At 36.3% G+C, this 60,948-nt stretch overlaps 1 protein-coding gene across 3 annotated transcripts; it reads right to left on the bottom strand.

Moving 5' to 3' along the window:
- Nucleotides 1-2,229: 2,229 nt before the first annotated feature.
- Nucleotides 2,230-50,557, bottom strand: RNF180 (ring finger protein 180). 3 transcript variants are annotated; one of them, XM_034440973.3, is made up of 6 exons: nt 49,982-50,557; nt 38,551-38,646; nt 33,525-34,441; nt 17,238-17,451; nt 14,755-14,880; nt 2,230-4,801 (listed from the first exon to the last, which is right to left on the bottom strand). In XM_034440973.3, exons 2-6 carry the CDS (start codon nt 38,603-38,605, stop codon nt 4,602-4,604), a joined length of 1,512 nt encoding a protein of 503 aa, XP_034296864.2. In that variant the 5' UTR covers nt 38,606-38,646; nt 49,982-50,557; the 3' UTR covers nt 2,230-4,601. The 3 variants fall into 3 exon arrangements, with proteins under 3 accessions (XP_034296864.2, XP_034296866.2, XP_034296865.2); XM_034440975.3 differs by having other exon boundaries at nt 2,230-4,798; XM_034440974.3 differs by having other exon boundaries at nt 49,856-50,188.
- Between the last annotated feature and the right edge of the window lie 10,391 nt (nt 50,558-60,948).

Below are 60,948 nucleotides of genomic sequence, written 5' to 3'. Positions count from 1 at the left end.
GTATACCCAGAGTCAGCTCCAAATTCCTTTACATAGATTTGAGTTATAAGCCCATAACTAGCATTCTCAAAGATATTGATAAAAGTCTATCGTGCAAATTTTAGAGATGTAGCAAGATAACTATTGTTCAAGGGACTTGAAACAGTCATTTGAATGTTTCGTTTGACTCCCTGAATATTATTTTATTAAGATTTACTAGTTTTGCCCTACTTTATCGCCTTTAAAATTTACACACTAATGTAAATGGTGCAGGTTGTGATACAACTGCTCTTTCTTGTTGAAAGAGCTTTCTTGTTGTCAGCTAACATTGGGCTGAGTAAGTGTTTGATAGATGTTCTTTATGGTTGCTATTGCAGCTGTAATAAATTATGGACTACTAGTTCTCTGATTACTATGTTCTCTGATACTGTGGTTTATAAATGCATTTTTATATTCTGACTATTGCCGATGCTCTTTTTTATGTTTATTCTTTTTCATCAAAGGTTGAATCTCCTTTGAAAAAATTAACATGTTCAAAAACATCAATCAGATATCATATGTATGGCTACAAGTTCTAGTCTTCAAAAATCTAGATAAAGGAGCAGAGAGATATAAAAACTCTAGATTTTTTCTGTTATCTGGGACAGAAATCATGTGAGATAGCAACACCTATCTAATCTGGCTATACTAAACTAGGTTTATCTGGTTAAACTAAAGACAATATTACTAAAAATCAGTTCACGCCAATCTTGCTGGGCTCAGCTGAGTGTCAATTCAATTATACATCATACATTGTCAACAATATTGTTTTTTGTTTCTAATAAGTGGCAAAATGGTTAAGGCACCAGGCTAGAAACTTTGTGTTTTAATTCTATTTTAGGCATGAAGTCATCTGGGTGATGTCAGACCAGTTGCTATCTCTTAACCCCAGGAATAAGGCAATGGCAAATCTCTTCCAAAAAGTACTGTGGGTATCTTCAATCTTTTCTCATAATGATCAGACTGTTGTCCAGAAACTAGCTTGCTGGTTTTCTCAGGATAACAATTATCTTAATTATGCTGGCAGAGCTTGATATATTTGACTGTATAATGTGATTCCCCCCCAAAAAACTTTCTAAAATATAAGAGCATACTCTGATCATGCAACTCTTTTTGATTGCCTTGAACAGGCCAGATATGAATCATCTACATTTGTTCTTCTTTTCATCTAGTTACTCTATATTGTTTAATTTGATCAGTTCTGCCATTTTGCTACATTTTCACAAGCATTCTTGTGTTTCCTGGCCTACTTTTCAAAGCCGATTTTTTTGTAGTAACATTTTCTACATCATATTTGGATATTTAGGTAATTTCTCCTTTTTATAAATATTTGTATTTTTAGGTTAGCATATTGAAAAATACTGAGTTAGTTTTCACATGCTAGAGGGCACGTATCCCAACAAGCTATTTTCTCTTCATAAAGTGAATAATCACCTTTCTAAGTTTTTCTGTTTTGGCCTGAATTACTAATTTTCCAGTGTTTGCCACTGTGAGGCTTGCCAAGCTAATGATATTCCATTGGTTGTAAATTTGAATGTAAGATCTAAGATGATAAACCCCACTTGGGAATCAAAGGTTGTCATTTCCAAAATTGCAAAAAATCAACAGTGTATTATGTTATTTCATGCATGCCATTTTATTATTTTATTTTATTTTATTATATTTACTGTTCAACTATTTCACTATTAGTCATACATTTATGCACATGTGAGTTTGTATATATGTGATAATGAGAACTTATTTATGAATTATGTTTGTTCAATAATTATAATCTAATAATGGAAGATCAACATTGGGTGCAGTTCAAAATTCTATCCAACAATAACCAGAACACGCTACAAACTAACTCTCTAATACAGTCTCAATGAAAGCATATCCCTCTACACACACACACACACACACACACACACACACACACACACACACACACACACGTCTATACACACACATAGAGATGCACTGGCAGTCTCTGAGAATCAGATATGGTTGAACAGAAAAAAAAATGTTAATGAGTATTGCACTATAATAATTGCTATGTATTGATGTTATTGGATTAGTGCTGCAAAGCAGATATCCAATGGGAAATTTATAATTAAAGTTTGTTGAACTCCTTAATTTCAAAGCTTGCATATCATTAAATCTTTTCACTTTATATGAAAAGCACCTCCTTTAGTTCTCTGTGCATAAAAAAATGAAAGTTAACACTATATATTTACAAAAAAACCTTAGTTTAATTGCTACAAACATACAATAACACTCTTAATGGTGATTAAAATTTAAAAGTTATTATGAGCACCGTAACATTATAGATAAAAATATACAACCTAGGTAAAAAATATTCCAAAAATTAAACCAAGTCTCAGAAGCTTACTAGGATATCAACAGCATAATATTCATTATAGTTTACTTAACAAACAGACTTAAACCTAAATATTTCAGAATTGTATTTACAAAGAATTACAGAATTAAAAATAAATTAATACTGTTTCCATTTCTACTGCTAAAATTTCTGGCTTTTCTCAATTTTGAAGTAATATTCCCAGTTGTTCAGTAACATATACCTGAATCCAAAAGTCATTTCTTGCCATTATAATTTAATACCTTTTTATACTGATTATGATTATAGTATATATCCAATCTTCTGGATTCAGACATTTGAGAAAGTCACTGTATTTATTGGAGTCTAGAAATAAGTATTTTAGAGATGGGAATTCATAGATAAACTTCATAGATAAACTTACTTAATATCATGACTATTCAGATAGAAAGGTTACACTGTATCTTTGAAAATAAATTAGGCCAGGAATTTTAGAGAATTGTTACTTATATATGAAAAATAGCAATCAAGAATGTGATCCCAACATTTAATCAACTGCAGGTACAATTTTCAATCATTAATATTTTCAAGGCTGACTCTTATCTCCAACTCCTACAGCCAATTCAGAATATTCCGAACTGTTAAAAGTATTTCCACAATTTACTTCAATCTGTAAAATATTTTTTTAAAGAAAATATACTGCATAATTATACATTACTTAATTGAACTTCATCTTTTACTTTCTCTTCATGTAACTCAAGGCAGCTGGAAATGGTATCACTCTCTAGCATTTTGGGGCATGGAAACTGTTCCAGAAGTGAAAGGAGACGTTGATGACTACTGGAGAAAATCTGGTCATAGCCTAAACTTAGGCTTTCTCCAGAAGTGCACTCCTAGTATACCACGTAGCGCAGACTCCTGCTGATTTTCACTAACTTCTGGTTTCAACTTTTGAATTAGACTGTAATCTTGCACCTTGCTTTAGGCTTCAATCACACACACTTAAATGTGATTGCTATGGAGATTAGCAATTTTACTTCAAGGCTGAAGAGAAAAACAGCAAACTAAGAATGTAAACAAAACAGAAGCTAACTTGTAGAGTTAGTTTTCAATAGGAGCACACAGAAGAATAGTCCAAATCCAAAGTTCCAAGAGCCAGGTCAAGGTTGTTAGTTAGCCAAGAGGTCAGAGGTTCAACGTTTCTTACAAACAGAATTTATAGGAATTCTGTGTCAGGGATCAGACATTTTCAGCAACATGGGTCAAAGGTGCTTCTGAGTTTCTCTTTCTGGCCATCTCTTTTCTCTCTCTTTTCTCCTCATCTTCCCAAATTCGGGGAAATTGGGTTGATGATCACAAAACATTAGGAACAGCAAAATATATAGACCTAAAACTAGATAAAATTAGAATAAAGTGCTCCTTCTTTCCTTCCTTTCTGAATCAATTATTCTTGGTTCTATATACATAGGTAGAAAATTGAAATTCTGATTTTTGTTTTTTTAATGTCAGCTCTTAACATAAACATGCTGATCAATAAGGCAAACCAATGAGTCTTTTGAGTAATTTGACAGACATCCACAAATAAAAAGGAAGATAAATTGTCTCTGCTGAAAAACTGACCACCATAGGCACTATACACATTTCTCTAACAAATTTTCCCAAGTCATATCCCATATATCTTAAAGTACATAACACATTTTGTTATTTAAAAAATATCTCATGAAACTCCTGAAATGATTTCAAGAGGTGGAAAGCTGAGACTCAACATGCCCATTATATGCAATAAGCACTGATATAAAGAAAAACTTCACACTGAATTCCAAAGTTGATGAGAAAAAATATTTTAACTGAACGTAAGCATTTAATATGTGAACTATCTCTACAGAAACCATTAAGTGTGAGGTGATAGTTTGTATATGTATTTTATACATAACAGGTAGTAGTTGAAGTAAATCAGTGGTTTCACTGCTTTATGAATACTCTCATGAACCTGCCCAAGTTTATGTACAGATTGCAACTATAGACTCAAAGCACCAGGTCATCTTAATAAGTATTAGAAAAAGCAATCTAACATTTTTAATATGCAAATATTTTTTCACTTCAAAATATAATAAAAATTAGTAAACCAAAACATAGTAAATTATTGTTGTGCAGTTTTATCAGTGTTATACAGGAGACCCGAGATTGTATACATCTGCATTCTTTAATCCAGATTTGTCTATTTCTTTGTCTTGCCGCTCACATACAAAATAGGGAACAGAAATCCTTAAAAAGGAAAGAAAAAATAGCAAAGAAAACAAAACATGATAAATCCCAAGACCCAGTTGATGGCATAAATGTAGATTATCACCATGTCCATGTCAAATCCCCATCCACGGCTATCGTCCTCAAAATCCATATAATCCATTCTGTGAGCAGCATGTGGAAAATGCCTTCGTGTAAAGGATTCTGTACTCTGAAAACCTGCTGAATAAATATAATAACAATTTGATAAAACATCTTATGGAAAATAATTTAGTTTTATAACCTTTACAACTATGTATGCCCAATACATGGAAATGAAAATGCATAAAGGAAAAGAAGGAAACTTGTGTGGGTTAATTCAGCGGCCCCCCAACCTTTTGGGCATCAGGGACCAGTTCTGTGGAGAGAGGTTTTTCTATGGATCCGAGGGGGCGTAGTTTTGCATGCTGCCTGCATCCAGTTGCTGGCCTGCCATGGCCCAGTGCCAGTCCACGGACAGGGGTTGAGGACTCCTGGGTTAATTTAGGGTTTCTATAACCTTTACTAGAAACCAAGAGTGAAGTAGGAAAGTAGGAATTTTCAATCAGAAGTCCTGTAGCAATACAGCAATAGTACTTAGTTACCAGTATATACAACCCATAGTGCTTTACAGCAGCGATCCCCAACCTTTCTGGCTCCACGGACCGGCATTGGTGAGAGCAGTGAGCAGTGGCCGAGGGGGGGGGGGGGGAGATGATTTTGCATGTGCAACCTAGATCCCCTGCTTGCACAAATGAAGCTTCACACTCACCTGCCGCTTGTGCAGCCAGTTCCCTTTATTTAAACGAAAGACTTCATTGTGCAAGTGAAGTGTGATCTCAATATATCCACCCATTATATATTTTAATATGTATTAATGGCTAACCTTATCAATTGTACTGATAATATCCTATGCTGTTGCTACTAATTAACTATAATTATAATGAAACCAATTACATGATAATAATTTGCTTAAATCTATAAAGTGAGCTTGTAACCAACCCACTTTAGGCTTACATTTCCTTGCTTTTTGTACTGAATCTGTCAAACAATCAGTTTGGTATAATTGTGTCTCGATCGCTAAGTTAAATGTACCTTTTGAGAAAAAAACCCTCTCCTTCAGGGGTGATGCATATCAACATGATGATATCCATCTTTAAATTTTCTGGGCCAAATAAGAGATTCACTAGAAGTTCTGACCAGGTCTGGGTGGTGAAAAGTATCTATTCATTTGGCACATCCCGGACAATTGATAGACTCAATGTGGTTTCAAAAGGAACTTGGTGTTTTTTTTCCCTGAAGTATGGTGCATGGTTCAGTTAAGGCCTTGGTTGCAAGCATGGAATGAAGCCCATTATTCAGCGCCTTTTTACTCAGGATTCAGTTTTGTTATAGTACTGAGACAGTATCAATTACACTTGTGATTGACTACTGGAGTGTTCAGGATCAGGATGGACCAACCATCCTGGACTTTTCAGATCTCTTGGCAGTCTTTGATACCATTAACCATTTGGACTGGCTTCAAGGACTGGGAGTGCGGAGAACTGTTTTATAGTGATTCTGTTTCTTCTTCCAGTGATTCTGTTTCTTCCATAGTGGTGGACAGAAGGCCTGATTCTAGGCCCCACATTCTCTGTGGTAGCTTGCATTTATTGAATTGCTGTTTTGACTAAATTGCTGATGCTCCTAATCTAGCAAGTCTTTGAGACTGAGGTGACTTATAAATTTCTTATACAAATAAAAATATCACTATGCAGTGCCATTTCTTTGTCAGCTTCCTAATTCAACATGGAAAGTGGTCTTTCCACATCCACACAAAAAGAAGAAAAACAGGTCATTCCATTTGCTTGGCTGAGAAACTTCACTTGGTCCCCTAAAATGTTTTCATTCAGGATGGTTTGAATTTACTAACAAATGAACTCTTAATATAGAAACAAAGAAAACCGATGGCAGAAAAAGACCCAGTGGTCCATCGAGTCTACCCTTTGAATTTTTGTTTTCTTTTTAATTTATTATTTTTATTTATTATATCCCATTCAAATGATTAAGCTATTCAAGTCAATCAAGACATCATATGTAACAATAAATATTTTGTTCCAAATTTGTCAAATTTAATTTCACAATGTAGAAATGGAGCTTGATATTATCAGAGTGGCATTGTCTCAAACATATTTGATATACTATGTTAGTGTAGCTTTTAAGATTTAAATTACAAAGATAAATATGTTTGATTTTATATCTATCCTTTTGCAAGCTCTTAAGTGTTTCAGATCTGTGCTGGCTTACATCCTAAAGATTATGCCTCTATAACCTGTTTTTTAATTTGATTTCCAAGAAATGAATTTGTAACTACAGCTGAAAACACTTTACTATTTACTGACCACATAGAAATCCTCTATATAATATATCCTCTAGAGAACTCAAATCAAATTGGCCACAAGTGATTCTTTTTATTTATTTCCATTCTTACAGAAAACAAATATGCCAAGGGGCTATTTTTGCGTCATCATCTTAGAATTTTCTTGCAATCTTTAATCAAGGCATAGTTACGCAAACACTTAGTGATATTTTATGATATGTTGCTTCGGCTGAGAAGATTTGAATGAATAAATGTAACAGTTGATTTGTTGGTTTTACTTTAAGCAAATCTACATTAAATTTACCCTAGATTAGACTTTATAATGTAATCATTCTTCATTCAATAGTAATTTTATTACTGTAATTGTTTTTGCTGTAGGAACCCGAGATATATCTAATACTGCATTAGTAAAATGCCTGACCCAATATTTCTCACCTGAGAACATACGGAGTCCATCAAATGAAGAAAACAAACACAATCACAAATCTGAAGTGTAAGCTATAGGCTCACATTTTAAAAAGCTTCAAAATTCTAACACATGCTCTGACTTTAAGATCTGCGTCATGTAAGCACTGTGAAGATATTCTGCAATCTCCAGAGGACTTAAATTTAAATGAGTCTTGATAGACCTGAATACTGCTGAGTGTTTAGATCCACCCATGCCAATAATTTGTGGTTCAAACTATGTGGTCATAGTTTGAAAATTTTTCAGATGGCAAATTTTTCTTAATTTTATTTTTCATAAATATTTTAATATATTTTTACTTGTTTTTTTTTAACCTGAATCTTAAAGTTAGGTCATATAATGATCCAATTCAAATTAAGACACTTATGTTTTCAGATTTTAAAATCTACTTCTTATGTGTAATGTTGAAATAAAGAATTCCAAAGTGAGCTGCATTTACTGAACTGAAAAGAGTTGGGCTTTGCTCCAAGTATGGAACTGAGATTCAATTAACAGTCTGTTCCCATCTTCTTTCCTTCAGCTCCTTTCATTTCCTTGCATTGATTTTTGTAGCATTTAAGAAAGGAACAATTCTACTCTACCCACCCCCAGTAAAGAAAATGATAGTCAAAAATCCATTAGATGGCATTAAGGAAGATGATGCAAAATGATGACAACAACAACATAGCATTTTCATTTTATTAAGAACAAAAGAATGGCACACAGTGAAGTGATGAAAAATATAATGGATATTATTTGTTCTAAGTTGCTCTTCAAAGTGAGCCAACATTTTAGAACATTCCCAGCAACATCTGCATTTTTCAGTTAAAAAGTATTTTTATCAAGTGAGATTTACCCTTGTATGATAATTGGACAAAGCAATTTATATTTAGACACGAGTATGGTGTGATGTTGAGAAAATCATGTGGAAGACAGTCACTCAAATTCCTTTTAGGCTTTACATAGCCATAGCTGTTAATGAACATAACTAATATGGGTGAAGCTTTATATAAGAAGACAAAAGAAAAAAATAGATACCATCTCAAAGTGCTATTGAGATGAAAATATTAATCAAGCAATTGGTCAGTTTTTAAAGAATGACTACCATAAGTATGAAATGCAATATTAGCATTAAGAATAGAGGAAGCAGACATATAACTGCAACTGCTCCACTGCTCTCTATCAGCCATGGTGGTGCAGTGGTTAGAGTGCAGTACTACTTCCACTGCCTGCAATTTGGCGGTTCAAATCTCATCAGGCTCAAGGTTGACTCAGCCTTCCATCTTTCTGAGTGGGTAAAATGAAGACCCAAATTGTTGGGGGCAATATGCTGACTCTGTAAACCGCTTAGAGAGGACTGTAAAGCACTATGAAACAGTATATAAATCTAAGTGCTATTGCTGTTATTATTACTGGTAACTCTCCAGGTTTCCAATATAGGACTTTTCTAATCATTTTTACTTTAGATGCCAGAGATTAAAGTTAATAATATCTACATGTAAATCATCCTGAATTGTTTTCACTGACCAAGCATTGATAATATTACATCTTGGGAAGGAGAATCATTGGAATCAAGATAGTGGAGAGAGAGGAGCCACATTCAGGCCCCTTGACTGATTTTGTTCCTTCCTCTGTTTGTGATAGAATTTTTTTCCCCATTTTAATATTTTCTACCTGGATGGAAGCTGTTTATATTGGAAGGTCAGTGACTCAGATCAGACTATATCAAAGAGCAGCATACCAAAGGCAGAGAAGCATTTGTGGTTTTTCTCTATTTGTTTTCCTGGCCTTGTTTGACTTGTTGCATTTATCGTTTCTCAGCATTTCCCAGCATTTCACAACATCTTGTTAGCTGTGCCTGTGGAGCCAGTTTTGTCATGCTGTTGTGGACTTTTTTGGTTTAGGAGGCTGATTTTGAGGACTTGTTTTTGGGAAGATGGCTGTTGCTGAGGTCTGGAGTGTTGCTGGATGCTAAGGAAAGGCTGTTACGGATTGCTGTGGAATGTTTCTGCCAGACACTCTTGCTGTCAGGACTTCTGTTGGAATTTTTGCTGGGGATTCTGCTGTTGGATGTCTTTGGTGCTGCCTGGTTTCTCCTAAATTTCTGAGTTTCTTCCTTTGAGGGATGGTATGGATAGCTCCAACGAGGCAGGATGAAAGAATGGAGGAAGAAATAATGTGATTCCATTTATCTCCATCTGTTTTTAAACTCCTTGTCTTTAGGTGTTTTGTGAATAGACAGTTGGCTCTTCTAGGTAAGGTAAAGGTGGGAAGGGAGCCTTGCTGTAATGTCCGTATATGTTTTGTAGTGGATGGGAAGGTAGTGGCTGGATATTCTGATGCTGAGAGCTGGGCATCTGGCTTCTCTGGATGACTGAGAATGACACTGGGAAGTTCCTGATCCTAGGTCTTAAAGAGCCTGGTGTGGGGGAATGGGCTTCCATGGGTGGGGGAGGGAGATGGGCCACAACATCATGGTGGTATCAGGCATGGGAAGGTATGGCAGGAGACTGAAAATTATAATAGACTTAAGAACTTCAGTTTAACCAATTAAGGGCAAGTAGAGAAGGAACGTAAAGGATCTCATACAGGGAACTCCTTTGACAATCTATTGCCAATAGTAGCAACCCCATGTTTCCCTGAAAATAAGACTCAGTCTTATATTTTTGGGACCACCAAAGTAAGTACTAGGGCTTATTTTCGGGGGATGCCATATTTTTTCCCCCATGAACGGGAGGCCCGCTTCTTCTGCTTACTCACAGCTGCAACAGGGCAGGAGACTGCACGATGCGCCAATGCCACCGCCATAAAGCGAGGGGGTGGAGTTGCCCCAAGCTTATCTCAGGGCCCTGCAGCCAGGCCATCCATGCACCAACACCTGCCTTGCCTCAAGACGGTGGCTCCAGCAGCCCTCTAGCATGACCCCATGTGGCAACCGGCCCACTTTCTCTGCTTACTCACTGCTGCAATGCAGCAGGCAAGCTGAGAGATGGTGGGATGGAGTGGGAGGCTGGCCTCGGGAGGCCTGTCTTCACGTGTCTCAGCTTTCCTGCGGCCCACATGGCATGTCGGGATCACCTTTCTTCTTCACAACAACTCTGCCTCCATCTGCTGCCAATGCTGCTGCGTGAAGGCAAGCCTTCTGCGGCCGGCTGCCCTGTCTGGTCCGACTCTTGGCTTTCCCGTCTCCTGTGTGGCATATCCGGATTGCGTTCCTCTGCCTACTGTTTGTACAAGTAATCAACTCACTTGTGCTGTACAGGCTGCAGCTGCTGCCAGACACCATCGGCCCATGCGCCCTCCAGTGCTGGCCACATCCCCTGCTGATGACCTTAACTAGGACTTATTTTTGGGGTAGGGCATGTTAAAAAAAATCAGGCTAGGGTTTATTTTCAGAGTGGGTCTTATTCTCGGGAAAACAGGATGTTAGGATAAATACTACAAATACTAGATGAATAAGTATATCTTGCAATGCTTTGGGCAATATGTACAGTACTTATACATCCTTTTTCTAAGTATTCACATTTAGATTACAAATGACATTAAAACAGAAATTTGATGTGTAATCAACATAGAGATATAGTATGCTTCTTTGTTCCCTACATTTTACTAAAGATAGTCCTTGACTTATGATCGTAATGGAACTTTCTCATCATGGTTGTAAATTGGAACAGTCATAAATTGGATCAGAAAAGCTACTACACAGATTTTGCTGTCAATTTATACAATTTATATTGGAAAATAATGCTAATTTTGTACTACAGATTATTTCTTTCCAATACTGATTTTAATTAACCATTATCTAGAAACATAAAGAAGAAATTAAAAAAGAAACTTAATAATGAGAATATAGGCTGTTAAGAAAAAATTCACAAACGTGTGGAGCAATAAAACTGATGTACTCTGAATGTTTTGAAAGTCTAGAAAGGTGAGAAAAGAAATATAATCCATTATGTTTAAAATATAACCCACAGAGCCTTTGGGAGGAATGACCTAAAAGACTTTAGAGAAACTATAAATATTTAATCAGTTGTAAGAGATACAATTTAGAAAGAATAGATGGCAAATAATTTCCTAACAAGTATACAGCATTACAGAGATATTCTTTAAGGATTTTGCTAAAAGCAGCCAACTGAATATAACTTGATAGAAATGCACATAACAATTCCCATTTTAAAAAATACCGGGGATTATTTTAATTATGAATATTTAAATTGGAGAAAAAAAGGAAAAATCTGTTAAGAGTAAACTATAGTTTAAAACTTCATCTAACAGGAAACATGATGTATTTCTAAGACAAAAAGGACATATGGATTAATACTACAACTTTACCAATGTTTTCCTAATATTATTTGTTAACACTGGAAAACTGATATCTAGCAAAATATCAATTGACAAAACAAAAACTATATCAGAAACTATGAATCTTTTTGGTGAACCTTAATTTTCATTAATCTTGAAGATACATATTGGCACTTCCAAAATGTGATATATTTTATATTTCCAGTATTTGAAGAATGGATTTACATTCAAATATATATAATTTATATTTAGGAAATGTTTAATAAGGAGGAAAATAAATGTTGAACAGAGAAGGGTATCACAGGCAGTCAGTTGAATGTATTAAAGAAAACACAGTATGTATCACTTTCAATTGGCTACAAAAAAAGACAGCCTTCTAAATCGTATTTGGCACAAGTTCAGCTTTATTTAATTTTTCTTCCAACTTTCAAAAAGGTGTTTTGAAGCTGGAAAGATCCCACAAATTAACAATTTAAAAAGATATTGAATCTGAATGAGGAAAGTGTAAAAGTTAGGATTATTATTGTAATATTTGTTGTAGTAGACATTCTAGACGTAAGAAGACTGCTGTTCACAGCAATGCTCATCTTAATCTTATTAATAAACAAATAGCTGCCAGCACATTAGTTGGTATATAATATTTTTCTACTTTTGACTGAAGCTTCGAAATGATCACTCATAAGAATTTATCAAAGGATGAAATCCTTTTATTACAAAGATTTTCTAAAATATGAATACCTCAGACAAGTCTTTGGTTCTGATTAGTTTTGCCTGAAGATAAAGTAATAAATGTACCATAGACCAGTGGTCCCCAACCCCCGGTCCGCGGACCGGTGCCGGGCCGTGGAGTACCTGGCACCGGGCCGCGCAGCGGCCGGGGGACAGGAACGCTGCAGCGCAAAGGCTCCTGGGCCGTGCGCAATGGGCCTGCGCAAAAGCTCCTGGGCCGTGGCCCCACCCCTGCGCGCGCTCAGCGGGCCGCGGCGATAAAAAGGTTGGGGACCACTGCCATAGACCACAGAAAGTTCCTCCTACTTTCAGTCTCAAAACACCAATCTTGATCCTCCTAATTAATGTTCTGTTTTGGGGAACAGTTTTATATAAAAGTGATTGGACTTGAATCTTTCAGCAAAAAGTTTGGATATTTTAGAATGGAGTGTCAAATAATGCTAAACCAGTACCTGACTCAGATTCAAATATTTAGTCACTAATTCACATTCTGACAGTGCCAACAAAAAATCTGGAAGGTTCTAAACCACTGTTAGCAGAATACCTTTTGCTTTTATTTGTCATCTGTCATGAAGTAATAAAGACATTTTAAGCTAATAAACGCCAAGATAGCTGATAACCTAAAAAACATACAGATCAAATAGATTAGGAATAGGACTACAACAACTATACCTTTCATATTATACTTTTAGTACTATAAAGTTGGGTGGACGCCTTTGAACTGTGGTGCTGAAGGCAACTATTACACATCCCATGGACTGCAAAAATAACAAAGAAGCCCTAGGCCGAACCTCATTAAAAATATCACTTGAAGCCAAGATTGCTATACAAAAGCTATTATACTTTAGTCATGTCATGAGAGCTGATTCACTTAAAAACAATCATGTTGGGAGTGATCAGCAGATAACGGAGAAGGGAACTCCTTAGTACCAGTTGGCTGGTCATCATTATAAAGGATGACACTGGGATGACCATGGTGAATCTGAAGGAGACAATATGAGAAAGAGGGGCATGGAGAGTACTGATCCATGGAGTGGTCAAGGGTCAGACATGACTGATTGGTTGACAATGATGATTCTAAAGTTAGACAACTCCTTATAGAAGTCAGTAGCAGGAAAAAAATTTTTTAACGTGATTCCCAGAGATAGACTATAGAGGTAACTGACAGCTATACCCACAGATCTTAGGCAATGATCTTATAATATGTGAAGTGAGTTATAATAGGAGAAGTGAGCAGCCACTTGATGTTCTTCTGCACCAATTCCTAATGCTGCTTTAAGTTCCTCTCCAATAATCTAGAAGGCTATTCATTTTGTTTTTTGCATTATGAAGAATTACTCTTTACTTTATTAAGCTTATTATGTTTATTATTTAGCATTTCATGATCTGGTTTGAAGTTTTCTTCTATTTTTGTAGCCTGTAACCTGAATATTCTTGCTTAAAGTGATGACTTACTATTATGTCATTCAGAGCATTGTTTTACCTATATTGGTTTGTTTCTTCATAGTTAGAAGTTTCTTTTCATCTCCTCAATGTTTATGGAGCCTTTATTTTTACCTGTACTTATTCTTCTGTATTGTATCTCAGCTCTCGATCTGCCTCTTATCCCTTCGTCTACGACAGCCAATTTCATCACAATATCTTGCTGACTGGCAACAACTACTATATACCTGGTGTACTAGCTAGCAGAAAGCTTATCTGTCGTTTTAGTGAAGCTACCACGGTTTTTAATAGATTCTGCTGTCAGATATTTGTTGATCTATACTGTTTGCAATTAACTTTTACTCAATTTTATACACAAGATCTAATGCAAGTAAGCAATACTATTTTCTGATCTCCATAATTGCCTGTAAGCATACCTGTTACTCAATGTATTTATGATATAGTGTTGCATATTTGCAACTGTTAGTCTTTAAACAGTTACCTATGCATTCGACAGTTCACCATTCTTACCACATAGGCAATAACTGTTTTGAGGTTTTGCATCAACTCAAGGAAATAAGAAAATTCATGAGTTCCCTTTTAGATATCTGCACGTTGAAATAGGATATCTTTCTGCATAAACAACTCAGCGAGAATGTTCTGAGAGTGTCTACTCAGGCATGCAAATATATAGTGTAAATTCAAACAAAAACTCAACTTGTATTATTTCTACTGCAATCCTATAGTTTGTGGTATTACTTTCAGAATGGGCATAGATAAAAATTCATTTTAAAAAATTGTAAGAGAATAAAGTATGATTCAGACATGCATATCCTTGAACATTTAACTTTTTAAGTTAATGAATTTCTAAGATAAAATAATCATTAATAATTTACTTACCACCAATAACTCTGAATACTTTTTTGCAACTAGGGAGAGGCCAATTTGCTAAATTTGATTTTTGAAAATTTTCCTTTAATTTTGAATATTCCATTGGAAATAAACTTTCTGTGGAATTATTCAGTTCTACAATAAACAGGAAGAAAAAACATAAACATGTTAGCAACCTTTATTTAGTAATGAAAATATTGGTATCAATTTTCCATTGTTTTTCATATTTATGAAAACTTAAAAGAGAATAAGTTCTTGAAGATAAGTCTGTTACTTTCCAGAAGTACTTATTCTATCAATCAAGATGAATGAGACAATCTAGAGAATCATGTGATGAACTCTTAGAAAGTCTCTTTTATCTTTTTGAACAGCTGCCAACTGTGCTACCTGGCAAATGAGATTTGAAACTTTGGGCTCTTTCAAAAGCATTTGCAAAGCAATTATAAGAGAAGTTGTGGGTTTCTCACCAAATTCAGAGAATATGAAGACTATAAGACTATACAGAGCAGAAATGATATTGGCTGGTTATAAAGCAATAGATATTTTTAAAATTACATATGTCAAAAAGAAGAGCCAGTTGGACAGATAAGGCCTTCTGAACTTGGATCAGTCTAAAGTCCAGTAGGTCCACATTTTTGTTCTATTTAAATATTTTTAATGCACTAAATTTATATACCACCCATTTCCCCGATAGGTGACTCTAATATTATTTCACTCATCAACATTCAATCGATGAATGCATTTGATGGAATACTAATGAGTCACCCATTTCTTCTACTGAATATAGTTCGAAGAATGATACAGAGTGTAATTTGTTCTAGGACCTTCTATTATGCAAAGCCATCTAAAGTGTAAAAATACATAAATAATACCACTTCTCATTTTCATTAACTTTGCAATAAATGAGAAAACTTTATCTCTACCACAATCATAGGTGTAATTACTGTTTCAGTCACAGTTTTATTAAATCTTGTTACTAATGTGTTTTTCCTCTTAACACAGAAAAAAAATTAATATGGAATAAGAAAAAAATCTTGTTGTCTTGATAAAAGTTCCCAAACTTATGGCTTTTGTGTATAATGGACAATGCAATAAATGCAATAAAGCTAGATGTTCAGTTACTATATATTGCCAAGAACCTTTTCTCCTGTTACTGCCTTAGAGACTTATAGTTCAATTTGAAATACTACATTTTTAGATTAAATTCTATTTCGGTACAATTTAATGTTACAAAAGGGGAATTCTTTGGTAACGTATTCATTAGCTCTTGGAAAAAGACAAATTATAATGTACTGAAGATACAATATGCATGTCTGGATCTGTTCGAACTGATTTCTAGGTCTAGATAATGATTATGTGACTACTGTACATAAGAATCTATGGTTCATTTTAACTTACTAGACAGTGTAATGTTCTGTATGCATTTCAAGGAGGCAATGAAGGAAAGCAGTAAATGTTAAAACTAAGCTAAACTGGTATGGAAACTTACTTCCAACCTAGTTATATAAGGGGTAAGGGCAGTGGTAGGATTCAAATAATTTAACAATTGGTTCTCTGCCCTAATGACTGGCTGGGTAGGCGAGCTGGGTGATCATGTGACTGGGTGGGCGTGGCCAACTCAATGTCACTCATCACACCCAGCCCCACTTCCCAGCCACTCACCTTAAAGACCTCAAGGTACAATTTCCCTTTACTTACTGTTTACTTACTATTTATTTACTATTATTGAACATTCAAAATGCCCCGAAAAACGCCCCGAAAAGGCCCAAAAAACAGCTGAAAATGGTCTGAAAAACAGGCCCAAAAATGGCTCAAAAATGGGTGGGGACAGGGCCAACCAGTGGTGAGATTAGCCAGTTCGCTGAACTGGGCAGAATTTTAACAAACATTTTGCGTGAACCAGTCTGAACCATCTGAATCCCACCTCTGGGTAAGGGTCTCTGACAAATGCTTGCCTCATCATAGTTTAACTCCACAAGCACTTTCTTTTCATTTCTCATTACTGAGAAATCCTCACATATAAGCCTAGTTAAAAATTAAGCTGATCACAGGCACTTGATATGAGATGGCAGCATATACATTTAATAAATAAAATAAAAATAAAAATATTTGGAAGAGCAGACTATGTGTATAAATGATAATTGAGGAGACTGTAATACCCGCTACATGCATCCTGGATTTTGCCATGAAGTTATGCCAGGTGTTGAACAATTTTGACTGAAACACATTCAAATATTTACATATTAACTCTATATGACATTTCCATTGATGACACTGATTACTGAGACAATTACACTTTTAGAAACCTATATTAGCTGGCATCACATCGAATTTTGTTATATTTTCATTGGCTATATGTTATTAATATATATTCCGGTACCTGGAATACATTTAATACTGAACATTTTCTTGAGAAGGATAGTTTTAATATTAGTACTAATTTGGAAATATAGGCAATAGTTACTGAAATGTATTTTAGGAAGGCTTTTCACCTGATTGAAAAAAAACGTGGGTAATTGGAGTACGGCAGAGAGGACATGGAGTGCTAGTTGGATTATCCTTGGCAAGCATACGTAGGCAAGGTTCGCAGAAAATATGATGGCATGGGTAGCACATGTAAGGATTGAAGTAGATATCCAAGCAAACTGCACAGAGGTAGCTTTCCTTATCTTTTCTGTGTTCATATTCTTCTTTTGTATTCATTGTCTATAATGGAATAAAAACATGAGGCAATGTCAAAAACTATTTTAATCATTCAAATTAAAGATGCAATACATGCCGTAATATCATTTATGACAACAGAATGCTTAATCTAAGTTTATTTTGCAATATATTATTTGGTTTAAAATAATATTACTAAAATAATATAAAAAATTATAGTGTGGCTCAAATAACCAATATTTAATTACTGAAAAAATAACAAAATCAACCTACTTGGTTAATCACTATTAACTCTCATGATGAACATACTTTATGATAGTATTAAGTTATAGATACAATTATATATTTTGATATGGGTCTATCAACAGGACTAGAAAAAGGTAGAGTTTTATCAATATGAATGGATCACTCATTAAATTAAGTAGTTGGTCACTGATGGAAACAAAAAGCTGCAATAAGACTGGACAGGTCCTGATTCATCATGGCTATTCTTATGTTCTTAAGTGTATGATTTTGTAAACCAATAATCTATTTCTAGTAGTTCCATGATGCTCTTCTGCCAGACTTTTTTTTTTAAAAAAAACAAAACATTGAATATAGGCTTATTTGCTTCATGATAATAATGAAGAGCAGGTTAGATTTTGAGATCTGTTAAAAGCACAGAAAGAACTTACAATGTTTAGTTCTGGTTTACGATTTATATGACACTGTGTTATTAGTGATATAGCAAAAGGGAAATTTTTGCCAGAGCAAGGCTCAAACGTGCCTTTCTCAACCGGATTGAGTCAGAAAGCTGGGAAGCAGGACAAAGGGGAGGAGCTTCTCAGCTATGCAGACTCAATCAATAACTGGATCATGGCATTACCCGATCCTGACCACTGTAGCCGGAACAACGAGAAGAAGCGTTCAGGTAAGTCAACGCCCATTTTGAAAATGCAAAGTTAAAAGATAAAACTGAAAAAAGATCTGAAAAAAAAAGCTCAGGAAAGAAAATGTGAACATGCAAGAAAGAAAAATAAAGAAAAAAAAAAAAAAGAAAATGATTGACTTCTGACTTTCCTTGGTACAAATATACTGGTAAGTAAAAAAAAAAAATTGAACATGTACTCTAAGTTTAACATTTGTATTACTTCCATTATTCCATATATTTCTAATCATCAAATCCTACAATCAACATTTCATTTCTTTCAGTTTCTCATAAAAAGTCCAAAAATGGTTTCCAAGTAGAAATAAAATTTGTCAAAGCCTTTTCTTCCCATCAAGATTGTCAATTTCATCATCCTGACTTGAACGAGCTACCATAAGTCTTCTTCTCCTGACTCTGTTTCAGTGTGGGGAAAATAATACCTCATTGGGGAAAAGGAATGAAGAAATGTTGTTTTTACTTATAACATCAAGAAACAATGATTCATGAACCCTCGTAAAATGAAAGGATGGAAAATTACAGCAGCATTCATTGAACACTGATGGAGTTTGGACAACAAAAAAAGAGTAAACTGAAGCAGAAGTTCTCAGTTAAAATATATCTCTATTTGAAATGGCCTTTAGGAAGTTCTTTTAATTTCCTGTTTTGCCTATATTTCCTAGAAGATAATGGCTTAACTTAAATGGCTGTTATAAGGCATACTAAGGAATTGTATATAAATCATTATACAGAATAAATTCCCTAAAGCACTAAAGATAAGCATTAAACTTGCACATGACTGAGTATTCCCGTAGGTTCCTTGTTAATAGCTAATAGGACTGCTTGGGTCAATCCACACATGCTTAATGCATTGACTGGAAGCATGTCAAGTGGATATGTACTTCACCAAGTCATTGTGATGGTTGAAGGAGCAAGAGCTTCACAGGAAGAGAGCCAGAGAATATCTATTGATCTTGAATGAATCTACATCTCCACAGCCAGATGGAATGCACTCTATTCCATTCCAAGCCTGTATCCGTTATTACTGAGAAGTTCAGGAAAATGAATTTTACAAAGCATCTAATGATTGGAAAGAAGCAAAGATTTTCCCTAGCTTCACAAGGAATTAGAAATCAGTCCTCTAAAAACTGACAATTGACCAAATTATGTTATAAATTATTTATTTGTAAATGCTTTAGAAACATGCACCAGTTAATTAGTCTGTAGAGGTTTGATAAAAATTTGTGTCAGATGATTTTTTTCAACGGGTAACTTTCTTAGTGGACTGTAAAAATACTAAAACATTTGGCAAATTTTTCCATGACATTCTGACTGATTCATTGATTATATGTCATTAGATCAACATTGATTCTTAGTGACCAGATAGATAAACCTTCTTCAGAATGAGAGTCAGATAATATGAACTAATAAAAATGAGATTCCAATGGCATAGTTATTAGGATGATTTGCAGATGTCAAAAATGCTAGAGTGTTCATCAACATTCTTCAACAAACAGAAATAAGATTATCGTGTCAGATGTCACAGTATTCAGTCAAGGGCTGAGTACTCCTCAATAGTTGCATTAAATTTTGGATAAAACGGTAGACAGAATGTTTTCATACTTGCAGACAGCATAACATTCTGCAGGATAGCTAATATTCTAAAAACAGAAACAACATTCAGAATGATTGCTTACTGGAATGTCTGAAAATACCAGAATGAACTTTAAATCATGATAAATGAAACTTTTCACAAAACCAAAGGAATTCAAATGACACTGGTTTGATAACAGCATATGTGAAAAGGATCTTACAAATTGCGATTCATCACAACCTGACAAAGAGTCAGCAATATAACACAATTGCTAAAAAGCAATTTTTTGTTTGATCAATAAAGGTCTACTTTCTAAGTCAGAGAAATTAATTGTTTTCATTCTGCTTTGACAAAAACCCATTTTTAGTTCTAGATACTTTTTAAAAAATGAGAGAAACTGGAACAAAGACAGAAATGCTTAAAGATGACTAGAAGATTAGAAGTTAATGCTATGGGAAAAGACTGAAAGGGAATGTTTAGCCTTGCAAAAAGAAAAAAAAATTAAGTTGCTAGTGAGCTGTCATATAAAAGAATGCTTTTTATTATTCCAGAGTGCCTGATTCAGTGTAAATATCTTATGTTTCAGGAATATAATTTCTGGTTGAATGTGATGAAAAATCAGCTGGTAAAAGCAGTTCAATAGTAGTATCAATTACCAAAGATGATCCTCTGTTTTGATGTGCTAAAGCAGAGTATAGAAACTGAACTTTTGAGGATGCTTTAATTTGGTATCATGTCTTGGAGGGAAGGGATGTTGGACTCAATAACCTAAATGTGATTTATTTAACATTTTTAAAAAATAAAATAGTAAGGAACGACGTTTCATTGAGATTTCATAATCAAGTCATTCTAAGTTAGTAGTGTAACACAAGAATTTTTGATGGGATTATGACCTAGAAAGAAAAGGTTAACTTCTCTGTCATTGCGTGTATCAGTATTGAATTATTTCACTTCCAGGTTCCAATGGAATTGCAAACATCCTGATTCACTCTCAAGTAATACTTTACTGTCCTATGTAATTTGTTCAAAAGGATTCCACAAAATCATCTTTCAACCCTGAAGCAAACATGGCTGAGGCCGTCTTTGAGGCTTAAGGGTTGCCAAAGGCAGAAGACGGGACAGGGAGGGGGGATAATAGATAGAAGGGGTTTGTAGCCAAAACAAAAAGTTTTCCTGTGGGAACCAAGAACATTCCAACAGTTGCTGGGAAGAGGAGTTGAGTAACCAAGCAACCGACCAGCAACTCTATTGGACAATGTGACCGATGACTTGGGGGAAGGGGGCACTTTCACTTTTTAATTAGGTAAAAACCACGGGAACTTTCAGAGTTGGTTTTCACCAGTTGTGCCAATATGATGAATCCAATAAATTGTTCTTTGAGGAATCTACCTGCCTCGGAGTTCTGCTTTCTATATGTGCATTACTTGGAACGCTGACACCATCTTTATTCAAAGTTCTATATAGAACATATGCAAAATAAACAGTAGAAAGGTCAGCAGAAAGACTAAATTTATTTGGCAACCATTATGAATGTAAATAGCAAATATGTTATTTCTTTACTATGAATATATCAACAAATTTTATAAAGACAACTGAAATTTAACTTTTACAGTCAATTTTTAAACATAGATTTTAATGTAATTAACATGTCCTTATTTTTCATGTATAAGTAGTACCAGCAATAAGAATACTTTCAGGGTAACCAACCAAAGAAAAACATAGGAATGAAAATGTTCAAAGTTTATCTGAAGCAGAATTTTCTACATATTCAACCTGATGCCTAAATTATTATTGACTACACTTACAAACCACAGATTCCATGTCCTTCAATATTATTTCATTTGCAACTGCTATTATTTAATTATTCCTGAACATATTAATACAATTATCTCAGCTTAACATTTAGTAGACTTTAGCTTTGGCTCTCAGAAAACAAATTCTAAATCGTTAGTTGAGGAAGAAATGTACCCATCAACGTGGAACAGTGTATAAATGTCTACACGTAATAGGTTTAATTTTATTAATTAACTAATTAAACTTATCTTTCCACCAAGTGACTCATGTATAAGATGAGATAGAGAAACACTTGCTTAGCAAGTGTTACAAATATACGCAAATACAGACTGGGATCAGTCTTAACCAGCTTGATGTGTGATGTAATTCTTGTTCTAAATTGTTCAATGTATGTATGTATGTATGTATGTATGTATGTATATCAATCTCCTAAATATAACTATGGGCTGCTAACAATTAAAACAAAGTAAAAAAATAAAAACAACCAAAATTAAAAACAACAGAAAACGTATACAGTAGCAGCTGAGATACTCAAAACACTCAAACTGCTACCTGTCAAAGTGAGAAATCCAGAAATCAATAAGAAAGCTCAAGCCATCATTAATTCCTGAAACGAAGGCCCAAGCAGTCATTACTTAAATGATAAATTCTAACCTATCTCATCCTTTCCATTATTTTGGAAGTTCAAAGATGCAATAAGAAATCAATTTCATCTCTAAAAAAGAAAATGATGTTTGCAGTTTAATGACAAATTTTTACAATGTAGAAAGTTGACTGAAATACCTATAGAAGAACCCATTGAGTTTTTTTTAAAAACGGTTGTATGAGCTTCATAACCCACTCACTCCACCAAATAAACTTCAGGGTACATATATTTGTCCTTTTTCTACATTGAACGTAATTGTTCACATAATTGTTCACATCAAAGTACATTTAGAAGAGTTCTCATAAATTTATTTATGACTGTAAACTGCGTTAATTATTCTAAAGTCCATTTTTTCAAAGTGTTAGCATTACATTACAAAACTTTTCTGTAAAAGATTGAATATGTTACATTACTTCTCTTCTGTCACATCTAACTGCAAAAAATAAGTGGGAGCTATATGAGTTAGAAGATATCTCAGTTTAATATTTAACAAATGTTTACTTGAATGTATTAGATATTAAATGTAGCCTCACTTCAAAATTGGTTGTTCTCCATTGTAGTGGAGACAGCATCCAGGAATGGGTTGTCCTCGTCTGCTAGCCAATAGGACTGAGTCTGCCAAAGTTGCGAGGACACGCATTCACCAACGGTCCCCAGCTTTTGACTCAGTCCTAGCGGAAGACAGGCGTGTTTTTTGCTTAGGGCAACTAATTCCTGGATATTTCCCCACTTTTATACCCTTACTACCAACGTGGCAGCTATATCACCAACTTACCAGCTGTGCCACCAACTATTCCAGCAAGAAGAGCTTTTAACCTGAGCCCATGAGGGCCGCACAGCAGCAATTCAGGTCACTGGAGGGTGACTCTGACAGGTCAGCCAGATCAAGCATAGCTCGCAGCGCTGACCCAGAGCCTTTTTGAAGCTCGATCAAGGCTCCAACGTGTTCTGGCTCGGTGGGAAGCTTCGCGCTCTGCTCCTTGCCAATGGGTGACCAAGCTGTCAGGTAAGCCTGGGACTGTCACATTTGAGAGCCGCCACCAGTGTTTTCGGCCTGTATTTGATGAATCCCTGCCTGATTGCGGGCATACTCGAGAGATGCTGGCAACCTTCGCCGCGGAGCATGGGCCAGATCCTGAGCCTCTGCTCGGTTGCGGGCATACTTGGCAGCAGCCACAAGCTGCCGCTTTTAGAGGCAAAGCCTTTTGAAGTTTGGTGGAGTGGTGGTTGCCTTAAAATAGAAAACTTGGCGGCTGCCTTTAGCAGGGAAGCCGCTTTGCCACCGGACACTTCAGTTTCGGACAGGAGAAGAGGCAGCACTGCAGGAATCTCAGGATCGAGGTCTGCGAGTCGCAAGACTGTGGCTAAGCTCTACAGTAGTTCAAAGACCTTCACTAAGTCGTCTTAAGTGGCTGAGAGGGACGCAGCAAGGTGCCAGAAGGCGCTTGACTGTGAGGTGGCCAGGACACTAGAAGACACTAGCAGTGGACTACCTTTTTTTTTTTTAAATTTGATTTATATGCCGCCCTTCTCCGGAGACTCAGGGCGGCTTACAATGCGTTAAGCAATACCTCAGACGTTTGGGGTGGCTTGTTCCCACCATAATGTGGAACGGCAGTTGACTCTGCCTCAGGCTTCTGACAGCTGACCTTCCCAGTCCCTGTCCCTAGATGGCACTGCTGAGCAGCTTTTAACAGAGATTAATCGGCCCAGCAACAGGGAATCCCTTTAAGGCTCCCTCCCAGAACCTTTTTCTGCCTCAACTGCATGGCAACAGCCTGTCGGAGTCAATATCTCACCTGCAGCGGCGACCTTTACCCCGACTGCAGCGGGGATCCACTCAGGGGAAGGGCAAGACAGGCAGATACCTGCTAGCAGGTAGGTCTGATCTCAGAGGCCATTAAGCAGGGCATAGCAGCTGGCTTACAGCAAAGCCATAGAGCTGCTTCCATCAGATCTGACCATTCCTGGCCTGTAGATCTGCCACTTATGGCCCAGGCTCGGGGAAAATTTGCCTACACAGAACTCTTGTTCCCCGGTCTCTTCTAATCACTCTGCCTCAGAGGAGGGACTGCCCAGGGACTGCTTAGGTCTATCAGAGGATGAAGGCTTAGCCCCGGATCAGCCAGCTTTTGCTGGTCTGTTCCACCCAGCACTGTTCAAGACTTTATTATACGAGGCTAGGAATACAGCACACTTAGTGGGCCATCTACCAGCTCCTGAGCCACCGCTGGACTCATCGTGACCCATGAGCTCGCTATTCTTCTGAGCCGGTGGCTGAGGCAGAAGTCCCTTTGCCACAATTATTTTTGGATATTGTACAAAGGCAGTGGGCAGCACCTGGGGTGGGAGCAAATCCCAGCAACCTGGATAAGAGATTCTACAATGTGGGCCCAGACTTATCCAAGGCACTTCAAGTGCCCGTAGTGGACGACCCGGTGGTGGGCGGCACAAACTGCACCATCCATACTGGCAGACTCACTCGAGGATGCCCTCAGACCTGAGGACAGACTGGCGGAGCAAACCCTCAGGAAGGGCCACCAAGTGGCAGCGTGGGCTGTGAAAGCATCCACAGTGGCATCTTTTTATAACAGAGCCTCATTGATATGGCTAAGACAATTGGAGGACAGAATTCCTGTGACAGATGTACGGTCTCATCAAGACCTAACAAGATTTCAGCTGCCTTGGAATTCTCCGCGGACGCCACACTCAATGCAGCATGGTTCGCTTCAAAGACCATTACCTCTACAGTGACTTCCAGACGACTCCTATGGCTCTGCCAGTGGCAGGCAGATGCCAAACACAAGTGGAGACTGGCCTCCGCCCCATTCTCCAGGGAGCGGTTCTTTGGGGATTCCCTGGATCCAATCTTGGTGGAATCACGTGACAAACATAAGATCCTCCCATCTCTCTCCTGGCAGGTAGACTCTCACCCTCTGCCATACTTCCGCAGTCAGACTTTCAGGGGTCAGACAGCAGCTTTGGACTGCTTCGGCCACAGCGCCCCTTCCAGCAGCGACAGGATCAACAGCAGGATAGGACGGGGAGGTACAAGCAATTTCCCCCTAAACGGCCCTTTCGAGGGGGAGGAAGCCATTCTTTCAGACACCAGAAGTAATAGCAGCGCTGGCTCTCCCATTGGGGATGCCTGGCCCAGTTTGCCAGGCAATGGGAGAACATTACTACGGATGCATGGGTTCTGGGGATGGTCCGTTCAGGCCTCTCCTTATAGTTCCTCTCCACACTCCCGAGGTTTTTCATTCGCTGTCCTGTGTCAGGAAACAGGATCAAGCGGGACCTCTTGGAAACCGTTATTCAACAACTGTTGGATATTCAGGCAACCCAACCGGTTCCAGAGGACCAGCATGGGGTGGGATTTTATTCCATCCTCTTTGTAATTGCAAAGCCCTTGTGGGAGGTACAGGGCAATTCAGGACCATAAAAGACTGAACTGTTGCATAATCTACAAGCAGTTCAAGATGCATTCGTTTCAGTCCATTTTGGACGGCGTCAGGGAGGGCGGCTTCCTCACTTCTATTGATTTCACCGAGGCTTATCTTCATGTCCCCGTTTTTCCAGAACATAGGCAATATCTCCGCTTCTATTACGCAGGCCAGCATTATCAGTACACGGCCCTGCCCTTTGGCCTGTCGTCAGCGCCCAGGGTGTTCACAAAATTGTTGGCTGCCTTGGTGGCACACCTCCGGGCTCTTCCCGTGTGTGTCCAGTGCCACCTGGATGACATCCTGATCCAGTCTACCTCCAATCCCAGGCATGTGAGGATCTCAGTATCACCATCCAGGTGCTTCAGAACCATGGGTTCTCGATAAACATCCACAAGAGCCACTTTACACCAACCAACCGATTGCTGCATTTAGGAGCAGAGATAGACACCATTGGGTGCAGGGTACATGTCTCCCAGGAGTGACAGGCAAGTATAAGGGAATTAGTGGGTCAGATCAAGAGGGGCCGTACGGTGCCTCTCGCCACACTTTTGCAACTCCTAGGCAAGATGGTGTCCTGCATTTCCATTGTGCCTTGGGTGCGCTTGCACGCCAGGGCCCTCCAGTGGTTCCTTCTGCCTTACCAGAGGACAGGCAGGAGCACTTCCCCGTCCAAGGTTAGGATGCCTCCGGAGGTGATCCGTTCCCTGAGTTGGTGGGCTTCCCCTACTAAGCAGGTATATACAAAAGTATGAAGGCTATTGCTTAATGCATTGTAAGCTGCCTTGATCTCCGGGCAGCATATAAATCGAACCAATAAATAAATAAATGAATGAATGAATGAATGACTAAGGGCTGTTTATTCGAAGAGCCAGAGCACCTGACGGTAACGACAGATGCCAGTCTCTTTGGCTGGGGGGCACATCTAGAAAATAGGATGGCCCAAGGGAAGTGGTTTCAGCAGACCTCAGCCATAACATAAATTGGTTGGAACTCAGGGCAGTCCATCTGGCCCTTCGACAGTTCCAGGATATTGTGTCGGGCAGACATGTTCTAATTCTGACTGACAATGTAGCCACTAAGGCACATATTAACAGACAGGAGGGTACCCAATCCAGGTCCCTCATGAGAGAGGCTGAGAGGCTCTTCTCTGGGCAGAGAGGCTCCATTTGTTGCTAAGGGTGGAGCACATTGCAGAGGCCACCAATGTGCAAGCAGATTGGCTAAGTAGGCCACAGTTGATCATGCAGAATGGTGCCTGCATCTGGCTTTATTTCAGGAGCTGACAGAGCACTTCAGACAACCAGCCGTGGACCTCTTCGTACAATGGACAATGCCCAACTGACAAGGTTTTTTGCTTTTGGTTTTTGGAATATTTTTTTTAAAAAAATAAAAAAAATCAGACTTTTAAAATTTAAATTGGATTTTTAAAAATTTAAATTGGATTTTTCTGATTTTTATCATCTTCACCAACTATTCTTCTGCCACAGGTATAACCAATATATCTATTTTTGTGTTTAAAATAATCTTGGTGTAATTATCATACATAAAAACAATGTTTCATGATTTTTTTCAAACTCCCCATCCCAACCCCGCAAATTCAAAACAACATAGCAAGCAAAAAGACAGATTAGAATTTATCTCAATTTTTTTTTATCTGCAGAGTTTGGGTCAACACTTAAAAGCAGAATTACCTATCTGTAGGACTATTTTTGCTGTATTATAAATTGCAAGTATAATAGAGTTATGCTACACAGAACAAATGATGAAAAGAAAACATGCACTTGCACACAAGATATGCTGGAAACAGTAGCTGACAAAAGATAGTTCTGTTTTTCTTTCTTCATCTCCGTTTTATATTTTAGAATCTGGCCAATTTGTTCAGTCTTGGATATAGAGGAGTCTACTGTGTGCCATACAAAAAAGGACCGTTGAAGCAAAATTAGCACACTATGTATGAATCTTCAAAACCATAGGATATATCACATCAGATACATTCAGTGCATTCCTGCATGATAAGGTATCATATTGCTCATATTCCGAAAGTTCAGTGCATTACAGTCTGCATATAAACTCCAGCCATCTGCATGTGTTCCCAATGCCATCAAACTACTGATTGCAGAGAAACTCAGATTGAGGCAGGGTAATCCAGTGATAGCTTTAAAAAAAATCTACAACTTCCTTTAAATAATTTGTCTTCATTGAGAGCAAGTGTTCTTTATAATTCACACAATATATATCTATTTTTAAAAATCGTTTGCATCTGGGGTTCTCTTTCGCTCATCATTAGGATCTATACAATAAATAAGTACTCTTTGTTGTGGTTAATACAGAGAATAAAAATATGAGGAAGTTTTTAGAACTATTTCAATAATCTACATATACACCACAAGCTCGTTTGCTTGTGAAGAATGATGCTTGATCAGTAAATTTATGCAACAAGACTTCATATAACAAATTTTGTTTTATTTTTCTTCTAATTTTCTGTAAGAGAACTTCTGTTTATTATCATGAGGTTCACTTTCCAAATCTATAATGTAAAATCAAAATATACATTTATTATTGAATGTACCATTCATTTCAAAGCAGTTATATGAATTTCCCATTTTAAAATTCCATTTAGCATACTACTCAAGAATGTTGGCAGATGGCTCTTCCTTTTGCACTGATACTAATAGTTTCTTGTACATCTCTTGCCATCTCTTTAATTTACTATACCTTTATCCTCCTATAACAATGATTAGCAAATGATTCTTGAATAACCTTTAAATGAGATGTATTTCTGGTGTTTTCATAGTTTCAGATGTCTTCATGATAATTTTATGGTCATTAAACTATTCTTTGCTATAAAAATTTACTAATAAAATAATAAAATTTTATGCGCACAAGAAAAATTCATGCACACAAGAAAAGGCAGCTATACAGTGGTGGGTTGCTCCTGGTTTTGTCCGGTTCTATAGAACTGGTAGTAAAACCGGCAGGAGGCTCTGCCCATCCGCCACAATGTCATCATGGGTGATCTGCGCATATATGCGCACACGCTCCCGTTGCGAACCGGTAGTAAAGGTAAGTAGAACCCACCCCTGCAGCTACAGTATATTTTCAAATCTTACATCCATCAAAAACTAGGTTAGCATAGAATATCTGATCAATACAGACTAGTCTTAATAATAGATGACAGCTGTAGTTAAAAAATGCGAAGCCATCAACTGAATACATCAATGGGTAGCCATATGATAAATAAATAAAATCAAAGTGCAAACATAACAAAAATCTAATATTATTGGAAGGGCAATCATTTAAGCACTCGAAAGAGTCTAAAATAGTAGGAATAAGATTGATATCATTTTTTTTTAATTTCTCCATTCTTTTCCCTTACATTTTTGCTTTATAATTTCCTTTCAAACTAGGATAATCAGAACACCGTATTACAACCATGGCTGTATCTTGCATTTTATTACAATGACACTTTTACTTGCAATCCCTTTCCTATTTTTTTTTTTTTATCCAAGAAGTTAAATGTCATGGAAATGAATTTTGAAACAGCATGGCAGGAATGAGGACTGCTTTCCTATCATTTATCTTACTAACAATTGCATTAACTCTTGTAACTGCAATTATAGCACTGCTGTAATTATCTGTACCGCAGAACCCATTATCACCATTTGGTGGAGAAACGTACTTACTAATTGTGTATCCCTTGTCGTTTTAATAAGCGATACTGTCATGGGTCACATAGTTTTGTAAGTCACCATTTCAAAGAAACCAAATATTACACACACAGAATATAGACCTGTGAACTGAATATAGTTCATTCTATAGTGACAGTACCTTTGAAAAATCACCAACATTTTATTTCAAATGAAAGTAGGCCTCTGTCATACTGATTTAGTTATTTATGTTACTATATATGCCTTCCTTTTAGATAAAATTTACAGGTAACTCATGCAGAAATCAGTATGTTCTTATACGTGTGTTTCTGTAACTATGAATAAAATTTTGTGCAACATACAATAATGCCCAAATTAACTCTTTTTTGGCCTTGTTTATACACAGCCACAGATAACTTTATAGTCATTTTGAGACTACATTTAATAATCATTTAAATAGTGATTCGCTGTTGTAACATCGAGTAATTTTATTAATTTTATTAGTTTTTATTCTCTATTTTATTCTCTATTATCAAGTTATTAACAATTGAACTTATGTTTTGTATAAATTCATTATTACATTCTGTATAGAAAAAAAACAAAACTAGAGTAGAATTCAAGTAGTAGACCAAAACTTAAATAAAAGCCACAATTAACAGCGTTTAGTCCACCAGGTCTCACATAGTCAGTAAATACTTAGGCTATAGACAACCATTAAAGCATTTCTATACTGTTGCCCCAAAAAAACAAAATCCTTTACTCCAGGGGTATCAAACTCGTGGCAGGTGGGCCGGATGCATCACACGCTGGCCATGCCCACTCACGGTTTAGCAAAGGGAAAAAGTCATGATACATCACGTGACGACAATTGACGCCACGAGTTTGACTCCCTACTCTACTGATATGTCGCTATGGTCAGCATATATTGAGTTTGACTTAAAGGAGTACATTTTTCTAGCCTGTACAGATAAACATTTTTAATAAGGACCTTGTTTAAATCCTATCAGTATCACTTTCGAATGAGTGTTGACTCAAGTCCCTGAGTTTTTCTTGGCAAGATTTCAGAAGTGATTTGCCATTGCTTCCTTTCTAGAGCTGAGAGAAAGCCGCCTTTGTGTCCAAGGTGGGCCTAGAACTCAAGAGCCTCCCAATTTCTAGTCTAACTACTGCACCAAATGAGCATTCTCTCTCTCTGGTACCCAACTAATAAACTTCAGCTTTATACCCCTCATCTGAACTTACTGAGAAGTAAATAAGTTTATACCTGTGGAATTTTGAAAGATTCAGATATAAAATAGTTATTTTTTACACTCTAATATCTGACCTAACCTATTCCTGCTAGAAACACTTCACCGCATTCTAAAATAACACACTAAATCCCTCCTAGGTACAAACAACATCTGTAAGAATGTAATAAATATTTATTTTTCCTTTAATAGCTTGGAGCTGAATCCCTGAAAGCCAACATATTGCAGCTGCCACAGTACTCTTGGTGACTTGTGCTGGAGCCAGAACTGGCTGCTTCTCATAGTACTCTGCATTTGAGGTCACCCTGAGGCAAACTTTTAAAGTCAGTTGGTTTCCTTGGATATCACTTTACTTTCTTAATATCTCCATTCTGTTTCTCCATTCAGGAGAATGCCTTTCCAGAAAAGGTAGGGGCCAATATCTAACCTAATGATGTTAACTAAGAAATGCCACTTTCTCTGCTTCCTTCTCTCTTAACAATGACAGTGGTTTTTGAATTGAATCTTTATGTTGCTTCTTTAAATTACAGTTAGAAAATACTTTGAATAATAGATTATTTTTACAACACTGTAGAAATTCTGGAGCATTTAATCTGATAAAAATAAGTACTTTCTAACTTTCTAGAAGAAAACCAAATTTCCTATTTAGTCTTTTTAGGGTGCAGTCTGAAAAATCTACATTGCTTATCAAGTTTGATACAACTGAGAGTTTGGAACATGGAATATTTTCATAGCTCCAAAAATGATTATGAGTACAAGTTTTCATTAAAAAAATTAACTCTCATTGATAATGATGTAAAGCACTTATTAAGTTCTTAGCAACAAGAAAAAATCAAGTAGAGGTTCTATTTTATATCTTCTGTAAAGTTCAGCCAATGATTAAATGTTATTGAGATTTTTTGACATTGACTTTTAAGAAACAGAAATGCAATTCCTTGGCTAAGATGCTACACATATTTATCACCAGCATTTGGAAAATGCAATAAAATCAGTCACAAGATTGTACAAAAGTTAGCAGATACTGCATTTCAACACCAGGTATAAGCATTATCATTTTTAAACTCTGCAGCCAAAAAATGAAATAGTGTTAAATTTTACTTTATAAAACGTTTTGAGTATAATATAGCATGTGGCATCTTATTTATTAAAGTTTACAATATTTTGTTGCTTGGTAGCTGGAGGAAATTTGGTGCCCCCTGCTGTTAGAAAAAATCCCACATTTCTGTTACTATATACCTACTTGAGAATTCCTTTATACAAAAAAAAAAATAGTAAACAAAGACAAAAGAAAATGTAACTCAGACATATGATTAACTTATAGCATGCTGGCATGCTACATAATAAATGGCAGCATTAGTGGGATATTTTTTAAAAATATAATTCTTATATTCAGGAAATAATAAATAACTACAATTGTGTGTTAACATGTTAAAAGGGATTTTTAGAATGGGAATTTCAGTGTGGATTATTGACATGAAAATTGATAGGAATGCTGATGCAACTGTACACGTCTTTATGTTTAAAAAATGTATAACTTCTTAATGTACAGGGTGAATTATACCAATGGATTAAGAAAAAGGATAGAAAAAAGGGTGAATGGAAGAAGTTGAATGTTCCAGCATACTACACAGGAGCTAATTTCAACACAAGAGAAACTAGAGCCAATAGAAACAACATTCTGCAGATGTTGTGCTTCTTTAATTTTCACAGTATTTTATCATAAATAAATGAATAATCTTTTTCATTCATTCCATTTGTACCAGAAACAAATTTAAACCCTGCATTTGAAACAAACAGACCTTTTTCTAAGCAACAATCATGATTTTCATTCATTCTTCGGTCTCCAATTTTTTTCTGTAGTCTCATATACCTACCATACGTAAATTTTCTCTTAGATTGCAGAAATTTGTATAATTTTTCTCAAACCATATTTTATTTATTTAAACCACTTATATAGCTGCCCATCTTAAAACAAACTCTGGGCGGCTTGTAATCAAGAATCATGCAACACTTTCTTTCATACTTGCACACTGATGTTGGACATTAATACATAAACTACGGTGTTTGTATAATGTTTTTATGCTTTTATGTTTTTTATGCTTGTCACTTGCCAACCCTTGTGTTTGTTAAGAGTCCAATCCAAATAGCTGATCAGGTGAGTGTTCATCTAAAAATTAGAAAGTTAATAACTTTTCTGTTTTCACAAATATATCACTTTAGATTTCTGTATTGTTTTCTAATATTGTCTTTTCAACATCTATTTTATTCTCCCTGGCCTTTTAATTTTATTTGTAGTGAACATGTTAATATTTTCCTAGACTGGAATTTGTTTGATTTTATTTCTGCTTTTGTTGCCATTGTATTAAGTTCAATTCCTAATGACTGAAGGACAAATACTTGATGTGCTCCAAGGACAGTCTTGTAATTGATACTATTCATCCATTTTACTCATTGTTGCCATTGTCTTCTAATTTTACAGTTGCTGTTGTATATTTTAACCCACTTTTACATTTTAGTCACAATTTCAAAATGTTTAAAAATATACTAAAAAAACTTTATCTGAAAGAAAGTCTTTACATTTCAGAATAGATACCCAAATATAAATACGATATTGAATGTATATTTCATGACGATTGTAGAACAGTTCTATACAAAACAAAATGCTGGAAATATTGAAATAAAAATTGAGATAAATAGTTATTAAGTATGATAGATTATTTTTATGTTTAGAAGTTCCAAGGAAACTTTTAGAAAGAATTTCACAATACACCAAAGCTCCACTTAGTACTCATAAAAAAATTATTCATCTAATATAATCTATAAATTGTTGTAATACATACCTGATCTTGCCACCTATGTTTTCTCCCCAAATTGTTCAACTGGTTTCTTTTTTTCCTGTACAACTCTTGATCAATAGTTGTGAAGGGCTGAAGAAGATAAAAAGGTATGATATGCAGCTGGAGAGTATTTTCTTTTGCAATATTCTCTGATGAAGGTAAGAACAGCTGTTGATCAGTAACAGCACTCTCAAGATAACTTTTTGAAGCTTTCCAGACAGGATTAAACCCAGTTTCTTCTTGTGCTAATATCCTGTAAGAAGTAACTAAAAAATTCTTTGAAAGCTCAGAAGTATCTGATTCAAGTCGGAAGTGAAAATAATTATGTACTTTGTTGGGTTTCACTGGTAAGTAATCTTTTGAATTAAAATGCTGTGTATCATCATGTTGCCTAGAAAAAACAGGTCTCTCAATTGTGGATATTCCATATAAAGTAGGAAGCAAGACAAGCTTCTTTCTCAAACTCTGTGGTATTCTATGAAAAGCCTTTACAGTGTATCCGTCATTCTGAGCCAGTGAAGCTGAAATACTTGCTTTTAGATTAGACACTTTGAAGCATAGTTTTTTATTATTCATCTCAAAGTTAGCTGATCTCAACTCTAGGCAAAGTGCCTCCATTAATCTTCTAGTACTGTCATTACTTTTAGCCAGATATGGAACTCTTTGATTTTCAGCTCTCAGAATTCCACTTGTAGTACTCTTGTTTATTTCTTTACTAGAATCACAATTGCATTTACAAAGTGACAAGTGCTTTAGTTCTGATTTTGGTAACCTAGTAGCTATCTGGCAGCCAGTTTGTCTTTTATAAAGATGTATATCTGTAAACTGTCCACATAAACATTCTGTATTACTGATAAAGTTATATTCTCCAAGGCAAGCCTCACAGAATGGGAAGTTCAATTTTCCAGTTGTCCATTTGCCTATGGGAGAAAATAAGCCATTAATTCTTCATAATTCATGAGATAAGAAATGGTCATGAAGTCAATTTTTCCCCACAAAATAGGAGAGACTAATATACTTATCATTTTATAACTGAAAAAGAGCAAATAATCAAATAACAAAAGACAAAACCTAACACTTTTGAAAAAGTTCCTTGAGATAAATACATCTTGGAAATATTCACGTTAATGATCCACTGTAAACATTTTAAAATATTATCTGATACTACTAAACACACTCATTGTATTTATTTATATTACATTATATTTATACTAACTACTGGGTATTTTTGAATGTTAAACAGAGTTAAAACCATCTTAGACATTATAATACAATGTGTAGTTAATATTACCTGATAAATAAGCTATACCAAAACTGAACAGCTTATGAATTTTTATTGTTTTCACTGAAGTACTACAGAACTTAATAATATATCAAGATAGGGCCTACTGCAGATCATGGACAAGGTAATAGGTCTCCTCAGTAGTAGTCCACAATTTATGTAGAACAATGTCTCTCAGCTTTTGCAACTTTAAGATGTGTGGACTTCAACTCCCAGAATTCTGGAAGTTGAAGTCCATACATCTTAAAGTTGCTAAGGCTGAGAAATACTTCTGTAGAGGTACAGATGGCCACATTCCTGTTAGCATTTTATAACCAAGCTAAAGTAGAGTTCTTTCAGCATGTGTTAAACCCTTGAAATAAATTAGTTTAATGTTAAGAATCATGATTTTGATAATTATTCATGCGGCTGTTGATAAAAATAGGATTGCCAATATGATTGCCAATATACAATGACAGATATGGCACAACAACAAGAAGAACAATGTTAAGAATGCCTATTTTTTATTAATGGTTTTAAATTATATTAACTGATTAAATTGAGCTTTTATTTTTGTTCTGATTTTTGCATTTGATTTTTTGCATTCTACCCAGAGTCCATTAGGATTATGTGGTTTATAACTATTGCTAAATAAATACATAAGTAACAAGATAAAGTCTACAGTGTGAATCATCTGCATGGTAGGTTTTTCCATTTTGAAGTAGCTTTTTCCTATGCCTTCTGAAATATAACGTATAGTCTCTTCCTTGTGAATTATAACTTTGAATTCCACTCATTTTGGCATTCTTGTGACATTAACAGACATACATGGAAATTTGTACATGATGTAAATGAGAATATGTGGCAACGGATTATGATCAAATACAATTCCATGATCTGTAGAAAATATATTATCTTAGGCAGAGAACATAAATTTGGCTTTCAATCAATAAAGGTCTTTTATAAAATAAAATAGAGCTACTTCTTAACTAGACCTATCAGAAGAACTAATGTTCATACCAGTAATACTATATGGGACAATATAAGGAACATAAGATGTGCAAGTTTAGACTTAACTGAAGCATAAAAATCAGATTTTAAATGGCTGGCTGTAGGTCACATTTAATATTTGGAAGGGGTCCAGGGATCAGAGTGGCCAAAATCACAGTAAAATCTATAGGATCTGAATCTTAAATTTTGTTTTCTTGGATTTAGAGGCAAAGTTTTAAGGCATAGACCTCAAACCTTTGCCTCTAAATCCAGGATATTTGAGCTATTTAATTATGGATTAAGTTTCATGTTTTTCTGAATTTCTCTTCAAAATGACAGCAAACTACATCACCAAATTTTAATAGGGAGGGAGCACAAAAAAGGATGACCACATGCAGCCCTAACTTCTCCAATTTCTATAACTCTACTGTATACAGTAGCTAAACATACATTTGGTTACTGTTAAAAAGCATAGCACCTTAAGTCTCACCAAGTTGCCTTATTGTTGTGGTAGTGTTCTTTGGAGGGATGACCAAAGGACATTGTCAGTATATGCTAAAAGGATTTAACCGCACCAAGGTCACCCAAAGTATGATAATCATCCCAGCAGACATCATGGGACTATCCAAAGAGTCAATAAATGAATGGAGGGCCAATGAATATCTGAGAGTCAATTGATGGTTTATAACTGATAGGTTGATTAATGTAGCTCTGTTGGGATCTCTGGAAAGCTCCATGCCAGTCCCTAGCCTTGAAAGAGAGGTGGCTAGCAGCAAGTGTTACTCGGGGTTGGATGATCAGCCATTAGCAAAAGCAGCACTGAGTTGTCTGTTATCAACTATGTGTTGTTATTGGCTTCAATTATTACCAGTGGTGGGTTTCAATCGGTGTTACTACCGATTTGATTCATGCACGCACTTCGTGCCAATCTAGCGCAGTATATTTCAGAACAGTTGAGACGCGGCAATCCACTCTGCTGCGCTTTTCAGCTGGACTAAAAATGACCAAATATAAGGTATGTATAACGCAGGGGCAGGTGGGAGGGCCAAACTAGAGAACTAGTTCACTCTCAGCTCACCATCGCCACTACCAGTTCACCTGAACTGGGCTGAACCGGTTGAAACCCACCACTGATTATTGCTATTATTATGACTGGTCACACAATCATTTAAACTAGATTTGTCATAGACGATCGAGTCCTTCCCAAGGACCTTGGATAGGCAAATGTTGTTTGATAATGTTAAAGGTATTATTGCAGAATGTAAGTCGTTACAGCTAAAGCTTGGAAAAATTGAATGAAGGTGATTTTTGTCAATGCTGATGGTGTTCAGGTGGTGCTCCAGATGTTTTGGGATTGTACCCAAAGATATTACTATTGGTAACTATCTTTGCTTTCTTTTGCCACAATTGTTCTATTTCTATTTGCAGATTTTTATATTTTGTGATTTTTCTCCAGTTCTTTCTTTCTATTTTGCGATCTTCAGATACTGCAACAGCTACTATCCAGACTTCTTTGTCTTTCTTATTGACAATTACTATATTTGATGTGTTATGTGGCAGGAGCTTGTCTGATTGGATCCTTTAGCTTCTTCATTTTCTAATACTTTATTTTCTGGTCCCACCAGTTCTTGCTTTGCAAGCAAATGGTATTTCTAGCAGATCTTCCAATGCATCATTGTTGCTTTGTCGTGCCTTTGCTTGTAATCAGACTATCCTGTTTCAGGCCATGAGCACAAGCACACCAGAAGGGATTGTTTTGTCACAACTAAACCCCAGGATTCCCCAGGCCCTGAATGTACATGTAAATACCCTTACAGCAAGTCCTGTTTGAGTGCCACTTGGCAAAAGTTCTTTCAAGGGCCTTGGTTAATGGTAGCAGATATATGTGTTAACCTTCAATGGACTTTTGCTAATTAGGACCAAATGACAAGGCCTAAAAAGTATTGATAATAGATGAGATAGGGGAAGAAGAGTTCTTTTATTGTATTATCCGAGAAGGTAATAAGTTAATAAAATTATCTGTACTTTTTGTGATAAGGGGAAAGTAATTTCTTTATACATTTTTTGATTTTTTTTCCTGCACTTTTTGTTTTATTTTTGTATTTTTTTAGTTTATATTCTAAACTTTAATAAAATTATTATTTAATGAGACATGAAACAGTTTTACAACATCTGTAAACCTGAAACTAGAAACAGGCAAGGAAAAAAGGAAATTCCTTGCCTGTTTCTAGTTTCAGGTTTACAGATGTTGTAAAACTGTTTCATGTCTCATTAAATAATAATTTTATTAAAGTTTATAATATAAACTAAAAAAATACAAAAATAAAACAAAAAGTGCAGGAAAAAAAATCAAAAAATGTATAAAGAAATTACTTTCCCCTTATCACAAAAAGTACAGATAATTTTATTAACTTATTACCTTCTCGGATTCTCAGAAGGAGAATTCAGCCTTAAATTTGTATGCTAAAGGATGTCAATGGACAGATACTCAAAGATAAAAGAACATAAAAGAAGACCAGCAGCAAGTTGGATAGACTCAATTAAAATGGCAATAAATAAATCATTGGAAGACCTGAAGCATGAAGCTGGGGACAGATTATCCTAGAGAAAACCTATTAGTGTGGTCACCAAGAGCTGACACCAATTTGATGGTACATAATAATAATAATAATAATCAATCATCAAGGCAGAGTGGGAATTAGTCATTTCAATCAGTATGGAAATACTATGCAATAATGGACTAAATGTTTTAACTCATAATTAAATTGGGGCTCTTACCTTTTCTATTATGTGAGTCACCCAATCTGGAAAAGCTTGTATGTTCATGTGCCATAAATTAGAATTATCCAGGGAGGTAATAGACAATCAAGGTTGCTATAAAATAAAAATCAATATATTATTAGTATTGTATATGTTTTCAATTTGTAAAGTTTTAAAAAATATTTTTACTTCCAAAACCCTATTATGTGTGTTCATTGTATTTTTCTTTCCCCTTTTCACTCTTTGACCATCCTCAATATTTCTATGCACAAGCTAGTTTATCCTTAATAAAGCTCTACTTTTATCCTTCTTCCATATCCTTTCAACAAGCTTAAACAAATGGCTGAGATTAAGTATGTCTTGTCTTTGCAACATCATCCTAATACTCCAAACTGATTTATTTCTTGCCATTCAGGTCTGGAAGGAAATATAAGTTTCTCATATGTTCCCTGTCAAGTTTTTGACCAAGCCCAAGGCTGATTAGTTTCAGCAAGTACTGACCAAGCCCAAGGTTTCACATTCAATTCTTCATATCACAATACAAAACATACTGTTTTACCATTAGATCCCAAATTATAAGCATGTTTTTTATGTTTTGATATAAACTGTCCTGAAGGGATTACTTTAAAATTTAATTATGATTATTCCAAAGGTGCTTTTTCAGGAGGCAACTGGACTTTCTTGTTTTTTCTTTGAAGTGGTTTCGCTTCTCATCCAAAGAAAGAAAAAAACAAGAAAGTCCAGTTGCTTCCTGAAAAAGCACCTTTGGGGCAACCATGACCTGGATGACTGAGAATCTCTACAGACTTTTAGCTATACAATTTGGGATGAACACCCTTTGAATTGTGTGGGAGTAGGAATGAATTTCCAGAGAAAAATTGCAGACTAGAGGAATCAGGAGCACTACTCAGGTGGTCCTGAGAACACAGATGAAACTCCAAGTGCTTCAGTGACCCTCTAAAAGCATGCAAATGACCATCTGTCTGCAAGGAATATAAATCCTTCCATTCCCCACTATCCTGTCAAAGCTGAAGAAGCTTCTTGGATGAGAAGCTAAACGTCTTGAAAGAAAAAATAAGAAAGTCCAGTTGCCTCCTGAAAAAGTACCTTAGGGATAACCATGACTGAGAATCTCTGCAGACTTTTAAATACGATTACTTTTTAATTTATAATAAATTAATTTTCCAGATAGGAAACATGCCTAATAGATTTAACTAGGTATTTCTGAATCTGCAACATCTCCCTAATGAATTGAAACTATAATCTATATAATGTCCATTGAAGGTATACTATAACAATTATACTACAATATGTCTTATAGCATAATGATTTATTGTGAGCTTTGACATTCCAATTTAGTTGACATGCCAACTAATGGAATATTATTCTTTATTCAATAAATTAATTTTATGAAAGAATTTGAAAACAGTATAATATTATATGTTTTAAAGAGTATAATTACAAATTTTAAACCATAAAAAAAACATAAAATTCCCCTATACTAGTATAATAGCGTTAAAGTTCATCCTATTATTTTAATCTCATTTAATTGGTTTGTAGATCATGTCAGTTTCTACACTGCAAAAGTACTGTAATAATGAGAAATATGTATAATTAGCATATATTTATGGAACTATCATTTTATTTTTTTGAAATGAAATGATAGCTTTGTTGGCAATCTTAAAGATCCCTATTTTAACAGTTCCTTTATCATTTGGTATACCAATGGAAAAATGTATTCAGATTCTAGAGTAATAAAAATTATTCTAAATTACATATCATTATTTTTAATTAAGAGACAGTGAAATACGTTCTTTTAGAGAAAGTAAGTTTACTATATTTATCAAAATAAGCACATTTAAAATATCTAAAATCTATTTTTTGCCTCCAAAAATGTTACATAAAATGAAGAAATTAAATACTCATTTTACTCAAATTGTGAACTGATTGTGCAGGAAGAGGTATTTAGCATTTATGCAAGTCATTTCTCCATTAACAATTCTGATACTCAGGGTTTTATAGTCAGAATTGTAAGCGGAAATTGAGGAAAGAGGATTTATACAGATTTGGTATCTTACAGCATGGAGGCAGAACAATAATTAAGCTGTACTGTGTGACTACTTTAGTCTCAAAGTAAATTCATTTTTAAAAAAGGGTCACGTAAATTGACAACTTCCAGTATGAATAACCACTGGAATGTATGGAAAATTCAATCAGCAGCTACTGTTTCTAACATACAAATGTTACAATATAAAGAAACTAGTAGAAATAAATAGTGATAAGAAAGCTTCTAAAATAATTTCTTTGGTTGAGGCAAAAGTTTTTATAAGATTTTGAAATTTTTTGGGGTTTCCCAAAGCTTTATATTTTGGACTGAGATGGCATCCTTTAATCATAAATGATCAATGTCTGTTCTTCGTTACATCAAGGTTGATATTGATGTCAAGAATGCCCTTTTTATTCCTTTTTAGTTAATTCAGAACCTCTTCCATGGATATTTGGAGTGCATTTGAACAACCTATTAAAGATCAGGAAGCCCAACAGGATCTAACCAAGAACATTTTCTTGAGCAATCATGTGTCCCTTTATAAACCGGCGAGATACTTTTATAGCTGTTTCTACATTTCAGAGAGCGGCAAATCTAGCACCTTTTAACTCTCTCTCCATAGCAGTTCTGGAGGGCCAATGTAAAAAAGTCCCATAGAGCTGCTATTTGGTCTTTATGGACAGGGGGCCATTGAAGTCACAGCTCATGTCCTGTTATATTACATCCCCTATAAAGACTCATGGATTCATTTTATAACTCCTTACCTGACAAAATATTTAGGAAATATTGATCTCTTTTAATAGCTCTATATAAGAGCTATTACTATCAGATCAGTATGATACAGGTAGTCCTCAACTTACAACAGTTCATTTAGTGATCATTCAAAGTTACAGCGGCACTCATTTATGACTGTTTTTCATACTTACGACCATTGCAGCATTCTTAAGGGCACATGATCAAAATTCAGATGCTTGGCAACTGGTTCATAATTATGATGGTTGCAGTGTCCTGAAGTCATGTAATCTGCTTTTGTGATCTTCTGACAAGCAAAGTCAATAAGGAAGCAGATTCACTTAACCACTGTGCTACTAAGTTAACAATTACAATGATTCACTTACCAACAGTGGCAAGATAGGTTGTAAAATAAGGCAAAACTCACTTAACAATTTTTTTCCTGGTCTATGGCCATAATAAAAGATTGATTGATTGGAAATCATTAATACATAAATTAGGTATCCTGCCTAGTACTCCAAAAACTGGACGTGATAGAATAGAAAATGCAGAACATTGTCTCCCATCCTATCATACAGTGTCCCATTCCTCAGCAAACCATTTTTCTGCAGGTAGTCCTCTATTTACAACTTGTCATTTAAGGACCATTTAAAGTTACAACAGACTTTTAGAAAGCTATTTACGACTTGTCCTTGACCTTACGACTGCTGCACCACCTCTGCCGTCATGTGATCACATTTCAGGCATTTGGCAATCTGTTTGCATTTATGACTGGTTGCCAAGTGCCCCACAATCATGTAATTACCATTTGCAATTTTGTCTGCTGGCTTTCCCAGAAAGTCAAGGGAGAAACCAGCAGAAAAAAATTGCCTGCCAAAGGATTCCCCCTCCTCTTGTGCATTTGAAGTGGGGTGGGGTGGGACTCCTATGGGAAGAGGAGAAAGGAAACTTGGATCATGAAGATCTAGGCTGTTTTTCTCCAGCCCAGCATTAGATTTTTCTTCTGTGCGTGGACAGAGGAACTCTTGCAACAAGCTGGAGAAAGGAAGCTCGGAATACAAAGATCCAAGTTTCTTTTCTCCAGCTCAACTCTGGATTTCCCTTTTGTACATGGAGCAGAAGGCAAACACTTAACAGTGTACTGTAGAAAGGCCGATTTTTGTGATTCAAGCTTCTTTTTTCAAGACCTTCCTGGAGTTCCCTTCTACACACGGAACGAAACTGCCTACCCTCCTTTGGCAAGCAGCTCATTCACTCCATGCGCTTCATAATGTTAAGCAGTCCCTTAACAACAACTGCAACAGGTGAGCATATCATTTAATGATCAAAACAACTTACTGTATGATCAAAACTTTTGGATTCACTTGTGGTTGTAAGCCGAGGAATACCTATACCGTGTTAGATGCAGCCTGGGAAACTCCCCTGGGAAAAGTGTTGGACTAAGGAAACAAGGAGTTATATCTACCCCAAACCGTTTTTTGGGATCAGGGGGAAGGGAAGAGGACTGAAATACTGGTAGTGAGTGTTACTTTGGCTTAGTGTCATAATTATGGAGTTCAGAGAAAGAAGAAGATGGTAACTGGTGATTCAGGATGGATTTTAAATATAAAGTTTAAAATCATTTCACTTTTCTGAAAGTGTGTCTGTCCCAAAGTACTCCAAGGTAAGCCTAGTGAACATTTTTGAGTAGGCAGGAAAGAATTTTGAAGAATAGAGGTGAATTAGATTGCAACATGAGACGTATCTACTGGGAACAGAGGGCTATGTGTACAAGAGTTTAAGAAAAACAGTAAGTAATTACTTATGTTTTCAATTAGTTACCACATAGGAAACTACAAGCCTAGGTATCACCTGCAAATATAATCAGAAATAATTCTATTCTTGTTGAATATAAAAACATGCTCTGTATCTTATATAGTTATTAATCATAATTCAGTCGTGACAAGATGAGAATAAATTAGAAAACCATCAAAAGGAAAACTGAAAATATTAAACAGGATCAAACTACAATGAATTGTTGACATAAATTATTAAGGAAAAGCTCAGACTGAAAAAGATAAAGAAAGAAATGGATAGCAAGTTAAATTTTACAGTTTACGGAATAATGCTGTAAAATGAAAACTTAAAAAAGGAAAAATATAATAGAACGCACCAGAGGATTATGAAGAAAAATTGTTCTGTAAAATAAAAACACTAGATTGAATGTATACAAAATAAGTTCATCCTCTAAAGATTGGGGAAAGAACTTGTGAATACAATCAAGGAAATAAACCTGGAATATTTAAAATTCATAATATAAAATGGGAACTATTAACTACTTAAATGAATTCTCTAATGAAAATTTAAGATAAATGCAGTATTGGCAGATGCAAATCTTGGCTGAAAAATCTATATAAATAATTAGGCAAAAATATAATGTCCTTGTTTTGGATGGCAATATCGAAAGAACAAGTAACACTGGTACTGCCAACATGCAGTAGAAAATACCACTAAATAAAGTAGCATTTAAGTTGACAAAATTTAATATAGCAACAAATATTTAAACAATAATAGATGATACTTGAATGCTATTTAGGATAGATACTTTTAAAAATATTTCTACAAGCATCAACGTGATTTGCTAGGAAATTGAGGGTTGTTGCCATCAAACCCGCACCCCCTACATAGTTCTTTGCTATGTGCATACAAGTGAGTATCAGGAGAGATTTCTTTGATTCACCTTTCAATACTGAGATCGGAATGAAAATATAAAAATATTAAAATTATTTTTTTTCTGTACTGAGTTACTAAGTACTACAAGATAAAGTTCTTATGAATGAAATCAGACAGCACTTCCTAGAAATAACTAATTCCCTTCTGAATATCTTAATATCTTGCAACTGGCAAGATAATGTAACAGAAAGCAGCTAAACAACTAATCATTTCATTCTTATATTTCAATACTAATTACTGTGTTAACTTGAAAGAACTGGGATAACTAAATGCCAGTTTTTGAAATCAGAGCACAGAAACCAATGGCTAGTCAGTGTCTACTTTAAGAAAAATATAAAAGGTCTGGATTAGCTGAAAGACAGTTTGGAAAACCAAATAGTAATCTACCAAACTTGAATCATGGTAATTAGAAAAGATAAAGATTTGCACAAATTAGAATTATTCTATAGAGTACTTGGGACAATCAAAAGTCAACAACATTCAAATGATCTTCTGCATTCCTAGAGTGTTGTTCTCTGTAGTTGGTTGAAATTTTAATATAGCAGTCACAGAGTCTGGTGGCGCAGCAGACTAAAGCACTGTTATTAACATCAAGCTGTCTGCAATTACTGTAAATTCAAATCTCACCAGGCTCAAGGTTAACTCAGCCTTCCATCCTTTCTAAGGTAGGTAAAATGAGGACCCAGATTGTGGGGGCAATAAGCTGACTTTGTATAAATATACAAAAGTATGAAGGCTATTGCTTAACGCATTGTTAGCCGCCCTGAGTCTCCGGAGAAGGGCGGCATATAAATCAAATTTAAAAAAAAAAGAGTTGGATGAAGAGTATAATAACATAACTAATTTTAAAATTAGATAGTTTAAGATTAATAATTGTCTTAAACTGAATCTATATATTATTAAAATGCTCATGTCTGTAACCTGTAACCAGGTGAAATGGTGTATCATAGACCAAAACCTTTTAAACAAGATACCTGTATCTGAAATAGGCTAACATACAGAATGTGTACAAAATCCAGGATTCACAAATTTCATTGAATTGAAATTTGGCAAATTCTATGAAATAATTTAATAATTTAAATAATTTATTATTATTAAATAATTATTATTAAAAATTATCATAAAACATATTATTACATAATACAGAATACAACAATTTCCTGTGATCAACTGCTGATCTTTGACTGTGCTATACAGTTCAACATAGACTACTTTCAAGGCTGATTCATCTCTGAATATCTCCCTGAATTTTTAAAACTGTTCAAGGACATTAGATGCTCTGCCACTGTTGAAGGCTTTGAGGAATCTGGTAAGAAAATATCTCTGAAATGATGATTCAAGGGGTTATGGGTTGTCTAGTTTACCTTAAAGATGGATTCAGATGCCACGCATCAATAAACATTTAGATCATCTTGCCTCATTAGGTGCTAAGTTTGTCAAAGCTATGCAAATCTTCAGATCTAGTGACCAAAATGATATCTTTGACTCACTCTGAGCCACCTGCTAAAGACCAATGATTGAATACAGATTTATTCAGAATCTATTTACATGGAAGGCCATTATCATAAACAACGTCCAGGTCACCTGTTGGTATTTATTGACAAGCCTGACAGTAGGCTTCCTTCAGTTAAAAAAAATGATAGAATTGGTATATATCTCTAGTCTAATCAATGCCTTCTCTCCAGAACATTTTGCCCTTGCAAGACTTGCTTCTTCATTTTTCAAGGATGTATACAGGCGATCCTTGACTTATGACCACAATTGAGCTGAAAATTTGTGTTGCTAAGTGAGCTAGTAGTTAAGTGAGTTTTGCCCCATTTTTTACCTTTCTTGCCATAGTTGTAGTGATTCACTGCAGCTGTTAACTTAGTAACAGGTTAAGTGAATCTGGCTTCCTTATTGATTTTGCTTGTCAGAAGGTCACAAAAGGTGATCACATAACCCCAGGATACTGCAACCATCATACATATGAGTCAGTTGTCAAGTGTATGAATTTTGATCAAATCACAATGGGGATGCTGCAAAGGTTGTAAGTTTGAAAAACAGTCATAAATCACTTTTTTCAGTTGTAACTAAAGCTGTTGTAACTTCGAGTATCAATAAATGAATTGTTTGTAAGTTGAGGACTACCTATATTTCCAAATCACAAGAAGGAAACCACTATTCAATCAGAAAAACACTTGCTCATCAGAACATTGACTGAAGGACTTGGATTGACTCTCCACATTTTGACTCATTAGTTCAATTCTGTCAGATATATATTTCTGATTGAAATAAAATTAAAGTGACTTAAATAGCAACAGCAATAGACGTATATACTGTTTCATAGTGCTTTACAGCACTCTCTAAATGGTTTACAGAGTCAGTATATTTCCCCCAACATCTGGATCCTCATTTTACCGATCTCGGAAGGATGGAAGGCTGAGTCAACCTTGATTCGGTTAGGATCAAATTCCTGACAGTAGGCAGAGTTAGCCTGCAATACTGCATTCTAACCACTGTGGTACCACAGCTCCTTAAATCAATACTGAATTCCATAATAAGAACTTCATAGTAACTATAAAGCATGGTGGTGGTAATGTCATGGTATGGGAATTCTTTAGTGCCTCAGGACCTGGATGGCTTGTTATCACTGAAGAAAGAATGCTCTGCTTTTTATCAGAGAATTCTATGGGAGACTCTTAGGCAGGGGTGAAATGTAAAATTTGTTACTACTGGTTCTGTGGGCATGGCTTGGTGGAGGGGGGGGGGTAATGTGACTGGGATGGGCGTGGCCAACTTAAAAAAAAAAACTTTCCAAAGCATTTTTTCTAATGCTCGAAAAGCCTCTGCTGATCAGGCAACTCAGCTGAGATCGTCAGAGACTTTTCAAAGCATTTTTTTTACCATCTCTTCGGCCAAGAGGTTGCAGAAAAAAATGCTTTGAAAAGCCTCTGACAATCCCAGCTGAGCCGCGCAATCATCAGAGGCTTTTTTTTTTACTTTTAAAAGCATTTTTTTGATGGAAGAGGTTGTAGAAAAAATGCTTTTAAAAGTAAAAAAAAAAAAAGCCTCTGATGAGCATGTGGCTCAGCTGGGCATGGTGGGGGGTTCTCCGAACCACACGCTGCCATCGCTACTGGATCGGGCGATCCGGTCCGAACTGGGAGCATTTCACCCCTGCTCTTAGGCCATTTATCTATTAAGTGAAGCTTAAGTGCTAGTGGGTGATGTAGCAAAAGAATGATTCCAAACATACAACCAAGTCTACATGATGAAGAAGTTCAAATCCAGTGTTTTGAATGGCTAAGTCCAAGTTCATAGAAATGTTGTCTCATGACCTGAAACAGTTTGTGCTAAAAGACCTTTGAATGTTACTGAGGAAAAGCAGCTCTGAATTCCTGTACGGCGATACGAGAGACTGATCACCATTTATAGGAAATGTATGATTTCAGTTATTGGAAATAAATTTACTGAATCTAAGAGGATGATTCTTCTTTCACGCTATAATCATGTGTTGGATGATTTTGTTTAAAAAATATATTAAGCAAGCACCAATGTTTGATGCTATTTTTTATTTATATTCCCTTTCTGTATTAGTGGGACCTGCTTTGCTAATATTCAGTGCAAAAAAACGCCAAAAAATTCTGACTCAAAAAAAGGCTAAATGCTTTCTAAGAACTGCGGTGCGCAGTGGTTAGAACGCAATACTGCAGGCTATTTCTGCTGACTGCCGGCTGCCTACAATTCGGCAGTTTGATCCTCAACGGCTCAAGGTTGACTCAGCCTTCCATCTTTCCGAGGCTGGTAAAATGAAGACCCAGATTGTTGGGGGCAATATGCTGACTCTGTAAAACTGCTTAGAGAGGGCTGTAAAGCACTGTGAAGCAGTATATAAGTCTAAGTGCTATTGCTATTGCTAGAGAACTATAAATTAACATTTCACATAAGTCATTTCTTTGTAGAACTTTCAACAAATTTATAGACTGTCCCTTAGGAAGAAAAGAAATATTTGAATAATTAAGCAGCTTTTTCACACAAACAGCACTTTAATAGGCCAGGGCAAGACATGAAGAAAAAATATTGTAACTCCACCTTGAGTCTGTTTGGTATAAGAGGGGTCAAAATGAAACTATCAGGCTTCAAGATTCTTTTATTATAACGGAGAGAAACAAAGAAGCATTCCTGTAATCTTTGCAACCTCAGTTTCCTGACCTGGCCTATCTCAAAAAGCTGAACAGTGTAAAATTAATCTGCTGAAGATGAATTCAGCTCCATTTTCTCCCAGAAACTTTGATTCAGCAATGCAACCATAAGCAGAAATTCTTGGTTTGAGCTGCAATAACACGATTTTCAACTAATTTACTAAATTAAATGGTGGAGGGGGCATTATCAAAAGGTAATTATTTCAGGATTACTTTTTATTTTAGTTACATCTTTTTTTTTAACATGATGGAAATAGTTATATGTTTTAATTATTTTTATATGTAATTATTTTTATTTTTTTTATTGCAAAAGTTTTACAATTACATTTTCACCCCTTTTTCCCCCCCACCTCCCCCCCCAGACTTCCCAACCTCCCTAACCCTCCCTAACCCTCCCCTCCCCCCAGACTTCCCTATAATATACTCATACTCATAAAAAACCCTTAATATGACACTTATGTATAAACTTGAACCCCTCCCTCCCCTGTATAATTTTTCTTTTTACCTCATTACATTAAAATATTTCTAAAACATTATTTTCAAGTAAAAGCTATTTGATACTTTCTAGTTTGATATTTGTTCTGAACATATTCTATCCATCTTTTCCATTCCCATTCATAAGTCTCTTGTGAACAATCTTTTAAGTATGCTGAAATCTTCGCCATCTCTGCAAAACTGGCCATCTTCAAAGTCCATTCCTCAATAGTGGGCAAAGCTTCATTTTTCCAATATTTACCTATCAACAGTCTTGCTGCTGTTATCATATACAATATCAGTTTTGTTTCACCCGATGTATATGTAATTATTTTTTTTTTTAGATTACGTCGCTTGAAAATAACATAACAAATGGGTATTATGCCTGTTGACAGTGGTGGGAACACTAGCTGTTTCAAAGACAGTTGTCTTATGTCCTTGTTAACTGCTGTGTCTTTAATCATGTAGTGGAGGGCAACAGGCAGTGAGAAATCACTTGAACATGTTTTCTGGATCTAGCTCCATCTTTTGCCTACCTTTGGATTAGACCAGGAATGCTTCCCTGCACTCCCCCCAAACATAGCAACTCATCAAGCCAGTTCCTTAAACGCTGCCAAGGTTACCACATTAATACAGGTCATTTCCACAAAGGTGACCTACAGCATCTCCCAGATACCCTTGAAATAACATAAACCTGCCCAACTTACTGTTGTTTTGGGACAGTGCTTACACCAAACTATTAGTTACTTTATTAGTTAACAGCCTCGCTGGGATGGGGAAAATGCAGCAGCCATTAAATAACTTTTAATGGCTACCTCACAGATTGACTTAAATGTCATTATTACTTTAAAAAAAAAACAAATTTCTCGTACAGTGTAGAATAGAAATATCTCTCCCCACCCCCTCCAATAATACACCTAAGGAGAGCTGAGACATCTTGCAAAATTCAGAAGACGCCCATTCAAAATAAAGGGATTTATTTTTCAGGAGCCCAACCTGAAAGCGGTCCTCATCCCCATCCGCCTTTCCGTGCCCTGCTATATAACCCAAGCGGCGTGAAAATGACCGCTGCTCTTCCTCGCAACAGCGGGAGGGAAAGCGGGGCGCCTCAACTCCAAAGCGGCCTTTGGGCTCTCTCCGAAGAGAAACAGCACCTCGCCTGACAGCATCTTACTTTCACGCTCCCGTCCTAAGGCCGCCGCCGCCGCCGCCGCCGCCGCCACGAGTAGGCCTCCCCGTCGACAGAACGGCGAGCCGAGCCACCGGTGCTACCTGACGAAAGGCCCGCGCTCAATTTTACCTGCTTCGGCCTCCCGCCGTCGCCGCCGCCGCGCGCGGTCCATGCCGAAGACGCTCCGAGGGCGCGGTGGCAGGTGGGCGGGCCGCGGTCGGGGAGGAAAAACGAGAAAGGCCGCCTCAGCCGTGTCAGTCCGCCGGGTCCGGAGAGGGGTACAGTATTGGTAGCGTCGGCGTCGGCAGCAGCAGCAGCGGGAAACGGGAAGAGACTGGAGACAAACGGCACGAAAAGCGCTCAGTTCCAGGCAAAAGCGAAAGGCTGGTTTGCCTTGGCCCACCTTTCCTTCGTCACCGCCCCTTCCCCAGTCGGTGCGAAGCGGGAGGGAACAGCTTTTCATTTATTGGGCTGCCTGGGGGGAGGGGGGGTAAGTGAGGGGGGGGGGAATCATAGCAGAAGCGGGTCAGGTAGAGAATTGCCACATACCCCATTTTTAAGGGGTGGGGGTGGCAAAGTCAATTCGCGCATTTTGTGGCCAAGGACGGTGCTCGAACCCGGGAACTTGCCGTAGGGTGTCAAACCTGCAAGGGAGGGGAGTCAGAAAAGTCAAGATGGCGGCGAGAACCGTGCGATGGAAGCCCCGCCTTTTTTTGTTTGCTTGTAACTGAGGAACGTGAAAGATCGATCGTCATGGCAAAGATCTCTCTAAGGCAGTGTTTTTCAACCTTTGTAGCTTGAAGATGGGTGGACTTCAACTCCCAGAATCCCCCAGCCAGCAGCGCTCCTGAGGAGGAGGGGCTTATCCATCGCATGGTTTTCGCCGCCATTTTGACTTTTTGGACCCCCTCCCCTCCCCTCAGGCAGCCCGGTGACTTGACACTTAAAAATCTTGCTCATTGTTGCTTGTTATGTTACTGGTTTCTTATATTTAAATTTTACATTGATACAGAATATAATAGAAAACCTGTATGTTTCCTATTGTGGAATCATATAGGAATGATCCTATAGAATGTGAATCTTAAGGTTCTTTAGAAATTGAGCTGGAGATGGGGCAGAGAAGAGAAATTTATTTTGTTTGTTGTTTTAGTCTTATTTCTCAAAGAAAAATTATGTACATGTTGAACAGGTAATTAAAAGGTAATTAAACAGGTAATTAAAAGAGCCTTGGTACTACAGTGGTTTAAAGCACCCTGTTATTAACACAGCTGCCTGCAATTTACTGCTGGTTCGAATCTCTCCAAGGCTCAAGGTTGACTCAGCCTTCCATCCTTTCTAAGGTAGGTTAAATAAGGACCCAGTTTGTGGGGGCAATAAGCTGACTTTGTATAAAATATACAAAAGTATGAAGGCTATTGCTTAGCGCACTGTAAGCCACCCCGAGTCTCCGGAGAAGGGCGGCATATAAATCAAATTAAAAAAAAAAAATTAAATTACCAATTTAAAAAATACATTAAAAATAAGACACAGAAACACACACATACACACACATCTATCCTTACATAGGAAGGGAAAGGCAGAGGAGAAATCTGTTTGATATTGCTGGTATAAGAGATGAACTTCTAAAGGGGCATTGAAATTGGGGTACTAATACCTTCCTTTATTTTTATTCTTTCTGGAATGAAAATATATAAGTTGTCCAAAACCCCTAGATTGTTTTTAGTAAATCAGAATGACCTTTCCATCCTTTTTTCAATCACAGGCAACTGAATCTTATGGGTAGTGCTTTTAGATAGTGTCAGTGGGTAACAGCAATTAGCAATCTCAGAAAATTAAGCAGGGTTGAATCTGGTTAGTATAGTGTATGAAAAACTTCGCAAAAAATAAACATTGTAGACAAGACTGAAATTTTTTTAAAAAAAGATCCCAAAAAACACATTGGAAAAGTACTTCTATATCATTGGCAAGAAGACAACGTGGATGTGATTATGTTGTCTACCAGGAGTTGTCCCTCAGATTGACTGAACATCTCCAAAGACATCTACCTGGAGTTGCTTACATAAATTCAAGGGTTTACAGGTCCCTTCTTTCCAAAAAGGAGGCAGAATGCATCTCCCAGGATGACAGTTTGTGCTCTGCCAGCTTCCTATTTAATTATTTTTAATTTAAAATATCTTTAAAAAATCAGAAAGGACATGGAAGCAATGATGATGCTATTGATAGTACCATATAGCTTATTCAATTCACGGATTTTTTTCCAGGCATTCCCATTTACTAACTGATGCTTTTCCTAAATGGAAGATGAGATGTTAATCAATTAATAAAACAAGTGCTTAAATAAAATAGTACATTACTTAAGAATTGGCTGTCTGAACTGCTCTCAGTAAGTGGGAAATCTAGCTTCCCCTTATCAAGGAGCTCACAGTTAGAATGATAAAACTGATGTGTGTGTACTGCTTTCCGTTACCAATGCTCCTGATAAATCATATTACAGACTCTAAAATTATATGAGATAAATATTTTCATTTTGCAGTCTATCAATATAAGATGTAAGCCCTTCTGTGTCAGTGACGAGTTGTATCTTATTTGCAGAGCAATCCTTTGTGTATTTATCTTAAATTCCCTTTATATTCTATGGCAAGGCTTTTTCACTGTTCCACAGTTGATGGGATTCTCTGAGAGACTGAAGACAAAAAAAACCAATTGTCTATCATTAGAGTTTTGTGTCTTGATTGGGGGTTCTGGGAGATTTTTTTTTTTTCTAACTAACTTGGAGAGCAGAAGAGAAATGCTGGACAATGTGGAAAAGAAAGTAGTGAGAAAATATCTAGCTGCTTTGGATTCAAGATGTCAGGACCAGGTGGATTACATGCCAGGGTGCTAAAGAAAATCAGCAGATGTGGTGTCAGAACCACTATGTATAAAAAGGGGAAAAAAGTAGACACGAGAAACTACAAACCAATCATCTTGAAATCAAGTTGAAAAAAAAGAATATCTAATAGTGGGTTGGCAAGCAGATAGAAAGGAACAAGGTGGTTACTAGAAGTCAGTATGGGTTTATTAAAAATAGATTGTGCCAGACTAGTCATACTGCTTTTTAAAACTAAGTGACTGAATCAAAAGAATACTGTAGCTGTTGTATAGCTAGAATGTAGTAAGCTAGTTGAGAAAGGTAGCCATAACTCCCTTTTGATAAAATGGAGCAATATGTGATGGAGGGTCACACCCAAATTCACAGTTTGGTTGAACAGCGATTCATGATCTTTGATGGATTTATTTATAAATGGAGTGAGGTATGCAGTGGGGCACTCAACAGTTTGTTCTGAGGCCAGTGCTCTTCAAATTTTTATAAATGATTTAGACAAAGGGATATGAGGTATGCTCAGCGAACCTGAAAATGACATAAAGCCATTGGAGGGGGATTGTTAACACCTTTGGAGACTGAATTAAGGTTCAGGAGGATCTTGATCAATTTGCATATTGGGTCTTTTCCAACAAAATGTGGTTCAGTGGCAAGAAATGTAGGAATCTGCCATTTGGTAGAAAAACTGTGTGTATAAGTACAAAAGGTGGTATGTGGCTCAACACTGGTCCCTGTGAAGAAGATCTGGGTGTCCTGATGGACCACAGATTAAGCACACTGCAGCTGCAAAAAGAACCAATGCAATTTTGTATTGCATTAACAGTGTTATAATGTGGAGAACACAGTTCCACTCTATGTTACACTGATCAGACCACACCTGGAATACTGCATCTAGTTTTGGTCATCATAATACACAAATGATGCTGAGGAAACAGTGCAAAGAAGAGCAATGAAGAGGCTGAAGGGTCAGGAGATTAAATCCTATGGAAAACAATGGAAAAAATCTCTAAAGAAGAGAAGGATAAGGAAGGTCTGATAAAAGTCTTCTAGTACATGAAAGAACTTTACAGGGAAGAGGATGTGGATTTACTCTCCATTGTAACCCAGGTTAAGACAAGAACCAAGCAGTAAGAGTGTAATGTTCTGACCATCAGAGCTTATTACTTGTTGAAATGGCTGATCTCCTGAGTTGTGAATACTCAATCATTGGAGGTTTTTAAGAAAGGTTGGACAGTCTGTCTGAGATAGTCTGAGAATTCCTGCCCTGGGCAGGAAATTGTACACAAAGACCTCCAAAGTCTCTTCCAACCCTGTGGCTCTATGATTCTAGGTCTATAGCCTATTTGGTGGGCTTTACTCTCAAGGACCAGACAAATAGCACTTACTCAAAAGTCCCATTGTGTTTCGAAGGATATATTCTCAAGTATATACAGAAGCAACTAACTATTATAAGAGATTAGCAATCAATAAATTTTACTGGTCCAACAAATCCTGTTGAATTGCCAAGTTCATTGACAACTGATCATCTGTGTAGCCTTTGCACACTCACGTTCTTCAGTCATTCAGTTGCTTTCCACTATTATAACCTACTATTTCATCAGGATTGTCTATCAGTAATTGATTATTTTTATATCCTTGTAAACTTATTTTATCTTTAATGATAATGTCTGTTTTTCTTGTTTACTGTCAATCTCTTTTTTTTAAATTACCTTCCATTTTATTCCAGCATCAGGGTCTCTTCTATTAACTGTTATCTTTGTATTGGGTTCAACATATCTAAACTTAGCTTAGTTGTTAATGTTTCTAGTGAGCACCTATTTTATTCCATCTAATACGGAATGATTTGTTTTTATGCAGCCAAAGGCATTCTCAACTATTTAAAAGAATTCCTTTTTATTTGTTCAGCCTTTTTGATGTTCTACCTATCACAAATATATATTGCAATTGGGAACATCATATCCTTGGCATTAAGTATCTGTTGTGAATGTGATATCTCTGCAGATTAATATTTTATTCTAAATGTGTCATAGTCTTTCTCCCAAGCACAAGACCTCTCTTTATGTTATGACTACATTCTCAATCCCTGTGAATTTTTGAGTTTAGAAGGATAAAATCTTCTTCTATACATAGCTAGCAGTGCCTTTTTTAATTACAAAGCATTACACCAGGATTTAGCAACAAGAGATGAAATAAGCAGTGACATTGGGTGGTGGGCATATCAAAGGCGGGGGTCAAAATGACAAAAATAATGTAATGTCATCATGGTGGAAGCTTCATCCTTTTTGTACATACATATACACGACCCAAAATGATTGAACTGGCAGCAAATAAAGCAAAAATAAAGATCATTTTGGAATTCCCATGCCTTCTCAATTGTCAATCTTAGGTGCCTTTGCTTCTTTTGAATCTGGCTTGTACAGTATTCTCACTCCATCTTTTGCTGAAGTCTGCATTGTAAAATTTTGACCACTCTTAGTAGCATGTGAAATAACTGTGTGATTGTTTTAATTGCGCATTCCTTAACACTGCTTTGGAGTATTCAGATTAAAAGGTACCTTTTCCAGACTTTGGCCACTGCTGTATCTTCCATGCTTTATTTACAAACCACATGCAGCACTTTAATGGCTTTATCTTGTGAAATTTTAATCAGTTATGATGATATTTCATCAACTCCTGCAGCTTTGTTATCAGCAATATTTTCTAAGGCCATTTAATTTGCCTTTTCAGAATGTCAGGCTCAAACATATCATTGATTTTAGGATCTTTCTGGGGACATAATAGCTCTCGGAATGAATTGGCAGGAAAGACTGAAATGTGTCAACATTCGTTGCTCTTTAAATATAGTCATGTAAAATTGCTATATATGCAGAGAAGGAAGAAAGAAACCAGCAGGAAGACCAACTAGCAGAAGGTCTAAACTGCATATGATTCTGTATTTCAAAATTCCTTGCCTGTTGGACCATGCCAGCATTGTGTTGGTGTGCCACGCTGCATGGTATACATGTCCGGAGTGATGTGATACTTGAGCTCACTGAAAGCTTGTTAGAAAGCTTCATCTTTCTCTCCACGTGTCCTCATTTGTCATATATTCTTTATTTCTAATATGATGTTTAAATATTATACTAATTCCTTTCTGGACACAAAAAGAAAACAATGGGAAGACATGAATAGGAATAAACCACATTGAAACAAGATTTTAATAGGTTCTAACATGAAATAAAATCAATGTTTTCAGAGTCTAATTAAAACTTTTCTGTAGGAGCCATACTCTTTACATTAGCTTTCGGAAATGCATGTTTATTATAATACAAAACAGACCTAGAAATAAAAAGTAAAATATGAGATATGGATTTGAATGGTTGTGAAAGCTGTATTATATTTTGACCTGTATGATACTGAAAGTGTAAGCTTCCTAAACTCACTAAATGTCTTGTGTATTGTTATAGATTAACATCAGACTAAACTTTTAATTTTTTTAAATTAAGAAATTGCAAACATTTGCTATATTTTATAAGGTTTTCAAATTAAAAAAAAAGGTTTGTACATATTCCTCCTGACTTACTTGGTCCAGTGATTGCAATGCATCTTCAAAACAATAGACCTAAAATAGCGTATATTTATATCCGCATCCGTATATACCCATCATTCTATTTCTTTTCAAAGTGCAGAAAAAGAGTAAGAAACAGCAAACAAAAGAATCTTGGCAGAAGAGAAGAAAAAAGCAAAGGAAATGCAACTAAATCTAATTCATCTCAACTTTCACTATATTGTTCTGTACTTATAAAGGAAAATATTTGTAGCTCAGGATTGAAATGAGGGGTCCTTGGTGCTCTCTGAGCTTGGTTGTTTTCTTGCATACATTTCATTATTCAAACTAGGTAACAAAATCAGGTAACCTCTCATGTTCTCTACTTTTCTATCTTTGCAAACTACCCTTGGTTCTATACATAAATCCAAAATTTACTTTTTTTTCTTAAACCTTTTCCATATCTGTTTTTGAGGATCTTCTCTACACTGAATCTTAATGATATCTTTAGGATTAAAACACTTTGCCAAGAGCAGTTAAACTTTTGTTTCCACATTTCATATCATTTGCTCTGAACATTATAAAATCACAGTGTGCAATCCGTTGAGCAATTTCAGCTCACTTTCTTTCAAGCATGAATGGGATGTATGTAGAAACACAATCCTTAAGATTTCTGCACAAAGCTTTCTATTGGAATAAATCATTAACAATAAGTATATTTATTTGTTTAATCAATGTATATCTTTGGAAATGTGAGTCTCTTTACCAGACAAAAGACGAGTCATTTGAAGCCTATAATTGAATACCTTTGAATTATTTCAACTGAATATAAATTATGCAAGGGGTTATGAATAAGGATGATGGTACAGAATTCTTTCAACACCTTAGTACAATCCAGTATATGGTTTGAACTATCTGATGCATTGCCCCGTTTTCCCTAATAGTAGTATTTTCCCTGCTAGCAATATATTTCTTTTTTTAATTTTCTCATATTCAATTATTTTATTTCCTATGTTGCAGTGTTGTTCTCATTCGTTTGTTTCAGAATGCCCATACAATAGTGCAAAATCATTCCATCCACATTCATATTTTACATATATGGTTCAATAGTAAGGTAAAAGGTAAACGTTCCCTTTTCACATCTATGCTAGTCATTCCCAACTCTAGGGAGCGGTGCTCATCTCCGTTTCAAAGCAGAAGAGCCAGCGCTGTCTGAAGATGTCTCCGTGGTCATGTGTACCCTAGAAAGAATATTGGATTTGTGGAATTCATCCAATTCTCTCTGGACAAGTCCTCTGTTTAAACTCTGAAAATTCTATCGGATGAGTGTTTAAAATGCTGAAATATCAAGGATCAGAGCTATTTTTAAGCAAGACTGCACCATAGCAGTATAGTTAGAGTGAGTCAAAAAAATAAAATAAATGCTGCTGTTATTAGCATTGCTGTACTGCTATTGTTATTGCAACAAAATGAAATTGGAGGAAAGAGGCAGTGTATATGAAGAGCCTAAAGACTGGTCCCTTACTAGCAATCCCACAAAGAATTTTCCCTGGAAAAGAATCTGGCAGTGTTGGCTTAAGTCCAGGAGACAGATACATGGTGAGTGAGGGAGTGAGGCAAGAGCCATATAGAGACATACAAAGGAAGCAGGCAAACAACTGTGGGAAGAATGATAACCTGCTGGACATGTCCCGGTTTGCTTGCCAGAGCCAACCCAACATGAAATAGTGCAGTCTCTCATCAATGGCAGCACTTTTAGAAGAAGTTAAAAAGGACCTAAGTTAAAAAAAAACACAAAAGAGCAGGATGTTCTTTCAAAAAACACTATAAAATTGTTTAATTGCATTGTTCAAGAAAGAGTCCTGATATATTATTTGGTTTTCAGACTGACCTTCTTTTAAATTCACAGCTAATTGCAAGATTATACACTACCAGTGTAGAGACTTGTTTGCCAGTTTACAGAAAGGCCCTTAGAACATAAGCCTCCACCTTAGTGTGCAATATACATACATACATACATACATGCATACATACATACATGCATACATACATACATACATACATACTGTATACATATATATATACACACATACATATGTAGCTACACTAATAACACTCTTCTCATGATCTTTAACTAGCAAAATGGCACATCATAGGACAACAATCTTTGAACCAAGGTACCTCAAATCAGCTAATTTACAGAATGTGTCCTGTGACTCTGAGAGAATGAAATTTAGGAAAACGGGCTGCTTCAGTGGTACTGGCTGCTGCTTCGTTGCTGTGCCTCTGCTGTGGTCACATGATCTTCATATACGACATGCTGTGACAGTTTCCCAGTCAGTCTCGTAACCCCCTGCTCTCTCCCTCTCTGCTTGCTGGGAAGGGAAAGGAATAGAAGAAGGAAGAGAGGGAGGGAAGACCCCACCATGCAATCCTCTCAGCCTATGCCAATACCCTGTGCATTCTGTCAACTTGTTCCACCTTTCTTTGTGCTTTCCCTGACCTGTGCTTGCTCCCCCTGTGTTCCTTCCTCAACCTAGACAGCATCTATTGTGCACCCCCATGCACTCTCCTTTATCTGCACTGCCTCCCCTGCACACCTCTCCTGAACTTCCCTGGAGGAAGACGGAGGGAGGGAGGATTTCTGATGCTTCCTGCCATCTTCCCACAAGGAACCTCAATGGGAAAGATAGCAAGAAGTTAGACGTCACTCTTGCTCCTACTGGTCATTGTGTTTAGGTCTGTTTATGTGAAATGATGACCCAATGAAGCAGGGGTTGTCTAGTTGGTTCCAAATAAGAAATAATTCATTAGTGGAATTTTGTAACTTTCTTCCCAATAAATCTTGCTAAAGAGTCTTCTGGGTAAATGAAAATCAGTTTCAGATGGTAGCCATACATGCTTGAACTTCTTCCGGCTTTGCTTCCTTGCTTTTAGCAGCTGTGTGCTGATCCATAGATTTTAAATACGTTAATATTTGGCCTATTCTCTCTTCCTGTCAAGATATGCTATAATGTCACAATGTATGATCATAGTTACAAGCATAGAAATAAATCTGATATAATAATCCGAAAGCCTTGCAATGATATGCAATGCCTGTCAGGTCACAGGAAAGTAAAGCTTGTTTTCATTAAAGCATCTGTTTAATCTGCGGAATTCTTTGCTCCCCATTATGTTGATGACTTTTATACTGATAACATTTTAGCAGCTTCTGACAAATCTTCCATGAATCTGATAATCCTATTAGCAGTGATTTGATAAAAGTAATAGTAGGTCAATGTTTTTTGACAAGTGTTTCAGTTACTGGAACAGAACTGAATTCCTGTGACACTGCTGTAGCTGCACATTTTGAATTAGATGTAGGAAATGCCACTTTCAAATATCTTCGACCAAGTAATCGAATCCTCTTTCCCTGACACACTTACCTGTCATTAAATGAACCATGACTTACTCAATTAACCTAATTTCTTCTGTTTTTCACATCTCGTGGGCTGACTTTTTTACAACATATTAAGATTGAAATGGGCTTGGCTAGTCTGTGCCTCACTGTGTGAGGCACGGAGGTATTGCAAGAATAACCTGTACAAAACAATGTTAGATTCGTACACAGGAATGGCAGTAATAAGCTGTCAAAGCAAAAACAATTAGTGGCATCATGAATACTCGTTTAAAACGTGCCCATGACTACTTAGTATCCCATGGTGGGTTCATAATAAAAAGGGCATTTAGCGACTGTGTAACAGTGACAACCCCCTATTTGTTGGCAGGGTACAACATTGCTCTCTAAAATATCTCATTAGTTGAGATCCTACTGAGTAAACTGAACAGAAAGAATTTCTCCTTTGTTTCACAAGAAAGCTGTCCCACATAATCCCATTTACCTAGTGACACAAGGAGTGAAAATTAGACTACCCTCTTATTATTGGGAAAATGGGTTAAGTCAGTGCTTCCCATACTTTTTCCTTTATTACCCAAAAACACTTATCAGAAAGTCCTTTTTTACCCAGTGTAGGTTAAATACAATCACCTCTTGTGATTGCGTAATGGGTTTTTGTGTCATTACCCAAATAACTTTTACCACAATTCTGGATAATTTATCCAGATTTGGGAAGCATTAGATTAAATTGTTAGAAAAGTTTCTGTTTTGCTGCCCTTAAGCCAAGACATCAGAAATGGAACGTTTTGCTTGAAAGGGAAAAAACAACAATCACTCTGCCAAAGGCTGTTTTTCATTTATGTCCCTTTTGTGAACATAGCCTGCATGGTAGCCAGCAAACTCAAAGCCACAATTACCAGGGTAAGATAGCACTTTAACATGTATGTAGTTAGAATACCCCTATTCCTGCCACTGCTGGACATAAGAAAGAGTTTTGATTTAAAAAAAGAAAGAAAAAGAGGTTGAAATCTGTAAAGAGGGGCTTAGTAAAGAGTTAGATGCATCCACTGCCCTCAGAAGCATCTAATTAATGGGTGAGAGGCTGAATAGATAATGAAGAATACCTATGGCCTTCTTCCCACAATCCTGGCTTGTCCTTTATGTATGACCTACTTATCATGGGATGCGAAGCAAAGCCAGTCCGTTTCAAAAAAAACAGGCTGAAGTCTGGACATGGCTATTGCTAGGAGGAAGAAAGCTGCCAAAAGCTCCATCCATCTGTCATCTGTTGATAAATTCCAGGATTTGGCTGCTGAAGTTAGTGCAGGATT

Source organism: Pantherophis guttatus, chromosome 2 (genome assembly GCF_059756535.1).
Source record: "Pantherophis guttatus breed Tessera chromosome 2, ASM5975653v1, whole genome shotgun sequence".
Taxonomy (NCBI): Eukaryota; Metazoa; Chordata; class Lepidosauria; order Squamata; family Colubridae; genus Pantherophis; species Pantherophis guttatus.
The sequence above is the reverse complement of the archived record's forward strand: the minus strand, read 5'-3'. Positions and strand labels throughout refer to the sequence as shown.

Bases quoted from the DNA above. Each gene is read 5' to 3' on its own strand.
- RNF180 (XM_034440973.3), bottom strand. From the start codon at position 38,605: ATGGCACATGAACATACAAGCTTTTCCAGATTGGGTGACTCACATAAT. The intron at 34,442-38,550 runs GTAAGAGCCCCA...TTTCTCCCATAG, and splicing joins TGACTCACATAATAGAAAAG to GCAAATGGACAACTGGAAAA. The intron at 4,802-14,754 runs GTAAGTAAATTA...ATATTTATTCAG, and splicing joins AGTATTCAGAGTTATTGGTG to CAGGTTTTCAGAGTACAGAA.